Source organism: Leucoraja erinacea, chromosome 21, assembly GCF_028641065.1.
Source record: "Leucoraja erinacea ecotype New England chromosome 21, Leri_hhj_1, whole genome shotgun sequence".
In the NCBI taxonomy this organism is placed as follows: domain Eukaryota; kingdom Metazoa; phylum Chordata; class Chondrichthyes; order Rajiformes; family Rajidae; genus Leucoraja; species Leucoraja erinaceus.
The window spans coordinates 27,304,301-27,376,389 of record NC_073397.1 but is presented as its reverse complement, the minus strand read 5'-3'; the positions used below and the strand labels follow the sequence as shown (position 1 = coordinate 27,376,389).

General features: G+C 42.4%; 1 long non-coding RNA gene across 1 annotated transcript; it reads left to right on the top strand.

Annotated features, from left to right (window-relative positions):
- The first annotated feature begins 34,976 nt into the window (after nt 1-34,976).
- On the top strand, nt 34,977-60,429 carry LOC129707430 (uncharacterized). Its single transcript, XR_008725179.1, has 2 exons — nt 34,977-35,807; nt 59,527-60,429. It is a non-coding gene; the product is annotated as an uncharacterized LOC129707430 (long non-coding RNA).
- Nucleotides 60,430-72,089: the final 11,660 nt, after the last annotated feature.

Here is a 72,089-nt window from a genome sequence, read left to right as displayed (position 1 = left end):
TGCTATATAATATTTCGATGTATGCACCAACAAAAAAATGTTCAATGTTCCTGTTATCTTGTTTCGTTTTGTGCTGACTTACAATCTTATGATAACCAAATACATCTGGGAAAAGTTGGCACCAGAAGAATATTTGAAATTTGTTATCTTTGCAAACCTCATTGAAACTAGTCACAGTTACTGCTGGCCCAAGAGGATGCTTGGATGAGCAATTGGAGCCAGTCCATGGTAGAAACCACTGCCAGCATTGCACAGGCCAGTTAAGCGCATACAGTATAATGTGAACTAAAAAAGCCTCAATGATCGCCATTTACTTACAGATGTTTGGTAAGGTACTTAACAATTTTATGCACTTTGGTAGAAAAGAAGCATATCCCCTTGATTATTACCAAGAAGCAATAAAACTAGATGGCTTTCTAATATTTAAACACCCTTTTCCAGTTTGGGGAATTTCAGCAGAAATTGAATATTTTGCATAGAAGGACTGCAGTATACGTAGAGTATTGCATTCAGCTTCTAATTTTCCTATTTTCCATCATTTCGATTTGATTGCGACTTATATGCACTCACTCCAATCCTTGCCTTCTACTTTCTTCGGCATTTATTCATGCCTCCTTTCATTCTGTTAGATCTAGTACAAGTGGGGACCAGCATCTTATCATCAATCCAAAGTGTTGATGGAGTTGAAATTGCACTGGATTTCTCTCTATAACTGCCACATTAGTTATACCTATAACTATAACTGTAACTATTCTCTCGATGACTATAGCTTTGACAGTAGGACCATCAAATTACTGGAATAATATCGAGGATAGACACAAAACGCTGGAGTAACTCAGCAGGACAGGCAGCATCTCTGGAGAGAATGAATGGGTGACGTTTCGGGTCGAGACCCTTCTTCAGACTGAGAGTCCGGGGAGAGGGAGTGTTGATATATGGAAGGGTAAGGTGTGAAAATGACAGATCAACTAGCATCTGTAGTTCCTTCCTACACATTTTGTCTGCTCCACTGGAATAATATCTCTGTGTTCTGGTCAGGCTGTTTTAGTTTGGCATGTGGGAGGAAACTGGAATACCCGGAAAATCCACAAGATCTCAAGGGGAAAGTGGGTCAGGATCAAACCCAGGTTGCTGGAGTTCTGGGGCAGCAGCACTACTAACAAAGTCACTGCAACATCCAAATGCACAATAGTGAGTTTACCAACGTGCTCACATCTGGATGTTTTCAACATTACTTAGATTGCCAAACAATCGCATCAAAGGATATGAAGTCTGATGTCGAGTTAGAGCACGTCAGTCAGGATCACTTGCATAATATCGGCTGCAAAAGACCTTTGGACACAATTCACCTGAACTGATCTATACAAAGGTCAGATATTTTAACTTAATAAACAGAGTGAACCATATATGCTTCAATGAGATGAAATAAATAGCACAGATGTGTTAAAAGGCTTATATCAAATCTAATATAATTTCTTAACACATATGTTTATATATATGCACAATACTTTGTGCATCATGAACAGATTTAATAAGATGCTGAGATTAAATATTAGTTCCCGCTCTTTTCTTGGAAGTGAACAAAAATTGCATGAAAGCAAATTCCACCAATAAGCTCCCGTTGTCCATCACCCTGCCACTACTCTCACACAATGGTGCAAAACCTGAGGAAATATTAAAAATTAATACATCAGAAATCTGGGTTACAGTTAAAACATCCGATGGAGATAGGTTTTATGAACTAAATCACATTATAAAAGTCTTCGCTTCTGGTCATTAGGATTTTCAATGACAAATGGACTGCCTGAGATTTTTTTTGTCTTTTGTTTATTGTCACCATTTAGTTCTTTTCTTACTCTTCTTCCTCTCCACCAAGCCTTGATTCATGACATATAATTCAACAATTGCATAAGGTATTTGAAAATCTCTCCACCCAACTATTACTGCTGTACGTTTCTCCACAAGCATTACTAGGCGATATGATTGTAGGAAATCACATGTAAAAATTTCATATCTATTTCCCCTGTCTATGTAGATGCATCTTTAACAGCTGAGAATGCATCTTCATTCTGCCCAGCTGAAAGAGCTTGAGACAATATAACATGATAAATTATTACACCGACTCACATTTGCTATATTAGCACTGGTCACAAAATACATTTGGGTCCAACTTGCGTGTTTGGTCTGGAAACCTAATACCAACAGAACATTGGTGGGACTTTTAACCAAATATTAACTGTGCTTGACATTGTGAAGTTGTTTGACATTCACATATAAAATAATTTTTATCATAAACCTATTTACGTTAGATGTTTCCGATAAATCACCTAGTTTATAAAAGCATTAAAAGGGTCCAGATAGGAAAGATGGGACAGTAGCTATCCAATTTAATTGCAAATGCCATTTAAACTCAAGAGTTAACAGGCAGCTAAAATTCTGGGTCCATTTAATATTATAATACTCAATAGATTTTTGTTTAGTTTCATACAGGTTCATCTGAGGTTTTTTTCCCCCTATGTTAAAACATTCATGCATAAAGTATTTGAAATCAAATCCAGCTAATCTATTTTTACTGCTACTTTCACCCTGAACAATCTCTCCATCTCTCCTCAGGCAAGTTGATTATCACTGGTTTATTAATTTTTTCATTGTTGGTCAGTAAACAAACAAATTAGAACATTTATTATGTACACAAATACATTATTTAGTGCTGGACAGTGGTGCAGCGGTAGAGTTGCTGCCTTACAGTGCCAGAGACCCGGGTTCAATCCTGACTACTGGTGCTGTCTGTACGGAGTTTGTGCATTCTCCCAATGGGCTTTTTCTAGGTGCTCTGGTTTCTTCCCACATTCCAAAGTCGTAAACTATAACATTGTCCCTGGTGTGTAGGATAGAATGAGTGTTTGGGGGATTGTTGGTCGGCATGGACTCCGTAGGCTGAAGGGCCTGTTTCCACGCTGCATCGCTAAACTAAACTATATCTAAAAATGAGTTGTTTTCGCAGTCCACTCCAATAGTTCATCTTGAACTGAGGCATATTTTTGATTCCTGTTCATGCCTGACAGTCACATCATGCAAACAGATGGGGGAAACATAGAAACATAGAAAATAGGTGCAGGAGGAGGCCTTTCGGCCCTTCGAGCCAGCACTGCCATTCATTGTGATCATGGCTGATCGTCCCCAATCAATAACCCGTGCCTGCCTTCTCCTCATATCCCTTGATTCCACTAGCCTCTAGAGTTCTATCTAACTCTCTCTTAAATCCATCGAGTGATTTGGCCTCCATTGCCCTCTGTGGCAGGGAATTCCACTAATTCAGCACTCTCACCTCTGTCTTAAATGAGGAGGGGTGAAAATGAGGGATAGGGGTAGGAGTTGGTGAGGTGGTCTGTGAAAGGACATAAAATGGGAGCTCTGGGGGAGGATTGTAGGGAGAGATAGGAGGGAGAGAACACATAAGGTGGGAGGGATACTTAAAATATTAAAATGTAATAAGGTCATGTGATAGGAGCAGAATTAAGCCATTCGGCCCATCAAGTCTACTCTGCCATTTACCCATGGCTGATCTAACTCTACCTCCTAACCGCACTCTCTTGCCTTCTCCCCATAACCCCTGACACCCATACTAATCATTAATCTATCTCTGCCTTAAAAATATTAATTGACTTGGCCTCCACAACCTTTTGTGGCAAAGAATTCCACAGATTCATCACCCTCTGACTAAAGAAATTCCTGCTCATCTTCTTCCTAAAGAACATCCTTTAATTCTGAGGCAATGACCTCTGGTTCTAGACTCTCCCACTAGTGGAACCATCCTCTCCACATCCACTCGATCCAAGCCGTTCACTATTCGGCTTGGGTTATCTTTGGTTGTAGACTACTCAGGCCAAATATCTAAACTGGATGAAGTCTGGAGTTGAGATGAAGGGTCTCGACCCAAAACGTCAACTGCCCATTTCCCTACACAGATGCTGCCTGACCCACTAAGTTGCTCATGTAGTACTTCCTTTTCTGCATCATTCCCTCACAAATTGCTCACAAATCACCGTTTTTAGCTTACTGATGTATCATCGCCTAAACATTAGCCCTGCATCTCTCTCTTCCCAGATGCTGCCTGGCCCGAGCAACAGTTCCTATTTTTATTTCAGAATCCCAGCATCTGCAGCATTTTGCTTTCAGGGCTTAAAGAATGAACATGGCCAGTCCCAAGTACTGTCAGAATCATTTAAGTAATGAAATGGAGCCCCAACAAAATGAAAATAAATGTTTCCAGAAAAGTTGCTTTTGAATTTTAAAAATTAATCTGAATAATTCCTTCGCCTGATTTTCACCTTTTAAAAATCTTAGCACTTCTGGTTTAAAGCTGCATTGTGGCTTCCAGCTGGCATTCAGTTAACGGACTGTGCTCTGGGCCCATCAGAATCATTTCACAGGGTACTTAATGGTTTCAATGACCTTACAAATATTCCAAAAATGTTCAAAACATTCTGGGGTGAATATTGAAATGCGAGTTGGTTGCTCTGCACCTTAATTAGATTATATGGGTTCCTAATCTACATAAAATAGATATCAAAATAAGTTTTAAAAAATGATGTCAGCAGAGGTCTCACAATTAGGGAGATGATGTACAGTATTATGCCATTTGTTTGCAGCACTCCATGGGTTACTGTGTGGTAAATGTAATGTCTCGTTCTCAGCATTGAAAAAGGTTTACAAGTAGTGTTATTGAAGTTTTTTTCCTCCTTTTTATGGTTGCTTGGGTGATTAATCGCTAAGGAGCCACTGCTGCAAGGAGGCTTTCAGTTCCCGAGTTATTTGATTTTCTTCCTTTGTCCAAGTGATTTGGGCTTTCAAAGAATTCTTCCTGCATCCACCATAAATAAAACCATTAAGGCCACACAAAGAAAATGCTACAGTTCTCAGGGACCGGTTACTCCTCCATCAGAAGACTCGGGCTTTTTAGATTCCACTGATCTTAGAAAACATTTCTATGTCATTATTTGATATGAAAATAAAAGTGCAAGTTCCCACCAGGCAGAAAAATAATGAGTTTGTTACACTGTTCAACGATTCCAAGAGGCAGTTTTAAAAAGATTTATTTCAAAACAATCAATAAAATGACAAAGTTATTGTCTCTCCACAGTGGCTCCTTTATTACGATTTTAAACTGCTTTATGGTAAGTGATAAGATACCATTTAAGCAGATTAAATATATATTCAATTCTTACAATAGTACTTTAATGCCTACTCTGTTTATCAAAAGGGTGCATTCACTCATTAGTATTTTCACTGATATACCAAGTGGACATATGTTTACATTAGGAGAAAAAATTTTCCAAGGACATTAAATTTTGATCCGATTTTTTGTTGTAACAAATATGTTTTTGAAACAAATACTTTATTTCTACTTATAAATGGGTTACAAGTTACGTGAAATGGGTAGGCCATGTTTAGTTTAGTTTAGAGATACAGTGCGTAAACAGGCCCTTCGGCCCACCAAGTCCATGCTGACCAGCGATCCACGCACATTAACACTCTCCTACACACACTCGGGACATTTTTTTACATTTACCAAGCCAATTTAGCCACATACCTGTACGTCTTTGGAGTGTGGGAGGAAACTGAAGATCTCTGAGAAAACCCACATGGTCACGGGGAGAACGAACAAACTCCGCACAGACAGCACCCTTAGACGGGATCAAACCCGGGTCTCTGGCGCTGCAAGCATTGCGAGGCATCATCTCTACCACTGTGTCACCGTGCCATGGTTAAACATTCAAATATCCTTAATGCAGTTTCTATCTCTGATTAACATTTTCGAACTAGAAATTGGTTGGAAAGGAAGCTATTCTCCGCTTTATCTCTGGACAAATTAGCTGGACAAAGATTTTCCCTCTCCAGATCCTATTTGACTCATTGATTCCCTCAGCACATTATGCTCAAGATTGTAGCATCTAAAGTTCGATGCGTCTCCAACCCTTTCTGGCTTCCATTTACATTCATATGTTCAAGTCTACTCTTTCTCTGCATTGTTGCTTTACTGTAACTCGACCATAACCAAAACCTCTACAGTCTAAACTAAAGTCTAAAGTCTGTTCACCAACAGGATCTTATTGTTTTACTGTTATAAGGTCATAAGTGATAGGAGCAAACAGACCATTCGGCTCAACAGGTCTAGATTGACTTGGTATAAGTGTATTTTGTCCCAAGTGTGTGTAGGATTGTGTTAATGTGCGGGGATCGCTGGTCGGTGCGGACTCGGTGGGCCGAAGGGTCTTTTTCCGCGCTGTATCTCTAAGAGCTAAGCTAAAAAACTTTAGTTACAGGAACATAGTGTGTCATCCAGTTAAGATTCAAACACTGTTTTCAATACTTTCTCGAGACTTTGGGTTTAATTGTGAGTTCTCTTATTGAGAAGTCTCGGTTTCTTGGATGAGCTCAGGTCTTGTGGATTGTGAGGTGATCGACCAATGTGGGATTCATTCACAGGTGGAACGAGACTGGGAACAAAGAACTCTAGATGCTGGCTTATACCAAAGATTGGACCCGAAAAGTCACCCATTCCTTCTATCCAGAGATGCTGCCTGTCCACACTGAGTTACTCCAGCATTTTGTGTCCGTCTTTGGTGCAAACCAGCATTTGCAGTTCCTTCCTACACATAGTTTTTATTGAGGTTGCGTGTTAGGCCACATGGAGTTGGAGCCAGCAACATGGAGGCTCTGGGACTGGAGCTGGGCCTGGAACTCGGCTGGGGCAATGGCTGCGGCCTGCTGGTGTGTGGGGGAGAAGAAGACTCCCAACCCCAAATGCCACCTATCCTTTTTCTCAAGAGATGCTGCCTGACACGCTGAGCTACTCCAGCACTTTGTGTCTTTCTTTAGAACAAGAGTGTCTGACTGGATGATGTGCTCCTTCTAATGTTCAAGGTGGAGTTTTGTGAGTTCTCAACAAACGTGAGGTTCACAACACCATCCAGAATAATCCATCTCCACTTTAACTGGTCAAAGACCAGGACTTCCATGAGTCAGTGCAGATGATGCACTTTTCAAAATGCTTTGAGAATATCATTGAATCCTCACATCCATCTAGCTGGTAATCTTTTCCCATAACGACAGCACAGTGGAGTAGCGGTAGAGTTGCTGCCTTACAGTACCAGAGACTCCGCTTCCATCCTGACTACGGATGCTTGTCTGCACGGAATTTGTACGTTTTTCCTGTGACCTGCATGGGTTTACCCCGAGATCTTCGGTTTTCTCCTACACTCCAAAAGACATACAGGTTTGTGGGTTAATTGGCTTGGTATACATGTTTAAAAAAAATTGTCCCTAGTGTGTGTAGGGCTGTGTTAATGTGCGGGGATCGCTGGTTGGTGTGGACCCGGTGGGCCGAAGGACCTGTTTCTGCGCTGTATCTCCAAAACTAACCTAAACTAAACTAAAGTAAAGACAGAACTCAAAATTGAGTAACATGTGATGCAACATTTTCTGTCTAATAGAACTAATCAAATGTGATTGGGACTTCATTGCTGGAGTGTTGTTCTGGGAGAGGATTGGATGACTTATCTTTCCAGTAGGGGTGAATAATTTCACAAACACAGCTTTAGTGATACAGTATCTTGTAGAAACAAAAACTGCAGATGCTGATTTTACCAAAGGTAGACACAAAATGCCGGAGTAACTCAGCGGGTCAGCCAGCATCTCTGGAGGAAAAGGATGGGTGATGTTGGGTCCCTTTTTCAGACTGAAAGTAGGGGGTGAGGGATGGGGGGGCGGGGAAGAGGTGAAATGTATGGAGAACTGTGGAACTGGTAAAACAGTGGAACTAGGGTGGAGGAAGGAGGGGAGGGGAACTGGGGAAAAGAGGGGAAGAGGGGAGGGGAGAGAGGGGGGGAGGGGGGTGGGGGGGGGGGGGGGGAGGGGAGAGGAGGGGGGGGGGAGGGGAGGGGAGGGGAGGGGAGGGGAGGGGAGGGGGAGGGGGGAGGGGGGGGGAGGGAGAGGGGGGAGGGGGAGGGGAGAGGGGAGGGGGGGAGGGGAGGGGAGAGGGGAGAGGGGAGGGGAGGGGAGAGGGGAGAGGAGGAGAGGAGGGGGGGGAGGGGAGGGGGGAGGGGAGGGGAGATGGGAGGGGAGAGGGAGGGGAGGGGGGAGGGGGGAGAGGGGAGAGGGGAGAGGGAGAGGGGAGGGGAGTCTAAAGGGCCTTTCCCACAAGGGCAACATTTTTGGCGATAGCCTGGAAAGAGGTTGTCGCATCGTGGTCAGGGTGTGAAGCGTGGTGACGCATATAGTGATGCGCGGTGACGTGCAGGTGACGCGCGGTGTCTCCCTGTCGCCCCAGGATTTTGGAATGTTCAAAATTTAGGTGTCTCATCATGTCGTGCGCCCTGTCACACGCTGACGTATGCTGTATAACTTTAATATATTATTATTTAAAATCCATGCATTGAAGGAAGAATATTTTAAGCCCATCTGTGGTCCCTAACCCCAACCCTGACAGCATACGTCAGCGTTTATGTCGTGCAACTTGATGGTTTTACATGTGTCAGTCACTGATGCTCTGCAGTCGCCAACAAAAAAATCGCAAAGTGGGACAGGCCCTTAAGATAAAGTTACTTAGGGAATTCAATGTTCAAAACATATAATTCTACCTTTGATACTTCCTGATTGACTTCCTGTAAATTCGACCATTCATTCAACTACATCCTGTATAAAGTTCACCTCAGCCATAACCAACATTACTGTGCCTCATATATTGGCCAACAATTGCTCCTGAATGTGTTGAACAAATTTGCCATCTAATCCCCCAACAACTCTACTTCTCCTTCGTGCATTGACATGTTTTGACCACACTCTCTTAATCACTCAATCTATGCACCTCACGACCTCTGTGTTCTCTAGACTCTAGCTTACTGTATTAGAGAAGATCTTTGCTGTATACCCCCTTCCTTTCACTCATCATTTGTCATTATGGTTTCAGCCACTGTCTCCTTAAATAATGGAATTCTTTCTTTCCCTTTAAGTTTAGTTTGGTTTAGTTTAGTTTAGTACAGGTGCACAACCTTTTATCCGACGATCCAAATAACGAAAAGCTCCGAATAGCGACATTTTTTCGGTCCTTGAAGAAAGGTCCTTGAAGACGTTCACCAAGGGCGGCCCGCAGAGGTGACAGCGGAACCTCCGGTCGGTCCTCGAAGAAAGGGGAACTAAATCCCCATTCATAAAAGAGAAGGTGAGGGTATATTGCGCGGGAGGGTTAATAATTTACAATCTGCTGCTGCCTGCCCGCTGAGTTAAAAAGTTCCCACGGTAGACTCACGATACAGTGTATCGTGAGTCTTGCGTGGGAACTTTTTAACTCAGCGGGCAGGCAGCAGCAAATTGTCACTCCCTTCAGTTTCACCCCACCTACACCCCTCTGCTTCCCGGCCATATGTGTGACCCCTTCCCTCCCCTCTCCAGCTCCCCGCCCATTGCACCGGCGCGGGGGCTTTGCACTGCCTTCACGTCGGAGCCAGTGCCAGCCCCCAGGCCCACTGCAAGCACGGAGATCCCAGAGACCCACAGCCAGCAGCAGCCCAGCCACGTTCCAATTCCAGAGGAACACGCTCCCCGTAGGGACCGAAGCTGATGGTGTGCAAGGTGCGTCTTGGTCTTGAGGTTGCGGATGATGGGGCGCAGCTCGGTCTGTGACGTCTCCGGCCACCCCCTGTACAGGAGCTGAGACTGGGAACTATGGGGTTGTTTGCAGTTGCAGAGGGAGGGGGCAAGGGCGGTAAAGTTCCCAGTCTCAGCTCCATTCCAGGGGGGTGGCCGGAGACGTCAGGACCAACGGGACACCGACTGCAAGCACGGAGATCCCAGAGACTCACAGCCAGCAGCAACTCTAGCCCAGCCCCGCTCCAACTCCAGAGGAACCCGGGTTGCGGATGAGGGGGCGCAGCTCGGGCTGTGGGCGAACTGCCACTTATCGCTGTAGCGGCGCATCGGGGAGTGGGTTCTTGTTGGTCCTGACGTCTCCGGCCGTCCCCCTGGACAGGAGCTGAGAGACGTCAGGACCACCAGAAGCCGCTCCCCGATGGGCCACTACAGCGACAAGTGGCAGTTCGCCCACAGCCCAAGCTGCGCCCCCTCATCGGGACACCGACCCCCAGGCCCACTGCAAGCACGGAGATCCCAGAGACTCACAGCCAGCAGCAACTCTAGCCCAGCCCCGCTCCAACTCGGGTTGCGGATGAGGGGGCGCAGCTCGGGCTGTGGGCGAACTGCCACTTGTCGCCGTAGCGGCCCATCGGGGAGCGGCTTCCTCTGGAGTTGGAGGGACAGGGAGACACAGCGGCTTTTGAGAATGGTGGGCACAGTTCTGCCCACACAGTCAGTACACCTCTCCCACACTTGTCTCCCGCACTAAGATCATCTCGCAGAGAATGATCCCAGCCTAACCCTCCCTATTCTCTCCTATTCTGCAAGAAAAAACTACATTGAAGACTCAAACTCGCGATCGAGTAACTGCCGGGATCGAGGCGCAAACTCGCAGCCTTGCGGATATGAGCCGAGCACTCTACCACTGCGTCAGCCGTTAAAATCTACGCTAAAAATCTTCCATTCCGAAAGCCGAAAAATTCTGAATTACGAAAAGTGTCCAGTCCCAAGGCTTTCGGATAAAAGGTTGTGCACCTGTATAGAGATACATCGCAGATACAGACCCTTCGGCCCTCCGAGTCCACACCAACCAGCGATCCCCGCACACTAACATTATCCTACACACACTAGGGACAATTTACAATTATACCAAGCCAATTAACCTACAAACCTGTACGACTTTGGAGTGTGGGAGGAAACCGAAGAAAACCCACGTAGGTCACAGGAAGAATGTACAAAGTCTGTACAGACAGTCAGATTGAACTCGGGTCTCTAGTGCTGTAAGGCAGCAATGTTCCAGCTGCACCACTATATCACCTCCATCAAATATGCCTGATATGCCACTACCATTCCCTAATGCCTGATACTTTCATCATTGTGTTAAACTTCCTATGACATCATCTTCATGCTTATGGATCTTGGACAGGTCGGGATTTCAACCTATACGCTATTGTTTCCCCGAAGCTGCTTCTACGGCACAAATCTTCAGTGATTCAACATCCACCGTGCCCTGCTTTAGTCCCATACCCCTTTTATGGCTGTAACTGCAATCTACGCAAAAAGTTCCACCATTAACAGACTCATATTATCTGCATGTATCACCAGATTACACCATGGATTAGGGCCCCTTCTCAAATCCTTTGGGCTACCACAACTCTTTATGCCTCTGCTACACTAACAATGTAGAACGTCCACATCCCACCAAAACTCTGAGACCCAAGAACTGCAGAAACTGTTGAATCTGAAGAAGGATCTCAACACGCAACGTCACCTTGTCCATGACTTCCTGAGATGCTGCCTGACCCGCTGAGGCACTCCAGCACTTTGTGTTTTACTTACCTCTTCCAGTCTCTTCCATTCCTGACCCTTCCGATTTGCTCCCCTGTCTGATGCTTTGGCAGCAGCAGCCCTTCCCAATATTGATCCTGGTCTAATCCACATTTGCTCTTGCTGAATGTTGCTTCCCACAGACTCACCAAAACCTTATAAAGGAGCGGAGGCCATTCGGTCACATTATGCCTGTGTTGTTCAAAAAGGAGGCACAAATCTTTAGTGATTGGAACCTCCAACTTGTCCCAATTTAGATCCAGAATTTTGAGTATGTTTACATCCGAAACCCCCATAAACATCCACCTAGTCCCACATTATCTGCAAGTGTCACTAGATTATGCAACAGAGTAAGTGTAAGTCCTGGAAACTCAGACATTTCACCATTTATGACAAGGGTGTAATCAATGCTTCAGTTTAGTTTTGTTTAGTTTAGTTTAGAGATACAGCACAGAAACAAGTCTGCTTTCTATACATGCAAGGGTCAATTTACAATTTTACCAAGTCAATTAACCTACAAACCTGTATCTCTTTGGAGTGAGGTTGGAAACCAAAGCACCTGGAGAAAGACGTGATCAAAAAGTTCAATGCGGGCAGAGCTGTAGATGTTGTATTTGTGGACTTCAGCAAAGCATTCGATGTTTCTGCAATGTAGGCTGCTCTGGAAGGTTAGATCGCATGGGATCTAAGGAGAGATAGCCGAATGGATAGAAAATTGGCTTCATGGAAGCAAGCAGAGGGTAATTGTGGAAGGTTGCTTCTCGGACTGGAGGCCTGTGACTAGTGGTGTGCCTCAGGGCTTCGGTGCTGGGCCCATTACTGTTTGTCATCTACATCAATGATTTGGATGAGAACATACGTTGCAAGATTAACAAGTTTGCAGATGATACAAAAGTGGGTAGTTTTGCAGATAGTGAAGATGGTTGTGAAAGATTGCTGCAGAACGTTGATCAATTGGCCAGGTGGGCTGAGGAACGGTTGATGGAGTTTAATACGTAGAAATATGAGATGTTGCCTTTTGGGAAGTCTAACATGGGCAGGATCTACACAGTGAATGGTAGGGCTCTGGGGAGTGTTGTAGAGCAGGTGGATCTAGGGGTGCAGGTGCAGGGTTCCTTGTAGGAGAAATCACATGTAGATAGGTTGGTCATAAAGGCTTTTGGCACATTGTCCTTCAACAGTCAGAGTATTGAGTATAGAAGTTAGGAGGTCATGTTGCAGTTGTACAAGACGTTGGTGAGAACGCATTTAGAGTATTGTGTTCAGTTCTGGGCACCATGTTATAGGAAAGATGTTGTTAAGCTGGAAAGGGTACAGTGCAGATTTACAAGGATGTTGCCAGGACTAGATGGTCTGAGCTATAGGGGGAGGTTGAGTAGGCTGGGACTCTATTCCTTGAAGCCCAGGAGGATGAGGGGTAATCCTATTGTGGGTATTAAATCATGAGAGAAATAGATCGGGTAGATGCACAGAGTCTCTTGCCCAGAGTAGGTGAATCGTGGACCAGAGGACATAGGTTAAGGTGAAGGAGAAAAGATATAATAGGAATCTGAGGGGTAACATTTTTCACACAAAGGGTGGTGGGTGTATGGAACAAGCTGCCACAGGTGGTAGTTGAGGCAGGGACTATCCCAACATTTAAGAAACAGTTAGACAGTTAGACAGGTACATGGATAAGACAGGTTTGGAGGGATATGGACCAAACACGGGCAGGTGGGCCTAGCGTAGCTGGGACATGTTGGCCGGTATGAGCCGAAGTTGGGCCGAAGGGCCTGTTTCCACTCTCAAAGTATCTCTCTCAAAAAAATCCACAATCCACAAGATCGCAGGGAGAACGTACAAACTCCATACAGTCAGCACCCGTAGTCAGGATCGAACCCGGGTCTCTGGTGCTACAAGGCAGCAACTCTACCGCTGCACCGCTGTGCCACCCTGTCTAGTGACGATGAGGAAATTGTGTGACCTATCCAGCATTTAACCACAGCACAGCCTCTTTAACCTCTTTAAGTAAACCTTCAATACTTTATAATGTATTGAAGACTTCTGCCGTCAGCATCCCTCCAAGCATCTCTTGTGTGAACAAAATTCTCTTCTCTCTTATCCTGTTATCAATTATTCGCATTGGTTTTTGACCTCATTTGAGGGAAATTAATTATTTATATTTACTTAGAATCCTACATTTATCTCAATTAGGTTCCCTCTGCCTCTCTTTTCTGAAGAAAGTAACCACAGCTTATTCCAATCTTCCTAAAATATCCTGGCAACATCCGACCACAGGAGAACAAAGAAGGGAAGAAGATTGAATTTGTTTGCCTTCCATCACAGTGAGGAATGTAGAGGAGTCGCTGTGGTGGATGTTCATGTTAAAAATGTATTTGTGTGTCTTGTTGCTATTTATTGGTATGACTGTACAGCAAATCAAATTCCTTGTATGTTGCAAAACATACTTGGCTAATAAGTTACTATTATTATGATTATGATTATAAATCTCTGCTCCACCCTCTCCAATACAATCACATCTCTGCTGCAGTGAACTGAACTTTGGGGATGCAGTGCGGAAACATGTCCTCCGGCCCACCAAGTCCACGCCGACCAGTGATCACCCCGTACACTAACACTATCCTACACATTGGGGCCAATTTCCAATTTTACCGAAGCCAACGAACGTGTATGTCTTTGGAGGGTAGGAGGAAACTGGAGCACCCGGAGGAAACCCACACAGTCACAGGGAGAGTGTACAAACTCCATACAGACAGCACCCATAGTCAGGATCGCACTCTGGTCTCTGGCGCTGTAAGGCAGCTAATCCTACCTCTGTGCCACTGTATCACCCATGCCTGCTCTTATATTCTACAAAACTACTCTTAAGGGAACCTATCCACATGCCCTTTTAACTATCCCATCTCTCTCTGCCCTGCTACCTTTAACCATCTGTACATCTACTGTACATTTCAAGGTCAGTCTGGTTCTTCATATTTCTTAATATCATGTAATTTACTATATATCCCCTTGCCATGTTGCAATTCCCAAATTCATTACCTCACTCTTATCTGGATTAAACTCCTCTTGTGTGTATATATGTATATAATGGTACATGGACACACTGATTTGTTTTGTAGTCAATGCCTACTATGTTCTGTTGTGCTGAAGCAAAGCAAGATTTTCATTGTCCTATCGGGGACACATGACTATAAACTCTCTTGAATCTTGAATCTTGCCACTTTTCTGCCCACTGATCTGATCTATATCCTTCTGAAGTCAAAGATGTTCCATCCTTCTAGTCAACCACACAGCTGATTTTAGTATCAACTGCAAAGCTCATCTCCATTTTCCTACAGTACCCGAGTCATACAATAACGTAAGCATTGGAGATGGACACAAAATGCTGGAATAGCTCAGCAGTTCAACACCACCCATTCCTTCTATCCAGAGGTGCAGCCTGTCCCGCTGAGATACTCCAGCATTTTGTGTCATTCTTTGGTGTAAACCAGCATCTTCCAGTTCCTTCCTACACAAGGCATGCAGTGGGATAGTTTCACATCGATGGTGAATTAGCAATCTGAGTTGCGTTTCCCCCTTTTTTATTTCCTTTAACACTTTTCACAACCTCCTGTTGCCAGCTGAAATAGAAACAAATAACAAAGTAATGGAAGAGCTCCCAACAGCGAGCAACATCTGATCCTATGCTGGATGCTTGCTGGTGGAGCTGTATAAGGACTGTTGCCTCAGAAGTAAGGGTCACTAAATTTTAATGAGTGAGAAAAAGAGCTAAGTGTTTTGCCATGACCTGAATTGCTGATCCAGTCCTAAGAGTTTAATGGGAATTTCTGTCAAATGCATGTTGCTTGCTCATTCATATATTACTCTTTGATTCAACAAGCACTTATACATTCAGAGCAGTATGATCAATGTGCCCGAGTCTTATTTACTTTTGTTTACACAAATCTTCCTTTATGTTCGACATATCTCGTATCGGGAACTGAGCAGATTGGGGAATTGAGCCAATAACCTTCTGCAACATTTTTTTCTTTGGCTCAGATCTACTCATTAGACTGACTGACCATGCCAATGTCACTGTTAAAGCGTGCAGCGAAGTTGCAGACAAGAACGGAGAAATAAACAATATAAAGCATGCCTGCTGAAACGAAAAAGCCCTTGTGATATATCAGCAATCCTAACCTTTGTAGATGTACTTCTCTATACTACTCCGTAACATGCTTTTTTAAAAACATGATATTATTCCTGCAAAATTACTTTTAAAGGAAAAAACCCTCAATTAATAAATCATGTCACTTTTTTTCAGCATACCAGAATAAATCCATGCACAGTAAAGTCTAACACAGGGAGCCTCAAATTGGCAGTAAAGCTTGTGACCCAAGTGACCCAAGGTCACTTCACATCACAGAGATTACTTAGGAAGGGAAACCAAACTGCAAATAAAGCACTGGCCCATGGCTGTTTCTGAGCAGGGCTACATTAACCACAAGTCAGGACAAATCTGTACACCACTCAGCTGGCTTATAGTGGAGGTCTATTAGATGCAGCTTTGATCATGCAGTGAAAATGTAGCTAATAAAGGTCTTCAACCCAGCTGAGCAACTCATGCTGTAGTCATTAAATTACTTTAATCAAGAACTCTGCCCAGCTCTGAAATAAAAAATGGCATAGGAAAATAATATTTCAAAAACATTTTAAAGTGGTAGGAAAACATAAACAAAATAATACTGTTGCTGGCTGATGGAAGAACTTGATGCCTGAACTCCAAATATTAGTTTCTGACCTATCCTTTAAATCGGCTGCATAGGAAAGAACTGCAGATGCTGGTTTACACCGAAGATAGACACAGAATGCTGGAGTAGCTCAGCGGGACAGGCAGCATCTCCGGAGAAATGGAACAGGTGATATTTTGGGTTGAGGCTGAGAGTCTGAAGAAACGTCAGCCATTCCTTCTCTCCAGAGATGCTGCTTAAACCGCTGAGTTACTCCAGCATTTTTAAATCGGCTGCATGGCTTAGAAAAAATAATAGAGAAAAAAAACATTACATTTAACACTATTTTACACATCCCGACCAGAAATTTCTCTGTAGCTCCTCATGCACCCGGCAGTATCTTCATTGGCAATCTCATTTCTGCTGCCCTCACATTGAAGATACAGTGGATGCAGCTTCGAGGGACATTGCAACACATAAATTGGTCTCTGATGGCTCACTTGGTGACACCACAATGAAAGGAGATAATTGAAACAAGAACATTTCTGCTTCAATTCACAGTCTGTGTGGAAACGGTCGATATTTTGCTGTGGCACAAAGTTGATTGACTTTAACTGAGGGGGTTCTGGAATAAGCAGGAATGTATAGACACAAAGTGCTGCAGTAACTCCGAGGATCAGGCAGCATCTCTGGAGAAAAGGAGGGGGTGACGTTTCGGGTCGAGACCCTTCTTCAGACTGGGTTAAAACGTGGTTGTAGAGCTGGAGAGCATGAGAGATCACAGAAGGGGAGCAGCGAGAGAAGGTGTTATAAGGTCATGAGGAATAGGAGCAGAATTAGGCCATTAGGCCCATCAAGCCTACGCCATTCAATCATGGCCGACCTATCTCTCCATCCTAACCCTATTCTCCTGCCTCCCCATAACCTCTTCAAACGTCTTCATTGGCAGACCTTGAGGAGATTTCATGGTGGAGATAACAAATTGTGTAGGGAGGAATTGAAGAAGATCTGATGAAGGGTCTTGACCTAGAAATCACCTATTCCTTTTCTCCAGATGCTGCCTGACCCGCTGAGTTACTCCAGCATTTTGCGTCTATCTTGGGTGTAATCCTGCACCTGCAGTTCCTACACATAAAGAAAGTCATTCTGAAGGTCTTTAGTGGCCATTGGATGAGGAGAGGGCCAGGCCTGACTTTGAGTACTAGGCCCGTCACAGAAATCAATGGATGTTTAATAATAATAATAATAATAATAATAATAATAATAATCTTTATTACGGACTCGAGGTCCAGACAAGGGGCAACATTATATAAAAATGCATTGCATAATAAAAAATATCATAAAGTAGATATAAAATCTTAGTATATCACATAAAAACATCATAAATTATATATTTAAAAAAAACACAAAAAAAACACAATACATGAATTAAAAATCTAGATTAAAAGAATGATCAATTATGTCTCAATTTATGCCCAACAAGATCGATCATGAAAATCAATCTAATTTTTGTATAAAATAAAACAGAAAAGGCTACAAATACTCTGTAGGTCAGACTGCATCTGTGGGAAGAGAAAAAAAAATATTTCATGCCAAGACCCTTCATCTGATTAATCAAGATGCAAAAGAACACAGTTTGATTCACCGAGCAATAACTATTTGAAGTTATGTTGCATTTTAGTGTAAAAAGCCACATTTCATGAAGTGGAAATATTTCCTTTGGCAAATTCTGACCGCCTCAGAAAGAATAACCATCCCAGTTAACTAGTTTGATGACCGTTCAATGCATTAGCTTCAGTAACTGGAGTCTCTGCCGTTTCTTTTCCTCATCTTATATCCTCTTTTCAAGCCATAGAGAGCTTGATGCTATCTTTCAGCTTTCTATTTCCAGTTAGCAAGCTGTACTCTCCTTTTACAAATACTCACTGACAACGTGCATTTCATTTGTGACAGTAGACACAAAATGCTGGAATAACTCAGAGGGACAGGCAGCATCCCTGGAGAGACGGAATGGGTGATGCCTCGGGTCTAGACCCTTCTTCAGACTTTCATTTGTGATGCATCTCCATGCTTATTTTTGAGCTTGCCATTCTACATTTAACCAGCTTTTAAAATGTATTCAACTCCAGTCCACTGAAATATGTTTACTGCCTTTGACTCGTACTCCCCTGGACCCACGAACACTTATCTAAATGCAACGCAATACAATCAAGAATGGGCCACCTCACTACCACGTCCTTATACTACCCTTATATCTCATGGTTCCCTTACTATCTTGTATGGCATGACAACACAGCAGGTTGGATGAAAATATAATGAAGCTACCCCATGGGACTAAACATCTGATTGCACTCTATCTTCCTGTTTAGACCTTCTGTAGAAAACATGAAAGGTGCTAAATCGGATCCATGGCCTTTCTGCTTGCCCTAGTGCACTAATGGTGTATTAGGGCCTCTATGCCACATGGTTGTTACAAGCCAGATCAATACAGGGACCACAGAACTACATCCTGCTCTCTTCACAGATTTAATGGTTACATTGCAGAGATGTATTCCCTTTCACAATGAGCATTAGCCTGGTTAACTAAACTCAAATTGGATTTGTGTAGGAAGGATCTGCATATGCTGGTTTAAACCGAAGATAGACACAAAACGCTGGAGTAACTCAGCAAGACAGGCAGCATCTCTGGAGAGAAGGAATGGATGACGTTTTGGGGTCGAGACACTTCTTCACACAAGAAACAAATCTTGACCCAAAACTTCATCCATTCCTTGGATTCAAGTTAGTTGCTCCATAGCAAGGTCTCGGTAAAATGAGTTTGAAACTTTACAGACTTTAGGAGGCCTAGTCAATGGATATTTGTAAGGCACAGATTGACAAATTCTTGGTTAGTAAGAGTGTCAGGGGTTATGGGGAGAAGGCAGGAGAATGGGGTCCAAAGCAAAAGATAGGTCAGCCATGATTGAATGGCGGAGTAGACTTGATGGGGCGAATGGACCTAATTCTTCACCTAGAACTTATGAACATGAACCCAGCATAAAAAATTGTGGTTATACAATTTACAGTTGACGTCACACATTTTATAAAAAATTGAAAATTGTGGAAGGAAGAACTGAACAAAATGCTTGCCACAAACTCTCAGACATTTAGCATTGTTAATATAACGCTAGAATTTAGAAGATTGAGGGGGGATCTTATAGAAACTTAGAAAATGCTTAAGGGGTTGGACAGGCTAGATGCAGGAAGATTGTTCCCGATGTTGGGGAAGTCCAGGACAAGGGGTCACAGTTTAAGGATAAAGGGGAAATCCTTTAGGACCAAGATGAGAAAAACATTTTTCACACAGAGAGTGGTGAGTCTCTGGAACTCTCTGCCACAGAAGGTAGTTGAGGCCAGTTCATTGGCTATATTTAAGAGGAAGTTAGATGTGGCCCTTGTGGCTAAAAGGATCAGGGGGTATGGAGAGAAGGCAGGTACAGGATACCGAGTTGGATGATCAGCCATGATCATACTGAATGGCGGTGCAGGCTCGAAGGGCTGAATGGCCTACTCCTGCACCAATTTTCTATGTTTCTAACTATTATTCTCAGACATTTGGAGTTGCTGATGGATTCAGGCGGGAGCATCGTGGTTGAAGAAAGCTGCAGGCAAGATGTGATGGACAGTTGCATTACAAATGCGAAAGACTAAAATATACTGATGGTACTAGATAGCTGGAGCAACGGAGAACTGATAAAATGGCATGCTTTGGAGAGAACAGACCAAGGAAAAGAGAATTTGCAACTAAACATTGCAGCAAAATAAGGAGAAAGTCATGAAGGAGAAACAAACTGGGTACACAAATGTCCAACAAGTCCAATTTAGATATCTGGACCCAAGTACATGTCTTGAGCTGTACTTATATAATCACAGAAATGAAAATTGCCAGAATCAACGACGGGAGGGTTAGAAATGTTCACTTACATGGCTGATGTATCATTACTAGCGTCAGGTTTAAAATTTGCTCCTATCATTGATAATAAATTATACTTTGTGGGCATTTTTATCGTAGAATCTTTATTGTAAAATCTTGCCTTTTTAATCAAGAAATTGAACTTGTTTATGTGTTTCCATTTCTACTGCATTGCCATCAATTCATTGTGTTTACAAATACGAGCCAGAATATGGATCCCTATGTACATGGTCTTTACTGCCTCTGTGACCTTCCTAATCCATAGTGGTTAACTGCAATTGACATTTGTGTCAGAGAGCGAGGACTGTTAAAGCAAATCTCCTGAATCAGGATCATAAATTGATTGGGTCGATGATTTAGAGATGCCAACATTGGAAAGACTATATGTTCGAAGAAAGAAATTAGGTCGATTTGGCTCAAGGAAGCCTAAGTGGTTTCAGTGGTTGTGAAATACCTTGAGACATCCGCAGCTGTGTTTAGTTGAGTTGGTTTAGAGATACAGCAGAGAAGCAGGCCCTTCGGCCCACCGAGCCTGCACCGACCAGCAATCCCGCACACTAAGGACAATTTGCAATTTTACTGAGCCAATTAGGCTACAAACCTGTACGTCTTTGAGTGTGGGAGGAAATCGGAGATCCTGGAGGAAACCCACGCAGTCACAGGGAGAACGTACAAACTACAAATAGGCTTTGATTACTAGTTGTATAACAGAAGTAACATTATGATATTAGCAATATTAATATGAAAATTGTTCAATAATGCAGTTCCAGAGGAATGGAACTTAAAAGGGTGACCGAAGATAGACACAAAAAGCTGGAGTAATTCCGCGGGACAGGCAGCATCTCTGGAGAGAAGGAATGGGTGACGTTTCGGGTCGAGACCTTTCTTCAGTCTTCAGTCTATTTCCATCGCTCCATAGATGCTGCTGCACCCGTTGAGTTTCTCCAGCACTTTTGTTTACCTATATTTATACAATGTCTTTTACATCCACTAGAGTTCCCCAAGTTCTTGAATTGCATTTCTGCTCGATTCAAAGTATATACCAATTATCATACCAGTAATTGCCGTTAACTTAAAGCCACGTTTTGCTCACAAGTTTAGTTAATGCAACATCACAGGTGATGCTCTTTGAGTGACTTAAGGCAACGGATAACTTGATGAAAGACACAAAATGCTGGAGTAACTCAGCGGAACAGGCAGCATCTCTGGAGAGAAGGAATGCATGACAGAAGGGCCTCGAATACTTCACCCATTCCTTCTCTCTAGAGATGCTGCCGGTCATTCCAGAATTACTCCAGCATTTTGTGTCTACCTTTGATTTAAACCAGCATTTGCAGCTCTTTCCTACACAGATACCTTGATGAAAGATAAGAATGTAATCTGATTTACAACGCCAACTCCTTGCTATAGTTCTAATTAGAGTTTTCTGTTTAGGAGCAGCATGTATGGGTTTTCTCAATGTGCTCCACTTTCCACAACCTTCCAAAGACGTACAGGTTTGTAGGTTGATTGGCTTTGGTAAAAATTATAAATTGTTCTTAACTCGTAGGATAGTGGTCGTGTATGGGGAATCGCTGGTCAGCATGGACTTGGTGTGGCAAAAGGGGCTGTTCCCACAGGGAGGCTGAGCCTCACCCATCACACTCCAATGAAAATAGCTTACGAAAAGTAAAGAAAAATAAGAATAAAATAAAATAAATATCAAGATTTTTCCACTGATCTGTTATAAATGTCATTTCTGTATGATTCCAATCATTTTTTACAGTCAAAATTGCCAAATTTGCGGAGTTCCGCTGCAAATACAGGGAGAGACGAGGTGAGGCAGCAACGAGCTGAGCCCCCCCTCTGATTGCGCAACCCCTCAGAAACTGGATGGAGCGCGGGCAATAAGCGTGTGCCTGTTACTATCTCTCTGGATGTCACCAATCTAATGTTTGTAGATCCCTTCATTACATGTCCTCGCCTTCCATAGTCCAGGTAACTTATTTCACATATAAAGATATTTAGGTTCGGTGGTCTCGTCATAAAACTGCAATGTTAAAGCACCAGGGGAGGCAGCTATTACATCTGCCTCCCTGAGGGGGTGTGTCTTGAGCCCAGTGGAGGGAGAGCGAGCGTCAATTACGGTAGGCTCAGCTCACGTAATTGATGCTCACTCTCCTTCCATGTTAACTAGCTCCAGCAAAAAATTTCCAGCGGCTGCAAAAATGGAAAACGTTATATCTAACCTTAAAAAAAGTCTCAAAATTGGACTTTCAATCAAAACAGGGAGTGATAAACACTGGAAGACCAATGCCTGAGCTTAAGGACCTACTTCAAACGAAGGGACAGAAAATAACATGGCAAAATTCTTATCTCTTCCCTGTTCTCTGTTCTTTATTCTTCTTCTCCTGCAGTCAAGCAGTCAAACTGCTGCATCGAGATGATCCAGGCTTTTGATGTTAGAGCCCCCCCCGTGGGCGATGGTAAGTCCCGCGGCCGTTTAAGCCGCGCCGGGCGATGAAGGCCCTGCTCCGGGTCGATTTAAACCCCTTGATTCAGGCAGGAGAAGTTACCGTTGCGGGAGCTCCGAAAAGCGGTCTCCCACCAGGGACCTGCGATGCTCCGATGTTACCATCCACAGGGCCTGCAGCCGGAGCCTCCGAAGCCTCATCATTATCTTGCAAGATTTGATAATATATGGCAGTAAACTACTTCGCTGTAAAAGCCACTGGAGGTAAACATGATTGTGTCTTTATTTAATACTCAAATATCATGGAAGGAAAGGCAGCAATGAAAGCAGAAATCTGTGTAGGAAAGAACTGCAGACACTGGTTAAAACCGAAGATAGACACAAAACACTGGAGGAGCAACTCAACGGGTCAGATAGTATCTCTGGAAAAAAAAGGTAAGGTGACGTTTCAGGTCACGACCCTTCTTCAGACAGAGTCAGGGGAAATGGAAACAAGAGATATAGCCGGTGATATAAAGAGATATTGAACAAATGAATGCTTGGAGTCGGAGAACAGGAGAAATCACAGGGGAGGAGCAGCAAGAGAGAATGTTGCAGAACCCTCGTCAGACAAGGAGAACTTCTTGAAAGTAGGCATATCTTGAGGAGATTTTGCAGTGGGGCAGACAAAGTGTGTAGGATGTAACTGCAGATGATGGTTTAAACTGAAGATAGACACGAAACGCAGGAGTAACTCAATGGGTCGGACAACATCTCTGGAGGAAAGGAATAGGTGACATTTTGGGTCAAGACCCCTCTTCAGACTGAGAGTCAGGGGAAAGGGACCTGTCTGTTCTTTCCTCCAGCAATGCTGACAATAATTGTAGCCCATTGCTACTTAAACAGAGAGGTCTGTGAAAGAAGCAGAGAGCAGGTGTTCTTGCCAAGTCAATATATTCTTTTCATCCTTAAATTGAAAATGCAGTTTTAATTGCCTGAAGGAAAAATTTCCCAGATTTTTTTTTCTCTCTTATTGATTGCGATTTATGCTTCTCCCGGGAGATTCAAGAAATTGTTAGGCTGCAGAATGAAGTGAGATTAGAGCCTTTGGGGTAAAAAATACCGGCCAGATGCTTTGGATATAATAAGCGTGGGGCAGGTTTGAAGGACCGGTAACATTTTCTGCCCATCTTCTGGAGATTTATGGAGATTATGCATCAGAGTGGGCATGGGATAGAACAAAGGAGATTCCTATTCCAATATTGACCTTGAAGACAGACACAAAATGCTGGAACAACTCACCTGGACATGCGGCATCGCTGGAAAGAAGGAATGGGTGACGTTTCGGGTCGAGACATTTCTGTCCTGGGCCTCATCCACTGTAACAGTGAGGCCACATGCAAAATTGGAGAAACAGCACCTCATATTTAGCTCAGTTAGCTTACAACCAGTACAAGTGATATGTAGATTGACCTCTAATTTTAAATGACTTTCAACTACACTCCCCTTTCCTCCCCCCTCCCCCAGTCATTTAACCAGTTCCTCAGGTCTCCATATTATACCCGTTAAATTCAACCCTTCCCTAGCCAACAATGGGCCCACCTGCCTTCGCTTGGTCCATATCCCTCCAAGCCTATCCTATCTATGTACCTGTCTAACTGTTTCTTAAACATTAGGATAGTCCCAGCCTCATCTACCTCATCTGACAGCTTGTTCCACACACCCACCACCCTTTGTTTGAAAAAGTTCACTCTCAGATTCTTATTAAATATTTTCCCCTTCACCTTGAACGTATGTCCTCTGGTCCTCAATTCCCCTACTCTGGGCAAGAGACTGTGCATCGACCCGATCTATTCCTCTCATGATTTCCTCGATAAGATCATCCCCCATCCTCCTGCGCTACACGGAATAGAGACCCAGTCTACTCAACCTCTCCCTATAGCTCACACCCTCTAGTCCTGGCAAATCTTCGTAAATCCTCTTTGAACCCTTTCAAGCTTGACAATATCTTTCCTATAACATAGTGCGCAGACTGAACACAATATTTTTGCTTCCAACTCCTCCATCCCCCCCCTGGTGGGAGGGGGGGGGGGCAAATAAAACGTGGAAGTGTGGGTGCAGCTCAGTCTCTGCAAGATGGGGGAGGGAGAGGTCACAAATCTGAGAGCTGTGAATCAACTGAACGCACTGAATGTCTACTGATCTGCGAGTGTGGTGTTTATGTGGTGTTTTGTGTGGTTTTATGGTGGTTTCACCATGCTTGAAATGGTATGAAACTGCATTTGGATTTGGTGGCCTTGCACCCTGCTTGAAGTGGCATGAAATTGCACTTGAATTTGGTGGCCTTGCACCATGCTTGAAGTGGTAAGAAACTGCACTTGGATTCAGTGGCCTTGCACCCTGCTTGAAATGAAATTTCAAGGAATAGCCGTGAGTCAACTGCCAACCTAACAGCCATGAGTGAGCTGCCAGCACATCAGGCTTAAGTGACTGAGTTGCCACCCCAAGAATCCATTTGGGCCACAATGTCCATACTATCCCTCTGGAAACCAGTCTCTTCAGCCCACAACTCCCATACTAGCACTCCAGAAAGTCCCCCCCCCCCCCAACCAGCATTGGAATTGGTGTAGAGGTGGAATATTGCATTGGGGGACCAACCCGACGGGTCCCACTTAGTCTAGTACTATATAAATCCAAGTCTTTATTTTACAATATACAAGAAACACTACATAATTCTTCCTTATATCTATCACATTGTACAGTGCTAATTCCTGTACAATCAGGGTATCGTATGTTGATAGACTAAGGCGAGTGTGATCAGAAGTCGGTCTCCAGAAACTAGCTCCTCGATGTTAGGCCGCAGTGGAGACGGAGATACGATACGAAAGAAATTGAGGTTAGAGTTTTTATAAAAGTTTCCCAAACCCCCTCACCTCCCCCCACATAAAACAAGCTAAAGAACACTAAAAACATACATTTAACATGTTCTAAATAAACAACAGAGAAGGAAGGGACAGACCGACTGTTGGCGAGGCAGCCATTCCTGGCGCCACAGTGTTCCAGAACCAGGGGTCGCAGTGCTCCAGAACCAAAGGTTACAGTTTTATAATAAGGGGTAGGCCATTTAAGACTGATTTGAAGAAAAACCTTTTCACCCAGAGAGTTGTGAATCTGTGGAATACTATACCACAGAAGGCAGTGGAGGCCAATTCACTGGATGTTTTCAAGAGACAGTTAGATATAGCTCTTAGGGCTAACAGAATCAAGGGATGTGGGGAGAAAGCAGGAACGGAGTACTGATTTTTGAGCCACGATCATGTTGATTGGCGGTGCTGGCTCGAAGGGCCAAATGGCTTGCTCCTGCACCTATTTACGTTTCTATGAGACTGTCTCGTGCTGCCCAGTGAAGCACAACAACATGACAGGATCAACCATTTTCAAGATATGATTTGGTTTATTTGTTAATACTCTTTGCAAAATGCCTTTGGGTCTTTCACTCTGCTAAAGGTGCTACATAAATACAGATTGTTGATACATATTGCAAATTCAATTTGCAGTGAGTAGGATTGTCTTGTAATAATAAGCTTGAAAGAGATCAGCCATTTAGTTGCAGGGTATTGAAGTGTTATTGTGTTAGCTGTGTTTAACTACTTGTAATTGATTAATTAATTCTGGCAAATATAACATTAGGAAGATAATTCGGAAAATTTAATATTAATATATTCATATTATGCAAATACAGAAAATGTGCTCGATAATAATTCGGTAAGACAGATGCAATAAGTGGGGGGGGGGGGGGGGGGGGGGAGTCAATCTCAGTCTTCAGTCGTGGGTTAGACTGAGAATGACTTCCCTCCCCCCACCCCCACCTCCTCAATCTTTGCACAATTCCAAAGCCTTTCCACTCGTCACTTTAATTTACAGTTTCATGTATTTTGTGTTTTTTATGACGGTTGGCAAATTAATTTCCCTCCTGGGATAAATAAAGTTCAACGTATTGTATTGTATAAAGGTGACTGATGAAAATTAAAGAGAAGATTTAGTAGTGCAATTGTTAGTGTCTGTAAAAATCCTTATGCCGCCTCCCCTGGCTACTCACTGAATTCCACACATGGCTGTAATTTTACCTAGATTGCTCATCAGTTCCTCTGGAGGTAAACAGAGTAAATGGCTGGGTTTTGTTATTACATGACTATGACAACTGCTTGCATCAACAAACAATGGACTGCGAGTCCCAAAAGATAAGTAGAAAAAAAGGCATCTGTTAATGTCCCTCTTTTGAAATTCAAGATAGTTCAAATTCACCACTGCACATTGTCCACAGCTAAGCAACAATCCATCTCCATTGTATCAACTTTCTGCTTTTCATGAACTTACTGGTCAAAGAAAATCTTACACATTTTGTTGAGACAGGATGTGCAGATGCTGGTTTAAATCGAAGATAAGACACAAAAAGCTGGAGTCACTCAGCGGGTCAGGCAGCATCGGACTTTGCTGGCTTTACCTTGCACTAAATATTATAGGTACATAAAAATGTTTGAGAAACTCAGCGGGTGAGGCAGCATCTATGGAGCGAAGGAAATAGGTGACGTTTTGGGTCGAGACCCTTCTTCAGACTAAACTTTATTCCCTTATCACGTATGTGTACACTGTAAATGTCTCGCTTGCAATCATGTATTGTCTTTCTGCCGACTGGATAGCACGCAGCAAAAGCTTTTCCCTGTACCTCGGTACACGTGACAATAAACTAAATGGTAACAGGAATAGGTGATGTTTCAGGTCGAGACCCTTCTGCAGAACAACATTTTGTTTATTTTATTTAAGAATATATATTACGAGCGAGCAGTCCTTTCTGTGTGTTTCCTCAGTATTCTCAATTATTGCCAGTCACAACTGTTCAACTTTTTTTTAAACAATGTGTAATTCTGCTCAATGGTGTGAATTATCCGTTAACTCATTTAATATGACCCTCAGTGCAGCTCTAAAGTCAACAATAAAAATGGCAGGGCAGATAATGATATTTATATAATGCATTGAATAGTAATCATTGATTTCCAGGATTTGTTATGTTTTGACCAGCTGGTAAATGGGTCAGCCACATGTTTTGTTAATTACTCAGCTTGTTGAAACCAGTTTTACAGTCACGATGTTTTACTCTGGGTGTTCTCTGAAGCCCCACTCCAAAAGTAATGAGGCACAGAGTATTACAGAAGTCACTTGAGAGCAGTGAACGCAAGGCATTTTTATAGGCTTTCACCAGGCTTATCCACCTTGATTCAGTAACCTACTGAAGGAATAAAGGGGGACCTGACGTGGAGGGACCGCCGTGAGGGGGGGGGGGGGGGGGGGGGTACAATGGAAGATCCAGCGGGGGGGGGGGGGGGGGGGGGGCGCGTGAGGGGGGAGGATGAACAATGGACAATGGAGGCCCCAGCACGGGGAACCGCGTGAGGGAGGGGGAAAACAATGGGGGGGGGAAACTGGTGGGGGGGGAGAAATTGTTACTTTGTCAGCGCCCTTTATGTGCCAGTATTTGAATACTATGGGTATGCAAGCAAAGAATTTTACTGTGACTTGTCATTAAAGTAGTCAATTCAATTAAATCAATAAGTTTAAAACCAAACTGTTTTGTTGCACACAATGTTTTATTATACTTCAGTTACTCAATTTATTAAAGGTAATAATTAAGTGTTAATACTAAGATATACGAGTCTAACATAGTGTAACAATCGATTGTGGTCAAGCACTTCAAATGATCAATACTTTTGATTAGTACGGTCCGACAATGATTTGTCAGCAAATTACCAGGGGAAAATTGAGGCATATTGACATATTAAAGATAATAATGGGTTATTATTATCATACTCCTTATAAACACAAATATCACTCAGTTTTAAATTACACTGAAGATAGGCGCAAAAAGATGGAGAAACTCAGCGGGCCAGGCAGTTATGGAGCAAAGGAACAGGTGACGTTTCAGGTCGAGACCGTTCCTCAGACACTACACTGCCTGATTATATTTAACTCAGTCAAAGGAACACAGTTGAAAAGCTGCATTTAATTTGATCAACAACAGAAACGCAGGAACAATTCCCTCACTATATTTCAATCATAAACATTCTCCCCAAAGGAATAGATGGGAAAGTCGCAAAAACCTGATTTGATTCTTAGTTTGTGGCTGAGGCAGTTGCTCTCGAGTGGATGTAAATGTGACTTGCCACTGGTTCACTCGCTTGTCCCACAGTAAATTGCTATTCAATGATCTTCACTGGTCGAGGAGATTAAATGCAGCTGTGGTGTGTGGTCACGATGACAATCTGGTGACATTGATGGTTTTCGCCTCAGATTCGTTTCATTCATTTGGAGTGAGATTCATTCATGGTGTTGGCCTTTGAATAAGGGGGGGGGGGGGCATGGGGTGGGGGAAGTGAAAGGATGATGGGTGAGCGAGAGGCAAAAGGTGAGGATAATAATGCTAGGATGATGTAGCCAGGCAATGCCACAGGATTACCCAGACCATTAGCTGCCCTCTCCTGCACATTTGGTTGTAAAAATAGCAAACCTTTTACTGTAACATTTACTGTGCTTTCATTTAGATTTTTTTTATTTCATCTCTTTATTTCCAATTATGAAAGAAGGCATTGAAAAAATAATCGATAGACACAAAAAGCTGGAGTAACTCAACAGGACAGGCAGCATCTCTAGAGAGAAGGAATGAGTGACGTTTCGGGTCGTGGCCCTTCTTCAGACTTTTTGAAAAAATAGTAATATGTGGGAGAAAAGTCCAATAATTGTTTCCCCGTTCAAATATTACTCCTGAAGGTTGAGTTTTTAAAACAGGAACACGTTCCTATTGTGGTAGTTTTTTTAAAGACATTATTGTCATGTATTGTGGGCTGCATGGTGGCGCAGCGGTAGAGATGCTGCCTTACAGCGCCAGAGACCCGGGTTCAATCCTGACCACAGGCGCTGTCTGTATGGAGTTTGTATGTTCTCCCTGTGACCACATGGGTTTTCTCCGGGTGCTCCAGTTTCCTCTCATACTCCAAAGACGTACAGGTTTGTAGGCTTTTGTCAACTGAAAAATGTCTCTAGTGTGTAGGTTAGTTAGTGTGCGGAGATCGCTGGACTCTTATCTACTTTACCATCACTGCATTCAGAGTGATCGGCAAGCCAACTGTACTTATCATAGGTAGACAAAAGTGCTGGAGAAACTCAGCGGATGCAGCAGCATCCATGGAGCAAAGGAAATAGGCAACGTTTCGGGCCAAAACCCTTCTTCAGACTGATGTAGGGTCCATTAAGTACTTATCCTAAATCAGTAATCTATCTGAAACTGTGTTTGTGGTCCCTTTTTGGTTGATTAGATAAGCTGATATTTCTGGTTTCCAGAATGGCTTATGCGTCCATTGCTATTTTGTAAATAAAGAACAGGTTTATCCAAGTAGACGGCTTCAGGCCTCACCCCCACCCCTTCCCAGAGCCCCAGACAATAACAGGGAGCTTGTATGTTCCCAGCATCTCATTCAACGAGTGCAAGACTCCATCATCTGTACTGCCAATGTGTGTAATAATCTAACTGGACCACACACCCCTCCACAATCACTTGTCCAAACAAGTCTCATCATCCCCTCGTTTCTCTGTGATGCCATTCCCACAGCAGATCAATCTATGACATAAGAAGATAAGATATAAGAGCAAATTTAGGCCAATCGACCCAGCAAGTCTGTTCCACCATTCGATCATGGCCGATCTATTTGTCCCTCTCAACCCCATAATCTGGACATCAAAAGAACATCTGGGCACATGTGGCATCTCCAACACCTGATAAAGCCTCAGCATTACATCCTTGCTTCTATATTGTAGTAAGCAAAGATCTTATAGCGAAGATATAAGATCTTTGGTAAGAACAAATGAGAACGCTGTGAGGGAGGAGTCGGGGGGAGGGGAGGAGAACTAAGGTTGACCTTGGGTAAACAAAAATGCTGGAGAAACTCAGCAGGTGCAGCAGCATCTATGGAGCGAAGGAAATAGGCGACGTTTCGGGCCGAAACCCTTCTTCAGACGTTAAGGTTGACCTTGGGTATGCAAACAAAGAATTTCACTGTGACTTCTCAATTGAATTGAATTGCAATAGTCCCCTCGAAGTGTGTGTGTATTTATTACATATATATTATTTGGCGATTAAAAAAACATCAATGTGAGATATCGGAATCAAAACATTGGACTCAGCAGGTCAGGCAGCATCTGCGGAAAGAGAAGTTCATCAAAGATCCCTTGTCACGTCTATCAATACTGCCTGAGCGACTGTTCTTTGTAGTCTCAACACGAAACGCCACCCATTCCTTCTCCCCAGAGATGCTGCCTGCCCCGCTGAGTTACTCCAGCATTTTGTGTCTATCTTCTCTGTCGTCATCTGGAAACTGTCGTAAGACCATGAATTCCTTTTCAATTCTTAAAGAGAGCATAACAAGAGAGAAGAGATAATGACACCATTAATGAGATTTATTCACTGCCAATTGTTTCCTTGTGTTCTCAACTATTTTATCCTTTGGGCAAATGGAGAGAATCTTGTTTGACAGCTTTCCATGTTACCTGCTAATGAAAAAACACTCTGCTCCAAGGATGTTGTGTGAAGAGGTACAATTATCACCTCTTATGTGAACCAGAAGAATGAAAAAATCTTCTAAAACCCCTTACTTTCATGGTACGACATGCTGCAAAATTGAATGGATTGATACATAGAAACATAGACATAGAAAATAGGTGCAGGAGTAGGCCATTCGGCCTTCGAGCCTGCACCGCCATTCGATATGATCATGGCTGATCATCCAAATCTAAAATTGATAGATTCTCCCAGATTATATATTCAAAGGCTTTTGAATGGGAGGAACTGCAGAATTAGCATCACTATGAGCTGGGGTGAAAAAATGGAAGAATATGAAGGGGCATGATATTAGCGTATTTCACTCATCACTTAAAGGCACAATGTCTTGTTGGGATGCATGACTAATACTATTTATGGTTCCTGGCGCAAGTGACCACTTGCTATGTGACAGCAGTGGGAAGTTGTCCCTGATGTGGTATCATAGCACACAGCTTTCTTCATAGAGTTTTCTCACAGATGCAAGTTTTAGGAAGGATAAGGATAACGCGTGCTAATGTAGTGGGGAGGCGGGAAGGTGGTTTAATTTACACTGACAAATGTCCATCTCCACAGACCCTTGCGACTGAAGACAACTATAAAAGCCCAATTTCTGAGTGGGAATTGACTATATAAGCACACAGGCAAAAATGAGCTAAGACCTTCTGGGCATTGTGTCAAGATGGTTGTTCGGGGAGTGCATTTACTCAGTAGGCATAAAAGCAAAGACTTTATTACTGCGTGCAAGATGGCACTGGAGCATGGTGATCTTCTGTGTGCTGGCCCCAGATTTCATAAGCTCATAAGACACAGGAGCAAAACTAGGCTATTCAGCCCATCGAGTCTACCACACCATTTAATCTTGGCTGCTCTACCTTTCCCCCTCAATCCCATTCTCCTGCCTTCTCCCCATAACCTCTGCACCCGTACTAATAAAGAATCTATCTATCTCTACATTAAAAATATCCATTGATGGCCTCCACAGCCGTCTGAGGCAATGTACTCCACGGATTCACCACCCTCTGACTAACCACCTCCTCTCCAGGTACCTACAGGAGATGCAACACCTGTCCCAATACCTCCTCCCTCGACTCTGTCCTGGGACCCAGACAGCAATTTCAGGTGAGGCAGAGGTTCACTTGCACCTCCTCCAACCTCATCTACTGTATCCGTTGTACAAGGTGCGGACTATTATACATCGGCGAGACCAAACGGAGACTGGGCGATCGTTTCGCTGGACACCTTCGCTCGGTCCGCATAGGCCTACCTGGTTTCCTGGTTGCTAAACACTTTAATTCTCCTTCCTCCATGAAATTGAGACCCAGCCTACTCAACCTCTCCCTATAGCTCATACCCTCTAGTCCTGGCAACATCTTTGTAAATCTTTTCTGAACCCTTTCAAGCTTGACAATATCTTTCCTATAACATGGTGCCCAGAACTGAACACAATATTCTAAATGTGGTCTCACCAACATCTTGTACAACTGCAACATGACCTCCCAACCTCTATACTCAATACTCTGACTGATGAAGGCCAAATTGCCAAAAGCCTTTTTGACCACCTTATCTATCTGCGACTCGACCTTCAAGGAACCATACACCTGCACTCCTAGATCCCTCTGCTCTGCAACACTACCCATAGGCCTACCATAGTCCTGCCCTTGTTCGATGTCTCAAAATCCAACACCTCACACTTCTCTGTATTAAATTCCATCAGCCATTCCACCACCCACCTGGCCAATCTATCCAGATCCTGCTGCAATTGTTCACAACCATCTTCACTATCTGCAAAATTTTGTATCATCAGCAAATTAACTAATCTTGCCCTGTATGTTCTCATCCAAATCATTGATGTAGATGACAAAGAGTAACAGGCCCAGCACCGAACCCTGTGCACACCACTAGTCACAGGCCTCCATTCCGAGAAGCAACCTTCCACCATCACTCCCTGCTTCCTTCCATGGAGCCAATTTGCTATGCATTCAGCTAACTCTCCTTGGATCCCATGAGATCCAACTTTCCAGAGCAGTCTGCCATGCGGCACCTTGTCGAACGCCTTACTGAAGTCCATGTACACAACATCTACAGCTCAGCCTTCATCAACTATTTTGGTCACATCTTCTTCATCTTGCACTCCAAGGAATAGAGTCCCAGCGTACTCAACCTCTCCCTATAGCTCAGACTCTCGAGTCCTGGCAACATCCTCGTAAATCTTCTCTGTACCCTTTCCGGCTTGACATCTTTCCTATAACATGGTGCCCAGAACTGAACACAATACTCTAAATGTGGCCTCACCAATATCTTATATAACTGCACCATGACCTCCGAACCTTTATACTCAAAGTCCTCCAAGTACTTTATAATTGGCAACAAGGATTGCTTCCACCACCAACACAGATTAGCATTAAAAAAAGAGTTAACAAGAACATTTCAAAAGTACTACTGGAGTATCACTGATTGAAAGCAAGTAATGGGTGGCACAGTGGTAGAGTTGCTGTCTTACTGTGCCAGAGACCCGGATTCGATCCTGACCTCGGGTGCTCTCTGTATGGAGTTAAGAAGTTCTCCCTGTGACCGCATGGATTTTCTCCATGTCTCCAGTTTCCTCCCACATACCGAAGAGGTGCGGGGTTGTAGGTTGATTGGCTTTTGTAAATTTGCACGCTAGTGTGAAACAACGCAAAAATGTGATAAACATAGAACTTGTGTACAGGTGACGTTGGTCGGCGTAGACATGATGGGCCGATGGGCCTGTCTCCATGCTGTATCTCCGAGTAAAAAACAGTGGAGAGCCTGTAAAACTCCAGGATGGTGACGGAAAGACTGAGCTGGCAAATTTCCCAGATGCACGGTGAATCGATGCATTTACATGGTCACTCGCATGTTAGACAAAAGAGTGAAAAGGTGCAGGCAGTGCCAAATAGAACAAGCTAACAGCATTAGCCTGCAGAACAGAGGGAAATGTTCATTGTAAGCAAATTAAACTTAAGAGCAGCTTTATCGCAAGGCAAAATGGCATTTCAAGCATAGACACGCTACATAATCAGCCTTGACATAAATAATTGAGATGCGAGTTAATGATAGCCCGCAAAGAAATGATGTAAGTATATTTCATGGTTAATGATGTTGTTAAGGTACAAGGTCATGCTGAGTACATCAAGACACTGAATGCTGGCGTAAGAAGAGAAATTATTTAACTGAGAGAGGCCGCAAGTGCTGGGGTAGCTCAGCAGGTTGGGCAGCACCTCTGGAGAATATGAATAGGTGACAGTTTGGGTCGAGACCCTTCTTCAGACAACTGAACGAGATTGGTTTTGAAACGTATCAAATGCTTATGATCCTGGAAGTTCCACTAAGAAGCAAAGATGTTCCTTTCATGCACGAGATACAGTAGTTGGAAGGGTACTTTAACCATATGCCATTTGAGATATGCCATTGATGTGGTGACTATTTGCATACCATGGGTGTGCAAACAAAGAATTTCACTGTGACTTGTCACATGTGACAATAAATTATTCAATTTTAATTCATAGCAGAGGGCTATAAATCTAGCAGACAGAACATGAGAGAAACAATACATGATTATATTGATGCATCGATGTGGGTTTATAGGTTAATTTGCCACTGTACATTGCCCTTAGCTTGTAGGGAGTGGATGAGAAAGCGGGATCACAGAACTAGTAAGAAGAGGCGATCAGTCGTTGGCTTGGACTCAGAAAGCCCGTTTCCACCCTGTATCACTAAACAAAACTAACCTAGAGACATTGCAAAAGTACAAAGTGCAGGAGTATCTCAGCAGGTCAGGGCAGGGCAGGGTCTCTGGAGAACCTGGATAGGTGATGTGTTGGGTTAAGGCCCTTCGTTACCATGGAGAAATGTTATCTATGCCAGAAGAATAAGTATATAATATAGAAATAAGTCACTTTAGACTTTACTTTAACTTTAGAGGTGCAGCGCAGAAATAGACCCTTCAACACACTGACCAATGATCACTAACACTACACTAGCGACAATTTACAATTTACCTACAAACCTGAATGTTTTTGGAATGAGAGGGTAAACTAGAGCACCCGGAGAAACCCCCCCGCAGGGAATCACAGGGAGGAACGTGCAAACTCCATACAGACAGGCACCCGTGGTCAGGATCGAACCCGGGTCTACGGCGCTGAAAGGCAGCAGCTCTACCGCTGCGCCCAGCCACACCACACCACCCTGTGTGCCGCCCAAATACAAACACGAAGCAACAGAGCGGAGACGGGAAAGCAGTGAGACTCCTCCTGGCTTCACATGAAGAGTGCAGACCGCTGCTGGCTACTGCCCCCCACCAGCTCCTCCCTGCTCACAGTCACAGATACAAAGTGCCAGCCTCCTTCCTTGCTGACAAACCGAAATCGTCTTTGTGACCAGCGTCCCCCCGCACACCAGTCACGTCCTGAGCCCACAAGGCAGCCAATCTTCCATGGTTTAGGAGTGATTGGATTTGATGTGGAGCCTTGTAGCTGCTGCTGGATTGAAACCTCCACCACCCACATTGCCTGGCAGTCCCAGCTGGGCACAGAACAGTTGAGTTTGCAGGCCAATGCCTTCGGGAGACGAGACACAAGGAATAAAGTACACTTTTTTTAAAGTTTGGTGACCGCTGCACTGATAAAACTTTCCGGCATAACTTGTGAATACAGATTGTAAACAGTCCTGCCTGAATAACGATGTTAAAAGGGTAACTAAATCTAAATTATGACTGTGTGTGGGCTGAAAGGTCACTTGCCAGCTTGTTTAGTGTTTGTTTTCATCCGGCTGAATGCTGCTGGTGCTGGAAGCTGCCCCACAGCCCACCCAGGTTTCCGAAAATCAGGCTCCTCATCTCTCTCGGCACGGTGTCGCAGCGGTAGAGTTGCTGCCTTACAGCGCCACAGACTCGAGTTCGATCCTGACTGCAGGTGCTGTCTGTACGGCGTTTGTACTTTCTCCCCATAACCTGCGAGGGATTTCTTAGCGATCTCCGATTTCCTCCCACACTTCAAAGACTTACAGCTGTGCAGGTTAATTGTTTTGGAATCATTGTAAATTGTCCCCCGGTGTGTGTAGGACAGCGTTAGTATGCGGGGATTAGGTGGACCGAAGGGCCTGTTTCCATGCTGTATCTCTAAATTAAATTAAACTCGAATGGTGAAATATCTGGATAGAGTGTAAGTGGATGTTTCCACTAGTAGGTCTAGGACCAGAGGCCATAGCCTCGGAATAAGATACCAGAATAAGGTACCTTTACAAAATAGATGAGGAAGAATTCCTTTAATCTGTGGAATTCATTGTTACAGATGGCTGTCGAGGCCGTCAATGGATACTTTTAAGGTGGAGATTGACGGATTATTGATCAGTAAGGGTGTTGGTGATTATGGGGAGAAAGCAGGAGAATTGGAGTAAGAGGGTGGATAAGACTTGATGGGGCGAATGGCCTAATTCTGCTCCTATCACTTTATCAACATGAACAGGCAACCAGCTCTTCTTTAATAGAAATCATCGCAAAATATATCTTTACACCATGTTTGCACAAGTAGAATTTTGAACACAGAAAGGGATTATTTGTCGTCTATGCCAGAGCTGTCTCTTGACCAAGAAATACTTATCCTTTTCCAGTACTTACCTATTTGCTTTTTTTTAAAGTTGCTTCTGATCTGCTTCCGACACTCTCTCTGTGATTCGGGGGCCTCTATAAGATGGATGTGGAGACAGGCAATTATACAACACTCCTTAAAAAGTAAAGATAGACATAAAATGCTGAAGTAACTCAGCGGGACAGACGGCATCTCTGGACAGAAGGAATGGGTGGCGTTTCAGGTCAACACCTTTTTTCAGACTGAGAGTCAGGGGAGAGGGAGACGCAGAGATAAGGATGGGTAAGGTGTGAAAATGAGACGTCAAAGGAGATGTTATGGAAAATGTAGAATAGATCATTGTTAGCTAGGAGAAGGTGATAACGAAGCATACAGGGATAGAAGGGGGACAGTCAGACTGGTCAGAGAACTAGGAAGGGGGAGGGATGGAGAGAGAGGGAAGGCAAAGATTACTTGAAGCTAGAGAAGTCAATATTCATACTGCTGGTATGTAAGATGCCCAAGCAAGATATGAGATGCTGTTCCTCCAATTTGCACTGGGCCCAGGACAGAAAGATCATAGGAATGGGAGGGGGAGTTCAAGTTTTTAACAACCGGGAGATCAGGTAGGTTTAGGTGGACTGAGCGGAGCGTGTGCTTGGTATTGCCGATGTATAGGAGTCCACACCTGGAACAGTAGATGAGGTTGGAAGAGGTGCAATGAACCCCTGCCTCGCCTGAAAAGACTGTTGGGGTCCTTGGATAGAGTCAAGGGGGGAGGTTTAGGGGCAGGTGTTGCATCTTCTGCGGTTGCAGGGGAAAGTACCTGGGGAGGGGGTGGTTTGGGTGGGAATTAACAAGTTTATGCACCTCATGATTTTATACACCTTAAAAACATAATTCCTCATCTTCTGAAAGTGCCGTCACCCCTTGCACTTCCTTAATTAAAAAATATATGCTTCTGGAGGTTTAGTGGGATTTCATCATTGCTGATGAAAGATAAAGCTGTTGATAATATTCCTGATGACTATCAAAGAATTGCAAAAATGTTTTGGGTGGTTTGGAGCAATGTTAACACTAACAGAAAATAAATCTACACAAATAGTGTTGACTATTTGCTGGAGGCTCTGAAGTCTATTATATTGGCCCTCGTATAATTACTTCATACCAACCCAAGTACTTATGGGAAAAATGCAGATAAATCTGGCAGCGGCAACAAAAACAGAAAATGCTGGAAATTCTCAGCAGGTCAGGCGGCATCTGTAGGAAGAGAAACAAAATCAGTGTTTCAGGTCAGAGACCCTTCATCAGAAGATTTGGATGACATAGAAGATAGAACATAAAAGATAGAATATAGGTCTTGTCATTAACTGTGCATTTTCTCTTTACATTCAACCTTAGGTTGGTTCTTCCTGTTTTTTCGGAACAGACAAAAAACTTTCTCTGCTTATTCATGTAGTGGTAAAAGAAAATATTGGGACATTTCAGAAAAATTGCAAAGCTCTTGATATGTATATGAGAGCTTGTGTACTTGGAAGAACTGAATGAATTATGTGGTATGAAGCCAGTACATTTTTCGTACCAGTCATCAGTTTGTTTGACAATGGTTACCTTTAATAAAAGCTGGTTTGTTGTTATATCGAAGCACTTGCAACAACATCACAAGAACTCAGAGATATTACTAATTTCTAAGTAGGTTAGCTGAAAGTCCTTCATTAAGAAGCATAATCAAGGAAATTCTTAACTATCCTTCTTTCGCTTAATGCATAGGGGACTTTAACATGTGCAAAATGTGTTGCCAATTCAAGTGGCTAATTTAATGAATAATGCATTGCATAGAAACATAGAATATAGTGCAGGAGTAGGCCATTCGACCCTTTACCCATTAGCTGCAGAGCACTGCAGAATGTTCAGAGGAATTAGTGACGCAAACAGCAAATTCTTTCTTTATCTTGCATTTTAATTTACTCTTTTTAGCCTGGTGATGACCTGGATTGTGGACTTTTGCCTTTCATCTTAGATTATCAATTGGGAAAAAAACAATCTTTGAACAATCTATGTTAGGTCCTACAAAACAACTGATGCAATATACTTGAAGTTTTAAATCTATTAGCCTGTCAAAAATAAATGATGAATGGGAAATAAATGGGAAAGAAAGGGCGGGAGCTTGGGAAGAAAGATTCTTGAGGTATTTTTTAAACACTGCTGAAAATTCCTGAATTAAAGACATCTCCCTGTAAGTGTTCATAAGTGCTCATAAGTGATTGGAGCAGAATTAGAACATTCGGCCCATCAAGTCTACTCCGCCATTCAATCATGGCTGATCTATCTCTCCCTCCTAACCCCATTCTTCTGCATTCACCCTATTAACCCCAGCCCCCCATAGTAATCAAGAATCTATCTATCTCTGCCATAAAAATATACATTGACTTGGCCTTCATAGCCTTCTGTGGCAATGAATTCCACAGGTTCACTATCCTCTGACATAATAAATTCCTCCTCATCTCCTTTAAGGAGCGTCCTTTAATTCTGAGCCTACGACCTCTGGACCTAGACTACCCCACTAGTGGAAACATCCTCTCCACATCCACTCTATCCAGGCCTTTCACCTTTTGGTAAGTATCTTAAACAATAGTAGACACGTTCATGACTCTTTCAAAATGTGCCAAGGAAATTTACAGTCAATGATTTACTTTTGAATTGTCGTCAGCATGGTAGGGAACCACAGCAGACAATCTCACACAGTAAGCCTCCACAGAGCAATGTGATAATGAACAAGATAATTTGCTTTCAAAACTTTGGCTGGCATTCCCCAGCCGACCTTTGAAAAATTGCTATGGATTTGTTTACACCCTTTAGAGATGAGACATCATAATAAATTGTTGTTGAGAGATAAATAAAAAGAAACAAATAACTTATTTACCGAGTATCAATGCAGGGTATTTGAGTCATAGCAGAGTATTGGCCTTAATTTCTCCAATTAAAGTATTGCTCCTTGAGGTCGGCTCAATGGCGCAACGGTAGAGTTGCTGCTTTACAGTGCCAGAAACCATGGTTCGATCCTGACTCCAGGTGCTTGTCTGTACGGAGTTTGCACGTTCTCCCTGTGACTGCGTGGGTTTTGTTCCGGGTGCTCCGGTTTCCTCCCACACTCCAAAGATGTACAGGTTTGTAGGTTAATTGACTTCAATAAAATTATCCCTAAAGTGAAGGATAGTGTTATGCCCCTGTCCCACTTAGGAAACCTGAACGGAAACCTCTGGAGACTTTGCGCCCCACCCAAGGTTTCCGTGCGGTTCCCGGAGGTTGCAGGTGGTTGCTGGAGGTTGCAGGTAGTGGAAGCAGGTAGGGAGACTGGCAAAAACCTCCGGGAACCGCACGGAAACCTTGGGTGGGCCGCAAAGTATCCAGAGGTTTCCACTCAGGTTTCCTAAGTGGGACAGGGGCATTAGCGTACAGGATGATCGCTAGTCGGCGCAGACCCGGTGGGCTGAAGGGCCTGTTTCCGCGTTGTATCTCCAAAGTCTATAATCTAAATTCAAAAATGTTGCATTCACCTCATCACCCCTCCGATGCTTGCTTGCCATCTTTGAAATTTCTATACAGATAAATCAAAGCGACTGTATGTACATCAGAACTTGGCTGGATTTACCCAAGAGGAACCTCAAACACATGTCTCATAGACCAAAGAAAAGCTAGATCGTTGCAGTCATATTTTACATTGAAAAACATATCAAGGTCAGGAACTCAAAGGGAATTCTATTCAACACAACACGCAACATTGATGAGAGTTTTAATCTACCATATCCTCAAAAAGTTTATGAAGATAAACATCTAGAATATGTTTTCAAACTATTTTTGATGTTGGGCACGTTAGAAGAAATAATGGCATTGATCATGAGGAAGGGTTCTGATCCGAAACATCACCTACCCGTGTTCTCCAGAGATGCTGCATGATCTGCTGAGTTACTCCCGCACTTTGTGTCCTTTTTGGTACACTGGCATCTGCAGTTTCTTGTTTCTGTACAGAAGCTGCATTGTTTAGCTCAAGGTTTAGCTGAACAACCAGAATGAATTTTACTGGTAAATCATTGTGCAAAGCCATTCGGTACATAAAGCATCCTTCATAAAAATGCTTCCTTGATAGGTATCGAAACATGGCAGCAAACCCAATTTCCTGGACTTCAACTCCTATCCTCGTTCTCCTCCTGTACACCATCGCAACCACTTCCCTCCCAACTACAATTCCTCTCCCCCGCACACCCATTTCCTATCTAATTTCATCCTTTAGATCCTCAGTAGCGGAGGAATAGGCCCATAATGCACATGTGTGTTAACCCAGTAAGCACTTTCTCATGCAGAAGAATTGCGAAACGAGTGAATCAGTTAGTGCATCAGAATGGACTAAATCAATGGGAACCAATAATTTGCCTTTAAACCTGAAGTTAGAACAGTTTAAGAGAACTTTGATGCAAGTAGCTCAGCCTTGCAGACAGCGTAAGTTACTAATTCAATTCTTTGGTGTTTATCCAACAGGCTGATTTCATTCGGAACATCAGTAAGTTCTCAGCAATTCCAATAAGGCAAAGACAATGTATACCTCACACCATTATTCCATGACGAGGTTTGGTCAAGAATGAGGAGACTAGTTCTCAAGTTAAAACCCCATCTGTTCAACCCATTTTTTTTTTAAGGGGTTAGGCGGACGCCACCTTCAAAAATATATTCTGAGTTTCAGAACGTTTTCCTTTCAGATTTTTTGAGGTGGAAAATTCAATCTATTTTCTCCAGAATGTGAGGGAATATTAGTTGCACTTAAGTTATAAACTCCTGTCCAACTCTATATTAATTGTAATGATCGGTTCACAAATTTGTATGAGTTATTTTTGTAGAGACAGTTACAAGGTACTAAGCCACCTGTTTAGAAAGCAACACATCAGGTTTACTTCAAGTCTGAAGAAAGGTCCCGATCGGAAACTTTGCCATTCATTTTCTCCACAGATGCTGCCTCACCTGCTGAGTAACTCTAGCACTTTGTATTTCGCTCAAGATTCCAGCATCTGCAGTTCCTTGTGTCTTTCAGGTTTTGTTCTGTTACCAGATGTCCTGAATTGTTTAGTTTAGTTTAGATTAGAGATATAGTGTGGAAACAGGTATATCAGCCCACCACGTCCACGCCAACCAGCGATCACCCCATACACTAGCACTATCCTACACACTAGGGACAATTTACAAATGTTACCAAAGCCAAGTTAAACGTACAAACCTGTACTTCTCTGGAGTGTGAGAGGAAATCGGAAAACTCAGGGAAAACCCACGCGATCACGGGGAGAACGTACAAACTCTGTACAGACAGCACCCGTAGTCAGGGTCAAACCTGGGTCTCTGGTGCTGTAAGGGAGCAACTCTACCACTGCGCCACCATGCTGCTGACATTTGTTGGTATTTAATAGTACATCTCCTATACCATGCCACATTTACATTTTTAGGGTTTTTATGGTATTCTTGGGGCAAACTCTGGATTATTACACATCCTAAGATTCCACATCAAAGAAATTAATACTGCTACTATTTTTTTTCTCTTATGACTCAATGTCATGTTTGATTTTCTTTTGCTGTGACTGAACCATCATCTTCAGCACAAACACAGTTCGTAAAGTAAACACAATAATGTTATTAGAAGAGCGGAACATTATCAAGTTTGTCTCCTTGTTTAGAGCTTAGAGATACAGCACGGAAACACCATATCCGCAAGAACCAGCGATCCCCGTACACTAGCACTATCCTACAAACTAGGGTCAATTTACAATGTTACCAAAGCCAATTAACCTGTAAATCTGTATATCTTTGGAGTGTGTGGGAGAAACTGGAGCACCTGGGGAACGCACACGTAATCATAGGGAGAACATGCAAACTCTGCACAAACAGCACTGGTAGTCAGGATAGAACCCAGGTTTCTGGCACTGTAAGGCAGCAGCTCTACCACGGCCCCATTGTGCTGCCCACATACTGTATGTTGGTTTTATATTTCACATTGCTGATAATCATTACTATTCATTCTTCTCAATCATGGTGCATCTGCAATATTAACATTTTAAAGGTTTTTATGTTATTCTTGGGGGCAAACTCAGGATTATTACACATCCTAAGATTCCACATCAATGAAAACAACTATTATTTTTTATCTCTTATGTGTCAATATCCTGTTTCATTTTATTTTTGCTGTGAACCATCATCTTCAGGCCAAGCACAGTTCTTAAAGTATACATAATAATGTTCTTAAAAGAGTGGAATAGTATTAGGATAACTCGGATGATATATTTGCATCCACATGATTAGTTTTGAAAAAGATGAGGAGTATATTTGGACATTAGGAGATAATCTTGATACCGCTCCACTCTTCTAAAAACATTATTATATTTACTTGATGAACTGTGCTTGTGCTGAAGATGATAGTTCACCAAAATCAAACAGGACATTGACACATAAGAGAAACTGTTAGCATCAATGGCAGTATTTATTTCACTGATGTTGAATCTTATGAGGTGCAATAATCCTATATCTCCCCCACGAAAACCAATAAAAACATTAAAAAAGATAAATGATGCATGGAAGATAGACACAAAATACTGGAGTAACTCAGCAGGACAGGCAGCATCTCTGGAGAAAAGGAATGGGTGACGATTTGTGTCGAGACCTTTCCTCAGACTTTGGTATTGGAGAGGCAACCTCATTTTTGTACATTCGGGGAATGGATTCTTTAAATTATTCATGGATGTATGACGTATACAATCACACCTTTGAATGGTTGGGTCCCGAATCCGAATTAGCTGGGGAACACAAACTAAAAACAAAAACATCATTGAGATATGCCACGGGCCCACGTGTGCTTTGCCTCTCAAGGAGGTTCTCTTTTGGGTAGTTCTAAGGTTCACTCCAACTACCCCTAACTCCCACTCTGTTTCAGTGCTTTTGTTCCCACTATCTCTGAACTCTTCTCCAGCTGTCCCCATTTCAAATTGCCTCTTCAACTGGAAACACCGCCAAATTTCTTCCGCCCCATCGCATTGCCATTCTTTCTTCAACTAAAACTGATCATATTTCCTCTATACATCTTTCATCTTCTCTCCAATCCCTGTCACCTTTCTATTTCTCTTTGTCCCTCTTCATTCTGTCCATTCCTCTCATGTACCTACCAGAGACATCCCACTGCTGGATCCCACCAGTTTCTTCCTCTCTCTCGGCGATGGAAGAAGCTCTCAGAGAAAATACTTTATGTGCACAAGAATCACAGGAATATTCTGTCATGTATGTAAATTGAGCCATAAATATGTTGTAATTTTACCGCCAACAGAAATAATTTATTATCTGGCAGTATACAAGTTGGGAGGGTCATGTTGCAGTTACATAAGACGATGGCAAGGCCACACTTAGAGAATAGTGTTCCGTTCTGGGCACCATGTTATAGGTCAGATGTTGTCAAGCCAGAAAGGGTGCAGAGAAGATTTATGAGGATGTTGCCAGATGTGAGCTATAGGGAGAGGTTGAGCAGGCGAGGACTCCATTCCTTGGAGTGCAGGAGGTTGAGGGATGATCTTATAGAGATGCACAAAACCATGAAAGGAATAAATTGGGTAAACACCCAGAATAGGGGAATCAAGAATCAGGTAACGTAGGTTTAAGGTTGGGGGGGAAATATGTCATAGGAACCTGAGGGGTAACATTTTCACAGAGGGTGTTGGGGTGTATGGGATGTGCTGCCGGAGGAGGTAGCTGAACCAAGTAATATTGCAACGTTTAAGAACCATTTAGACAGGTATATGGTTAGGACAGGTTTAAAGGGGTATGGGCCAAATGGTGGGTCTAGTGTAGATGGGACGTTGGTCGATTGGACCGATGGGCTTATTTCTACGCTGTACGACTATGACTCTATGGCACTACTCCCAATCCATCTCCAATGTTGAAATGATTCACCGTGCTTGTTCACATGTGAGATATGTCTCCAGCCCATAATGTCCACGGCAGCTCACTCTAATAATGTCTGGACATCAGATGACAGGCCAAAACCTTTAGTTTAGTTTGGAAATACAGCGCGGAAACAGACCCTTTAGCCCACCGAGTCCGCACCGACCAGCGGTCCCCGCACACAAGCACTATCCTACACACTAGGGACAATTTACAATTTTGCCAAGCTAATTAGCCTACAAACGTACGTCTTTGGAATGTGGGAGGAAACCTGAGCACCCGGAGAACGTACAAGTTCCGTATTGACAGCGCCCCCTAATCAGGATCAAACCAGCGACTGGCGCTGTAAGGCAAAAACTTTACCATTGCGCTACACTGCAGCATCCACAACTTTTCTCTCTTTGAATACTATGGAGCCAAACATTACAGCCACAGGACTTTCAATTTGGTGTCCACTGTTGCCTAGAGACAAACAGCACAGATCAAAGCTCGAAACCTGCAGTCAGGTCGATGACCCTACAGTGCAGTTACATTAGAATTAATTTTGAAAGTCTAAGGTTGGAGGGAGTTCAAATTTCATCATTATTTGTGGAAACATGATGTATATTTAATGCTGACAAAATGTCTCTCCAACATCCCTTGCACCGTGGGTTATGCATTTGAAGTGCAATCCACCCAGAGATTATCTTTTTTCATAAGCAAGGTTTGGAGTGATTAAAGTCCTGAGCTGTGTTGACCTCTCCAGTGCGAGTTATTGCAGAGTGAGAAGCTAATGATACAGAGTAAATGTCAGTGCCATTTTGTTGTCAAGATATAACATTCAAGAACCTCATCACAAGTGTACAAATTTGAATACTTCAAAAGCATTTTTTTGCTGTGTGAAGTAAGCTTGAAAGGCCTGGCATTCATTTGTGGACTGTGCAACTTCGCATACCATTTGGTGAAAGGTTTTTTGTGAGGCAGAAGCTTTCATTATCACATTGTAAACGAGCAAATGGGGTTTCACCAATGCTTTGAGCCCAGACTGGAGAGGTGTCTGCTACATAGGGCACACGATGGATATGCCAAAAATCGCATGCTGTTATTATTTTTACTGTTTACTACCAGTTGAGTTTCCAATTTCCTCCGCACCAAACACTCCCAAAAATTCAATTTTTATCGCCAGTGGCTCCTTTGTTTATGCCTTTCGTAAATTGATTTGCGAGGAAAGAATAAAATCCTGTCGAATTCGAAGCAAAGTTGTCTGAAGTTAATTTTCTATTTCTAAACTAAAGCAAAGTATTCAAGTCAGTTTCAAGAAAGTACTGTGAATGAATGCAGGATTCAATTCCTACATTCAATCGAGTTGTGCATTCATTCACCGTGCTTTATTAAATCTGACGAATACTTTCCTTTCGTTTAAAAATAGAAAATTTAACTTCAAGGAACATAGAACAATACAGTGCAAGAAAAGGTCCTTCAGCCACAATGTCTGTGACAAACATGATGCCAAGACCATCTCTTATCACCCTGCATTGCACTCCATTCCCTGCATATCCGTAAAAGGCTCTTAAATGCCACAATCGTATCTACCTCAACTACCTCCCAGGGCACTGCATTCTAGGCACTCACCACCTAGGGAGAAGACAAGAAGACATTTCTTTAGTCAGAAGGTGGTGAATCTGTGGAATTATTTGCCACAGAAGGCTGTGGAGGCCAAGTTAGTGGATATTTTTAAGGCAGAGATAGATAGATTCTTGATTAGCACAGGTATCCGAGGTTATGGGAAGAAGGCAGGAGAATGAGGTTAGGAGGGAGAGACAGATCAGCCATGATTGAAAGGCGGAATAGACTTGATGGGCCGAATGGCCTAATTCTACTCCTATTCCTTATGACCTTATGCACCACCCATCTCCTTTAAACGTTCCTCTTCTCACCTTAAGGCTATGACCTCTAGTATTTGATTTATACATCTTGGGTAAAAGGGTCTGACTGTCTACCCTATCTATACCTCTCATAATGTTACATACTTCTATCATGTCAATCAGTGGAACTTTATCAATTGTTGACACAAAATGCTGGAGTACAGTAACTCAGCGAGACAGGCAGCATCTCTGGAGAGAAACAATCGGTGACTGAAGAAGTCTGAAAAAGGGTCTTGACCCGAAATGTCACCATTTCCTTCTCTCCAGAGATGCTGCCAGTCCCGTTTTGTGTCTATCTTCGATGTAAATCAGCATCTGCATTTCTTTCCTACACATTACTGCATTTCTTTCCTACACATCACCTTACTTTATTATCAATTGCCTTACTGAAATCCACATAGATAAAATTCACTGCCCTAACCTCATCAATCACTTTCGTCACCTCCTCAAAAAACTCAATCAGAACTGTCCATATCTGCTGCAAGTCTGTGATATTGGCGGTTATTGTTTCTTCATCTATATAACCTGAAATACTGGGCAACTCCTAAAACTCGGCATTTTGGAAATTTCACATTCCTTTATTTTGGCATTTTTACTCCCTCCAATAACCCTCATTTTACAGCTTTTGTTCATTTCCTCCCAATCTAACCTGCCCCGTTAACTCATCAACTGGATGGCCTCCATAACATAAGCCCACAAATGCCCTGGCATTGGAGAGGAGATCTAATATTATCATATCCATCCCTCTGTTTCTCTCTTCGCCAATTTTGAGGAAAGGCCCAGACCTGAAATGTCACTCTTCCTCATTCCCCAGATGCTGCCTGCCGTGCTGAATGCTTACCACATTTTCTGGTTTTATTTCAGATTTCCAGCATCTGCCGTTTTTGGTTTTCATTATATTGAATCTAAAAGTACCAACCCATTAAAGTTTCTAACCATCAACTTCCTGGGGGTCACTTTCAACCAAAGAAATCAACGAGCAACCACACTGTTACATATAAAAATGATCTGAGGCAGAGAGTAAGCACCATCTGAGACCCCAAAGCTTTTCACTGTCCGCAGCACATAAATCAAGGGTGCGATCGGATATTTTCCTTTTGCTTGGATGAATGCAGCAGTCACGTCACAAACAACACATGCGCTTCATCAGCCAACTCAGAATCTGGAGAATTGGATTGTAAGTCATCCTCGATCCCAAGAGAGAAAAGAAAGAGAGAAGTGCTGGATGAAACTGGAGTTCAGGTTTCACCTCAGATCACAGCAACTCTTGAATCTTGTTTAGAATGGAGATGCAATTAGTATTTGTTCAAAGATATCAAGTTTTGCAGCCAGAATTCTGCCTGGCAAGGAAAGGCATTAATTGGAAGGCAAAGTCACAGTCATAAAAACATACATCTTTATTGATCTGTCTTTCCATTGGCGTATCTATCTATCTATCTATCTATCTATCTATCTATCTATCTATCTATCTATCTATCTATCTATCTATCTATCTATCTATCTATCTATCTATCTATCTATCTATCTATCTATCTATCTTTCGATTCCTTTAATGTCATTCAGACCTTTCGGTCTGAACAAAATTTCGTTGCCTGCAGTCATACATATAATAATAAATAACAAAACATACAATACAATAGATCTATCTATCTATCTATCTATCTATCTATCTATCTATCTATCTATCTATCTATCTATCTATCTATCTATCTATCTATCTATCTATCTATCTATCTATCTATCTATCTATCGATCTTCCTTAAATCCTTCCCTCCCTCTTCCCAATGGTAACTACATATCAACCAAACTTACAAAACTAATTCTGCAAATGAAGCAAATCGGACTGATTGCAATAAATAATGCATACTTAAAATACTGACAATTAGCAGGCATGTGTAATAGTCATTCGGACATGTGCTGAAGTGAAGCAAGGTTAGAGGGCAGTGCATAATTGGATAATGATCTGCAGCTGTAATTCACTCCTTGCTTGGTTATGTTGCAGCCTCTCCCCCGAGTGAGAGAACAATTTAGCCAATGCAAGTTTACATGGAGGTTCTCATCATAATTTAGACACCGGCTCAGTCCTCAGGCTTTACGGTGGCAGAAATTGGGCGTCACGGTGGCGCAGTGGTAGAGTTGCTGCCTTACATCGCCAGACACCCGGGTTCGATCCTGACTACAGGTGCTGTCTCTCTGGAGTTTTACATTCTCCCCGTGACCTGCTTGGGTATTCTCTGGGTGCTCAGGTTTCCACCCATACTCCAAAGACATACAGGTTTACAGGTTAATTGGCTTGTTAAAATTGTAAATTGTCCCCAGTGTGTGTAAAATGGTTAGTGTGCTGGTCAGCATGGACTTGGTGGGCCGAAGGGCCTGTTTCCATGCTGTATCTCTAAACTAAAACTAAACGATAAAAATGTGCCGATATAAGATATCTGCGAATAGTTATAATTAATCACTTTATTGATTGGCATAATTTTTTAATATTAACACATTAAACTGTTACCCGGACCATGTCATCTTGTTCCATTGAGTTATTCTGCCAAAAGTTATGATGGGAACTGCAAGGGTAAACTTCGTTCTTTGGAGCTGCATCAGTTTGTAACAGCAAGAGTTTACAATTTTGAATATTTGCCTGTTTTACAAAGGCCATTTTTATGATCAATATAGATATAGAACTTACACTGTTGGGAACAGGTTGTCAGGAAGTGCCTACAGATAGAAATATTTTAAAACGTTATTGGATGTGTTTGATTGACACTTTTTAAAGTTCACAGTATGTTAAGGATATGGGAGCCTAGTGGTTAAGTTAAGGGCTAAATTCCAGAGGGCTGTAGTATTGATCAAGAGATAAGAGGTCAAATCCTGCTCAGGCAGCTGGTGAATTTAAATTTAAGTAATTAAATACATCTGGAATAAAAAGCCAGGGGCAGTAATCTGGGAGCCATGAAATCATTTTAATTATCATTAAAATATATCTTCTGGTTCACTAATGTCGTATAGGGAACAAAATCTGTCATTCACGTTGGTTTAATCTCAAACCTGGTTCTAGATTGGTAACGAACACCTTGGTGTAAAAACCTAGTCTGCAAAAGCTCTCAGATCAGAGGCAAATTGGTGGGAGGGGTGCGATGTATAAGGGAAGAAGAAGGTGCTAACTAGTAGGTTTAACAATAGCAATATTGAATGTATAGACACTCAGAAAGTATTGAGAATTTTCAACAATTTTTGTTTTGCATATATTTTTTATTGTGAATAAAGTTCATTTTTGATATTTACGAAAAGAAAACAAAATCAGAAAGGATATGTGGATCTTCCAGTTACATCAGTGAGCCACGAATGAATGGATTTTAAAATTGCTTCGTATTATTCACTTACTTATCTGTTCAGTCTTTTTCACATTGGGAAATCAATCTGAAGGTTAGAAACAACAAACAATATACATACAGGAATACACATGTTATAGTTTAGTATAGAAATTGGAAACTATTCATTATTTCCTTTCGCACAAGGACTTAGCCATGCTGTAATGTAAACCTATATGTGTTACCTCTATTCCCTTAAGGGCCTGTCCCAAGAGCATGCGACTGCATGCAGCAAGTGCGACCAAACCGGAAGCGGGGGCCGCGCGGAGGTCGAGTGATCCCGTACGAGTTGACGTGAAGTTCGAGCGAAGTCTGCGGGAAGTTCGCGCCTGACGTACGGTGTCAAGATGCTGCGTACGGCGTAGAGACACTGTGCACGCCCGTCGAGGCGGTGCATACGGCCTCAATGCGGCTGCGGGCCGGCAGGCCATTGCCGCGCGGAATTTTTGGACAGGGTCAGTTTTTCGGAGCCCCGCGCGATGTCGGGACCAGCTCCGCACAACTCCATACGGCTCCGGCGATCGAAGTGGGACCGGACCCGCGAGGCCGTACGGCTCAAGCAACCACGTTAGGTAATGCATGCCGCATGCAGTCGCATGCTTGTAGGACAGGCCCTTTAGTCTTTTCCTATTTATCATAGTTGAAAATGGAGTCTCAAGTCAAAAGCATGTTGCTTAGCATCTTGCTACCATCTACCTCATTAGAGACCCTCAGACAATCGTTGATCGGACTTTACCTTGCATAAAACCTTATTCATGTTATTCCCTTATCGTGTATCTGTACACTGTGAATGGCTCGTTTGTGATCATGTATTGTCTTTCCCCTGTCTGGATAGCGGGCAACAAAAGCTTTTCACTGTACCTCGGTACACGTGACGATAAACTAAATTATTGTGGAGCGGAGGGCAGTCGAGAACAAAAGAGGGGGACCTGGCGTGGGGGAGCCCCGAGAACTGAGGGGGACCGGGGCGTGGGGGGGGGCGACAAGAACTAAAGGGGGGGGGGGGGGGGGGAGACCATTGGGGCAAAAATAAGGGGTACTTTGTAACTTTGTTGACACCCTTTATGTGGTGACTCTTGATAACATAGAAACATAGAAAGTAGGTGCTGGAGTAGACCATTCGGCCCTGCGAGCCAGCACTGCCATTCAATATGATCATGGCTGCTCATTCAAAACCAGTACCCCGTTCCTGTTTTTTCCCCATATCCCTTGATTTGGTTATCCCTAAGAGCTAAATCTAACTCTCTCTTGAAAACAGCCAGTGAATTGGCCTCCACTGCCTTCTGTGTTCCACAGATTCCACAGATTCACAACTCTCTGGGTGAAAACGTTTTTCCTCATCTCAGTCCTAAATTGCCTACTGCTTATTGTTAAAAAGCCAAGTTTTGCAAAACAAACTACCTCACTGTGACTTGTCACTTGTGACAATAAAAGTATCTCGTCTCATCTCGTCTCAACTAATAAATTCAACTCAACGCAATCCAGTTCCTCTCAACTGGCCAATGGACGAGAATCAGTGGAGAAGAGTGTGGTCAAACGCCCTGTCATAAGTAGCGAAGCACAACAAACTGCAAAATCTCTTCAACCAAATCTGCTTTGTTGTGGACTGAATTGACTCCCATCTGGTCATGTAAATGGAGCTTTGCATATTGAGGGGAACAATTTGCACAGCTTTCAGCTTCAAACAAAAGCACTGGTCTTTTTGTGTTGCATCAGGGAATCATATTTAAAATTATTAGGTGAGCACAAATCATCGTTGTTTACCATGGTGTTAGGCTCAGGCATTCCCATGTGCCTGTTGATGTGAAATCAAGCAGCCAGATAATTAATCCTTATTTGCTCAATTGAATTTAGCAACATTTTGTTAATATAACTGCAGGGAGAATATTTGTGTACCATGTTAGCAGTTCTGCTTACTGAGCACTGAGCCAGCTATTGTTCAATCTATTCATCTTCACAGGTAAAATTCACGTTCCCACATTTGCATGGATTGTGCATGGGAAAATTGTAAACTCTTATTAGCTTTGTCATGGCAACCAAACAATTGGCTCCTTGGGAGAAAACAGCCAACAGTGAAAAGCAAAGCTCCTTTTCTTTCTCATGCTTAACATCTGTTGCTCAATATTCAAATGTTTGCATTATAGTGTGATCTGCTAACCATCTCCCTCGCTGTTCCTCTTTTACAAGTGTCTGTTTTTCAAATGAAGCATGTGATTTTTTTTTAATGCTATCATCAATCAAGTGTTTGCATTTTTGAGGAATTCCTGACTGGGTTCATTTTTTTCCTTTGGAACTATTTGAGGATTTAGTTCAATGAAGAAGACACGTGTTTATGTTAAATTTGTTCAGAAAGAGCATGAGAGCAGTGCTGGATGTTGAAGAGACATTTTATTTACACTAAAGTACCCGAATTTGCACATTTTCTCTTCAATGAATTAAACATGTGCGATACTTAGTAAAAGGAAAATCCAATCACGATTCCATTTTCCCCCTCTTAAGCAGTAGTGACATTAAGGGTATTGCTCGCGATCTATCTTGCCCAAGTAGCCATTATTAATTTATTAACTTAATAACAATAGATGTCTGTTCAATTTTAAACTACATCAATGCTGAACAAATATTGCATTCAATTCAAGCAAACATTCTTAGATGTGTAGGAAGGAACTGCAAATGCCGATTTACACCGAAGATGGACACAAAAAGTTGGATCAACTTAACGGGTCAGACAGCATCTTTGGAGAAAAGGAGTAGATGACGTTTCGGGTCTCGACCCAAAACATCACTTAAATATTCTGAGATGCCAGGAATTCAACTCCAAGCAAAATCCAGGGAGAAATTGCGCTCCATAATTACTGAACATTTTAAACCATTGCTATCTTTGAATGACAAAGGTGGCATTCATTCTTTATCGCTAGCTATCATTAAGAAGGTGAATGTAAGCCATTAAGAAGGTGAAAGTAAGACTTTCAATCACCATCAGAATAATGTGCTCCATAATACTATTAGGTAGGAATCTCCAAGATTTTAACATAAAATGTATTCAAAGTTTACATGGAATATTGTTCTTTTAAAACAAGATCTCAGTTTCGGAAATTCTGCAGTTTTTTGCATTCTAGCTTCTTGAGAAAAAGGCACATTTTTCTCCATTGCTTCTGCTAAAATTTGGTCCTTAGAACATACCAAGTACTATACTGAGATTAATTAAGTGAACACTTTTATAAAATAGTTCCCATCAATAAGGTTAATTATTCTGACATTGAATGTGTTAAATCGGCTATTACACCTTATTATAAAGTTAATGTAAGTGGCATCACAGGTTGACAAGCTGCTAAATAAAGGAATTGGCACGTGGTCCTTCGTCAGCCAGTGGATTGATTATAGAAGACATAAGAGTGCAGATGCTGGAATCACAGAGTCATAGAGTGATACAGTGTGGGCCCAACATGCCGACACCAGCCAAAATGTCCCAGATGCACTAGTCCCATCTGCCTGTGTTTGATCCATATCTCTCCAAACCTGTCCTGTCCATGTACCTGTCCAACTGTTTCTCAAACGTTGGGATAGTCCCAGCCTCAACTACCTCTTCTGGCAGCTTGTTCCATACACCCACCACCCTTTTGAGTGAAAAAGATACCCCTCAGATTCCTATTAAATCTTTTCCCCTTCACCTTAAACCTATGTCCTCTGGTCCTTGATTCACCTAGTCTGGGCAAGAGACTCTGTGCATCTACCCGATCTATTCCTCTCATGATTTTATACATCTCTATAAGATCACCCCTCATTCTCCTGCGCTCCAGGAAGTAGAGTCCCAGCCTACTCAACCTCTCCCTATAGCTCAGACCCTCTAGTTCTGGCAACATCCTTGTAAATCACTAATAACGTTCAAATTGGTGGAGGAACTCTATGGCCAGGCAGCTTCTGTGGAGGGAAATGGACATACATTGCTTCAGGTTGAGATCCCTCTTCAGGTCCTGACCCAAAGTGTTATCTGCCAATCCCCTCCACAGATGCTGCCTGACCTACAAAGTTCCTCCAGCAGTTTATTTTGCACACATTAGCTATAGGAGTCGGGATGGTATGTTGTAGTTGTACAAGATGTTAGTGAGGCCACATGGGAGTATTGTGTGCAGTTGTGGTTACCCATCCATAGAAAAGATGTAAATTAACTCAAAAGAGTGCAAAGATTATTTCTGAAATCATTGCCTGGTCTTTGAGTTTTATGGAGAGGTTAGTTAGGCAGGCAGGGACTACTTCTTGGAACCTGGTAGACAGTTAACCTTACACAGGTGTATAAAAGCATGAGAGCATAGATAAAGTGAATGCACACAGTCTTTTTCTCAGGGAAGGGAAATCAAAAACCAGAGATTGTAGGTTTCAGTTGAGAGGGGAAAGTTTTTAAAGATGACCCGAGAGGCAACTTCTTTACACAGAAGGTGGCACATACATGGAATGAACTGCCAGGTGATTGAGTCAGGTACAATAACATTTTAAACTCATTTGGATATATACATGAATAGGAATTTTTTAGAAGGCTATGGGAAAATGTGGGCAAATGAGATTGACTTAGATGGGCATCTTGGTTTGGCATGAACGAGAGAATGAATGAAAGATAGACACAAAAGACTGTGATTCTAAGTTTGTGGTACCCACAAAATGAAGCCCAAACCAACAGGAAGCCACCAGATCACTTTGGCACAACTTAAAAGGATATATATTGGTTGTAAGTCTGATGAAAAATGATTTTCTAAGCTCAAGATGTTTATGTTGATATTTCAATAAAAGGAAGGCTCTAATTTACTTGGTCTTTAATTAGGTCTCCAAAATATTCTAAAAGTCTTTACTATGACATTGAAGTTTAGTTAGTTTTGTTATGTGGACAAAAAGAAATCTAACTTCATATACAGCTAATTATATGCCCGGATTGTACAAAACAGCCATCTGTGTCTCAGAGTACTTGTTTAGAAATTAAGCATCTGATTGACCATTATTTCCTAGGAAAATAACCATGAGGAACATATAAAAACATAATTGCTATTTCAAAATGCAAAAATGACTTAATTTACATTACTGTCAGACTATCAATTAGCATTGAATTAAGACAAAAACTAAGTTAAAAAATCAGACATGCAAAACCACAGACTGCTTTGTAAGAGTGTACAATGTTATTCATTTTCAGTGATAGGCAGTTTATAGAGATTTTGTTTTAAATAGACTTAGCAGGCTTTAACTTTAGATTTTAAAATTTCTCAATCTTTTTCCGCTATTTTAGCTGTTTTCACATAAAAAAATATATACAGCTGATGAAAAGCTCCTGGCTTTCCATGGCCAAGTTATATTTAGTGATCTAAACCTTGTCATGATGGCAATAAAAAAAAGCATTTTAATATTTGTCTTCATAATTGTCAGCAGTTGCTGGCACAGTGGTACAGCGGTGGAGGTGCTGCCTTACAACGCCAGAGACCCGGGTTCAATCCTGACTATGGGTGCTGTCTGTACGGAGTTTGTACGTTCTCCCTGCGACCGTGTGGATTTTCTCCGGGTGTTCCGGTTTCCTACAAAACTTCAAACACATTCAGGTTTATACGTTAAATGACTTCTGGAAGTTGTAAAATGTCTCTAATGTGTAGGAAAATGTACGTGTACGGGGTGATCGCTGGTCAGCACAGAGTCAGTGGACCTAAGGGCCTGTTTCCATGCTGTATCTCTAAATTCCACAGGAATGTCTAGCTCATTGAATGGGGGTAAAGCAACGAGTGGAACTGTGAATAGTGAAGAGTAATAATGAGAATATTGTGCAATGTTTCTCCCAGAATCTTTGCTGAATTATAATCGAGCAAAAGGTTCTCACAACTATCTCCCATCAGAAGACTATGGGAGATTGGGTTGTTCTGAGATTATGGGACCCTGATATGATCCCAATAGCATAATTGGTGCAGGGTGAGCAATTATGGACAGGAAACCCGAAGGAATACGTTTCCAGAATGTTCAGCAAATTTTAAACTGTTTCTAATCTGTAATTTTTCCTCTCCTGGTTTCCCACGACAGCTGGACTCCCAGTCAGACACGAATCCTGCAGTGATGGGCAGCGGGAAATTATTGCTGGAGGACTAATGATGAAGCATGACCCATTGCAAAGGAGGGAAAGTTCTTAAGGCCATGAATGTTTAATGATGGAGTAAGGTGATGATGGTGTGGTGGAGTCATTGGGATATGCTGGGAGAAGCAGGAAGATAGTTAAGTGGCACAGTGGCGCAGCGATCGAGTTGCTTCCTTGCAGCCCGGATTCGACCCAGACATCAGGTTAGACCAAGGAACTGATTGTGGCTTTGGTAAAGGAAAGATGAGAATCCGAAAATCTGTCATTGATGGAACGGTGGTGGAGAGAGTCAAAAGCTTCAAATTCCTGGGCGTGTCATATCTTTCCAAACACCTCGCCAAAATGCTACACTCTTCCTTTACACACGTTGAGGAATCTTTCACTGTCTTGAAATGTGTCAAGTCTATTTTGGAAATATTTCATCTTAGTCCAAGAACACTGCCATTGTTATCCCTTCATGAGCAAATGTAACTGAAACACAAGAGGCTGCAGATGCTCGAATCTTAGGTAAAAATTGCTGGAGGAATTGAATAGGTCAGATAGCAGGTGGAGGCAGATGGATAGATGATGTTTAAGAAGGAACTGCAGATGCTGGAAAATCCGAAGGTACACAAAAATGCTGGAGAAACTCAGCGGGTGCAGCAGCATCGATGGAGCGAAGGAAATAGGCAACGTTTCGGGTCCGAAACGTTGCCTATTTCCTTCGCTCCATAGATGCTGCTGCACCCGCTGAGTTTCTCCAGCATTTTCGTGTACCTTGGATAGATGATGTTTCAGGTCTGGACCCTTCTTCAGACTGAAGAGCAACTAGGATGGTGATCCTTTGAGAAACATTGTATCTTCCTTTCTCTGCACGTTCTTACTGACCTGGCGAATATTTCCAGCAATTTCTGATAATGTTTTGTATCAGATCAGTTTTTAGAGTCCTTTGCTTATGCACTAGTGCTTCTTCCACATGGAAGAGTATATACATCCTCTCTGGCAGCATGGAGGAAGTTAAACTTCTGATGAACTTCCCATCAAGGCAGTAGATTATGATTCCACGGTATTTCTCTAAACCTCCAATGCGCTGTTGTCCAGCTATCATAAAATACATTTCCTTTTGCAGTTCTTTGAATGTCAGTCTTCTTCTCTTTAATAAATGCTATTTAAGGATCAAAAAGGACAAACATTTAATTCTGAAATAATTGTTTCCAGCAGAATTCCATGGTGCCGTTGCAAAGCACTGCTGTGAACATCCTCGTCTGGTAGGCCAGCTTTTAGCATTTAAGTGCACATGTCTCATCAAGTTATAAATGGTATTAAAACTAATCACCACAATAAGTCTCTTAAGTACTCACTTACCATTTTCCTCACCATTTGCAATACATAACTAGGAGCAGAGTGTGGAATGGTGCCAAATGGCCACAGGCCAAATATCTTTCTACTTCCACACCAAGATGAATATTTCATTTAAGGAATGTTAGCAGATTTATACTTGGGAAAGACAGTGCAAACACTTTGTAGTTAACAGTTTTTGTTCTAAAGGTCAAGTAGAATGAAATTCTCGGCACTTTTAAAATCAAAGTGTTAATTTCTTTAAAATAGTGTTTTTGTCATAATACGGAGTTTGTACGTCATCCTGGTGGCCTGCCTGTGTTTTCTCCGGGATCTCTGGTTTCCTCCCACACTCCAAAAACGTACAGGTTTGTCGGCTAATTGGCTTGTTACAAATTATAAATTGTCCCTAGTGTGTGTTGGATAGTGTTAGTGTGCGGGGATCGATGGTTGGCACGGACTCGGTGGGCCAAAGGGCCTGTTTCTGCGCTGTATCTCTGAACTCAACAAAACTAAAACCGATGAAGATCATTTAGTTTGATGTGGGCCAGTGGGATCAGAACTATTTGGCAAAGTGAATCCAAAATTGGCTTTATTAAAGGAGACAGAGGGTCATGTTGAAGGTTGTTTTTGGTATTGGAAGTGTCTTGACTAATAGTGTATCATAGACTAGTATGGGGGCCTTTGCCATTTGTTATATCCATATGCCATTTGGATGGGGTGGGAGATTGCAACCTTCACGTGGTCCGCCCTGTTTCGACGAATGCAATCAACCTGGCGTGCACAATCAAATAAGATCAAATAGAACAAGTTGTCCTACAACTTTAGGGTGTGCCCTCCACACCCAAGAAGAAGAAGAAGCCATTTGGATCAGAATGTATGATTAATAACTTCACAGATGACACAAAGATGAATGGTGTTTTTTGATGCGGATGGTAGGATTCAGCTAAAAAATACATTTGAACATGTTGGTAAGAAGCACAGAGCAATGGGAAATTAAAAATGTGAGGTGCAGCACTTTGAGAGGCTAATCAAACGGAGATATATCAATGTCAAGCAGGTTTAATTGTCACATGTACCAACAATACAATAAAATTATTGCAATAACTTAACAGGCCTGTAAACACAATGCACACAGATCAATAAAACAAACAAATAAAATTCAATTAATTAATAATTATATTACAGGTGCAAAAAACTCACCAATGTTGATAGTGCAATCATGGTCCCAGTCCATCGAAGTTCGTAGTTGCTGAGGTTAGTTTTGATGTGTTCAAGAGCATGATGGTTGCTGGAAAGAAACTATTCTTGAACCTGGTAGTCACAATTTTCAAGCCCGGGAACCTTCTTCATGATGGTAGGAACAAAATAAGACAATGAGAGTGTAGGATCTACTGAATCCCACGACAGTAAGCCAAGAACAAACGACACTTAGCTGAGCCAGACACTTTGTGTCACGTTTATTCCAGAAGTCCATTTTACCGACATTCTCACCAATCATAACCCGTGTGCAAATAAGGCCAAATAGTGCGTCTGACCTTGGAGTTGTTATTGAGCTCCTGTAGCTGGACCTTCTCGTGAGGCTGCTGGCGATCGCCAGCGGTGACAGGCTGTGCGCAAGACCAACGTGGACGTGAATGCGCCACCAGGTGTGGTGTAAGTATTTGATGATACTGCCTGAGGCATGATGGAGCCAGGTACTGTCGCAGCATTTAAGATGTATTAGAAGGCTATTTTAAAAGAAAATCTTGTTATAGCAGGTTACAGACTGAGCGTGGGGAGATAGAATTTGTGTAATAGGTATTTACATGGAACCTGACTCTATATCTACTGAATTGGCTCTTTCTAGTAATGGAGTGGTGCACTTTGCTTGGAAAATGGCCTCACCAATAAACTTCCTTGAGCCTTTTTCCCAACTGGACCTACCCGTAAACATGTGACATGTCAAGGTTGTGAAGACCATCATTCATTTCGCTTGAGCAATGAGTTAACAGTAGTGGGAGATATATGTCTATCATTTTCTTTCTGTTAATTGTTAACGTATAAGGCCCATGGGTCCTAATAATGCCATCTGCCTTTTTTTTTAAACAGCATGGAAATGGGCCCTTCAGCCGACTGAGTCCATGCTGATCACCAATCACCCATTCACACCAGTCCTATGTTGGCCCCATAACAGAAGCATCCACGTCGTGGGGCTGGAAACTGGAAGTATCCCGAGCTAATTCTGCTACCACCATCATCTATTGCAACCAGTGATGGCTCCCACTAATTGTTGCCAGAAGCCTGCGTCCTTTTCAAGACAGACGATGACAGCGATGTCAACATTTGAAACATGGAAGATGGGCATGAAAGAAGAAGTTCTATGTTATCCCACATTCTCTCCCACCTCCTACACACTAGTGGTGATTTTACCTACTGTCGGCCAATTAACCTACAAACCCATCTTTGGGACCTGTGAGGAAACCCACGTGTTCATAGGGAGAATGTGCAAACTCCACACAGATAGCAGCCGAGATCAGGATCGAACCCGGGTCTCTGGCGCTGTGAGGCAGCAGCACTGCCAGCTGAGCCACCGTGCCATTCTCTACAGGAATTATCAAAGTAGCTCTAAAATTCAGCTCGTTCAATTATATCTCCTTCATGCAGTCACTTCAACTGTATCTCAACCTCTTCTCAACCTCAACCCAGCACACAGACTGTTCTCCTTGTTAACGTCAGGCAGACGATACACGGGCATGGCTGCACGCACCACCAGACTTAAGAACGGTTTTTACCATCAGGCCATCAGGTTTCTGAACTCATAAACACATTTCACATCATATATGTTGATTATTTTATTATTGTCTTTTTACCTTACCAATGTCATTTTGATCTCATTTATCCTTGTTATATTATTGCTGAGGTGACCCGTTGTCTTGTCAAACACATTTCATTGTACCGTTGACCCTGTGTTATCTTACATATGACAAATAAAAGTGAATTTAACTGAATTGAATTGAATTGAATTCTGTTTAATTTTAAAGACGAACCCACAAGTTGAGTTCTCTTTCAGGAGTTTCTTGGGTTCCAGGTTTATCATAAGTACAGCAGATGTTGACGGTTCATTCATCTCTCCCCAATCTGGTCTTGGGAATGAATAATAATGTATTAAAATGGATCCTTGCCCTGGGACAATTCAAACAGGGAACTTTATTTCATTCCCACTGCTTCTCACTCTAACACATACCATCTTCATCCTGTCGCTTCTAGTAGGTGCAAAGAAAGGTGGATGAATTCTTCAGCTTCAGTGACCAATGTTACTCGAATTCCCACTCTTACCACAGTAACACTGTTGCTACAATGCCAATTTCCAACGACATTCTTCTTCCTTTATAACTACTGATAGATAATAAAATGTATAAGAAGGAACTGTAGATGCTGGTTTAAACCGAAGATAGATACCAAATGCTGGATTAACTCAGCAGGACAGGCAGCATCTCTGGAGTAGGAATGGATGGCATTAAGAAGGGTCTCGATCCGAAATGTCACCCATTCCTTCTCTCCATATAATAAAATGTATTAGACTTCCAGCGCAATATTAAAATTCCAAATAATCCACCCATATCATGCATACAAAGCCCTTTATTCTAATTGCCAGAAGACTTTATTTTGTGGATTGGTTAAAATTGCCATGGCCACGTTTTGCTTTTCAGCAAATATACCTTGATATTGCAATTGTGCATCCACACTTGTGTACGTTACCACAATGATAGCATCTTCATTTCAGGTGCTTCTTCCCATTACTTGAAGGTGCTGTAGAGCTAAGCTCCAACCCTTTAACTCTCTATGCTTTTGCTGGTTGATTCTGCAAGTCCCATGCTTGCTCAATTACTTTCTTCATTGCCTGGTCAATATCAAAAGCTTGCTTCAAATTTTGCTTTTTCTCACTTAGCAGACTTCTTCGAGAAGAATACCACAAACCTTGTGATCTCACATCCTCTTCTCCATATATAAATCTTATTCATTGGACTGTCTAAGTTGCACGCAGCACTTTGGGCTTTTTTACACTAGTATTGGGTTATTAATTAATTATTTTTCTGTATACGGGCATGTGATGCTGCTTTACATAAGAATTTCACAGTTCCGTTGTCAGTATATGACAATTAAACACTCTTGACTCTTATCCAGCTGAAATGAATAACAAGACATCTGTAATTGCTTCATCTGGGAACCCACTCCTACGTAGGGGTTACTAAGGGGTTGGAGGTGAAGGATTCAACTACCTTATGTATCTCTGCAAAACCCTTGTCTTCTGTTTTGGTTGAGCCAGCAAGCTTTTCACTAATTTATGTTTTAGCTTCAACAACTGATGGGGAACCTTGAACACTTCTACCCTCCTGGATCTCATCTGCAATGAAAACATGTAGAATTCTTGCTACATTTTCAATCCATGCCATGATTTGCTCAAGTAAAGGAATCGATTGTGGGTCATAAGTTCATAAACTGTTGGGGCAGAATTAGGCCATTCAGCCCATCAAGTATACTCCACCATTCAATCATGGCTGAACTATCTTTCCCTCTCAATCCCATTCTCCCGCCTGCTCCCCACAACCCCCGACACCCTTACTAATCAAGAATCTGTCAATCTGTGGCCTAAAAATATCCGTTAGCATCCACAGCCTTCTGTGGGAATGAATTCCACTCAAATAAATTCCTACTCATCTCCTTCCTAAAGGAACGTCCTTGTATTTTGAGGAGGTGTCCTCTGGTCCTAGACTCTCCCACTAATGGAAACATCTTCTCCACATCCACTCTAACTAGCTTTCTTGTACTGTGACATGAGCTCACATTTACTTTGGGACATCGAATGTTGTCTGATTCTGAAAGGTTCACTTGTACTCTTGTACCTTGATTTAGGGTCACTTTAATCTACAACCATTGACGTAATTATCAGGAGCCCATCGTAAAAAATCTGTTAAACAATAAGCAAAATATACCCCTGGACAGAAGCATCCTAATTCTTTTCGTTTTAGAGGTTCATAGATACAGCATTGAAATGGGCCTTTGGCCCACTGAGTCAATGCTGACTACACACTAGGGAGGAATGTACAGAGGTGGCCTGAACAAAGATGGTCCTAAATGTGCAAGTTATGCGAGCAGCATATTTTTTCTAAAGCAGCCTCACAGTGCCAGAGACCAGGGTTCAATCCTGACTATGGATTCTGTCCACACGGAGTTTGTACATTCTCCCTGTGACCGTGTGGGTTTTCTCCTGGTGCTTTGGTTTGTAGGTTAATTGGCTTTGGTAAAAAATCATAAATTGTCGCCAGTGTGTAGCAATCACAGGTTGGTGCGGACTCGGTGGGTCGAAGTGCCTGATTCTGCGCTGTATCTCTAAAGTTTAAAGACTAGTCGTGTGGTTAGCCACGGACATACCAAATCATTAATCAATTTAATTTCCCCAAGGGAAAATTTTTCAACGATGGTTGAGTGCACTGCACACAGCAGAGGCTACATTTAAACATAAAACATCCTGTCTGCCATGCCAAGAGGTTGTGCTCCAGCATTAACTGCACTTCCAGAGAAACTGTTTCAACACAACCTCAACACTGGCATCTACCCAACAGACCTAACATTGCCCTAAGGTAGACAAAAATGCTGGAGAAACTCAGCGGGTGAAGCAGCATCTGTGGAGCGAAGGAAATAGGCGACGTAATGTGCTTTGTTCATAATCAGAATAAGTCAAATGCAGATGATTATAACCCAAATAGTTTATTCTCAATCTTCAGTGAAGTCATAGAAGATGTTGCCAAAGGTGCTATGAGGCAGGACGTTCCAATCAAGACCTGCTCACCAAATGCTGTTTGAAATGTACCAGAATCACACGGCTCCAGATCCTTCATGGTGTTGATCCAAACGTGGTCAAAGCTGCAGAGATGATGCGAGAGTGACAGCCTTTGATATCCAAGGCAACATTTCAGGGATGCATCAATGATTTGTGGTGAAACTGAAGTCAATGAGAATCAAAGGGGTAAACTTCCATTGGCAGGTGTCATACTTCATGCCAAGATGAATGCACTTGTTGCGGATCATTCATCTACAGGAACTCCTCGGGGCAACATCCAAAGCCCAAACACTTTGTTTTCTTTATCCAGATCAGAAGAGTGGATGTTCTTTGTTGGCCATTCAAATAAAACAAAGTAGCATCTGCTTGTGTTCAGCAAGACAGAGACAATTTGGGACCATGTGCAACAAAGAATATAACATTCACGTTGTACATAAATGCCAGGCAATGAACATCTCTAGATAGTGAACCTAACACACAAAAAGCTGGAGCAACTCAACGGGTCAGGCAGAATTTCTGGAGAAAACAAATAGGTGACGTTTTGGGTCGAAACCCTCCTTCAGACTGAGGTTTACCTGCTCTCTTTAATATTCTTTAGATTTTACTTTAAGACTTTAGACATACAGCATGGAAACAGGCACTTTGGTCCATGCCGATCAGTGATCACCCCGTACGCTAACACTATCCTACACACGAGGGACAATTTTACCGAAGCCAATTAACCAACAAACCTGCACATCTTTAGCGTGTGGGAGGAAGAAACCCACATTGCCACAGGGAGAAGGCACAAACTCTGTACAGACAGCACTGGTGGTCATGTTTTGAACCTGGGTCTCTGGCGCTGTAAGGCAGCAACTCCACCACTGCGCCACCGTGCAGCCCGATTATATTATCATTCTAATTGTGGGAATGCAACGTAGGCTTTCGAGGATGTAACTAGTAGCGTGGATAGGGGAGAACCAGTGGATGTGGTGTATCTGGACTTCCAGAAGGCTTTCATCATGTCCCACATAAGAGATTAGTATACAAACTTAAAGCACATGGCATTGGGGGGTCAGTATTGATGTGGATAGAGAACTGGCTGGCAAACAGGAAGCAAAGAGTAGGAGTAAACGGGTCCTTTTCACAATGGCAGGCAGTGACTAGTGGGGTACCGCAAGGCTCAGTACTGGGACCCCAGCTATTTACAATATATATTAATGATCTGGATGAGGGAATTGAAGGCAATATCTCCAAGTTTGCGGATGACACTAAGCTGGGGGGGCAGTGTTTGGTGTGAGGAGGATGCTAGGAGACTGCAAGGTGACTTGGATAGGCTGGGTGAGTGGGCAAATGTTTGGCAGATGCAGTTTAATGTGGATAAATGTGAGGTTATCCATTTTGGTGGTAAAGCAGCCATTTCTAAACGGTGGCCGATTGGGAGGGGGATGAGCGAGACCTTTTGGTACACCCAGTCATTGAAGGTACATGCCAGAGGCAGTTGAAAGCGAATGGCATGTGGCTTTCATAGCAATTTGAGTATGGAGCAGGGAGGTTCTACAATTCATAGGGTCTTGGTGAACCACACAGTGGAGTATTGCGTGCATTTTGGTCTCGTAGGGCCATAGAGGGAGTGCAGAGGGTTCACCAGACTGATTCCTGGGATGTCAGGACTGTCTTATGAAGGTGGATAGACTTGGTTTATACTCTCTAGAATTTAGGAGATTGAGAGGGGATCTTATAGAAACTTACAAAATTCTTAAGGGGTTGGACAGGCTAGATGCAGGAAGATTGTTCCCGATGTTGGGAAGGTCCAGGACAAGGGGTCACAGCTTAAGAATAAGGGGGAAATCCTTTAAAACCGAGATGAGAAGAACTTTTTTCACACAGAGAGTGGTGAATCTCTAGAACTCTCTGCCACAGAGGGTAGTTGATGCCAGTTCATTGGCTATATTTAAGAGGGAGTTAGATGTGGCCCTTGTGGCTAAGGGGATCAGGGGGTATGGAGAGAAGGCAGGTACGGGATACTGAGTTGGATGATCAGCCATGATCATATTGAATGGCGGTGCTGGCTCGAAGGGGCAAATGGCCTACTCCTGCATGTATTTTCTACGTTTCTATGTTTAAGTCATCCACTGACATCATGAAAGTTCACCAATGGAACATAACTTGATCAACAACTCAAATAATGTTGATACCAGAACAGGTATGTGTGTTAATATTGTTCGATGAATGATTGGAACCCTGACCCCAGTACCAGTCCTCTCAACCCCACATTAACAGAATTGGTGTTTTCCTCCGTAAACATACCTATTTCAATTCTCTCCTCCAAATCCATTGTTACCTTCTCATTTTATGCCCATCACACCCTTCATGAGTCCTTCAGTCTATCTTCAGTCTTGATGACAACATACACTCTTTTTAACTGAACTCACCTGGATTCTCCCCAGTGGTCACATCACAGAGCCCTGTAGAGGAACGCTACAGAAACGCGCCCTTCGATCCACCGAGCTCTTGTCAACCATTAACCATCCAATTTCATAAATCCTACGTTAAGCCCGATTTTTAATTTCCCCCCACATTCTCAGCGCACTATGTCTTTGCTATCTCTCCTTCTCCTATTTAACTTATCTGGTTAGTTCTACATCACTTTCTTCCTGTTTCCCCACTCGTGGCAATTTGTCCCCTTGATTTGATCACCACCGTATCCTCCAACACATCTACTACACTATTCTTCAACCAGTTCCACGTACATGAGCAAAACTCAAATGTTCTGGAGGAACTCAGCGGATCAGGCAGCATCTGTGGAGCAAAAGGACAGATGACATTCCAGGTGTGACTGCTTCAGTCTGAGAAAGGGCTCGACCTAAGACGTCTGTCTGTTCATTCCCTCCGCAGATGCTGCCCAACCCATTGAGTTCCTCCAGTACTTTGTGTTCTTTTCAAGATTCCAGCATCTGCAGTTCCTTGTAGCTCCATGTGTATATTACTTTTAGACGTTAGAGATAGAGTGCGGAAACACCGAATCCGATCTGACCAGTGGTCACCCCGTACACTAACCTACACACTGGGGACAACTTTACAACTTGCTAACAAACCTGTACGTCTTTGGAGTTTGGGAGAAAATCGGAGCACGTGGAGAAAAACTAGCGGTCACAGAAAGGACGTACAAACTCCACACAGTCAGCATCCTCAGCCCTAATATGGTAATCTAGTAATTCATAGGAAACTTTCTAGCTCTTTTCCTTATTTGCAGTCCCTGGGTCATAGAATCTAAAATCATTGAATTAAGTATATTGTCAGCATTCTGTTGTCCTTTTCTCTAATCTTTGATTCTGGAACCAATACCATGACATCTCACCACGTATCTGATATCGATATGTCCAAGCATAAGAAGTTACTTCATTGTATCAGCAAGACAATGACCACAACAATTGGCTCCCAATTACAGCTCTCGGCCTACAAATTTGTCTTTGTCTCTCTCCTCTTGCCTAATTGCTCAGGCTCAGATAAACAATACACAATCTCATCGCTTGAACATGAATTAAGTTTCAAAGCTTACATTCTTACCTTCAACGAAACCACATGTTTCCACCACAGTAACTACAACAGCATGGCACAGTGGCACAGCGGTAGAGCTACTGCCTTACAGCGGCAGACACCCGGGTTTGATCCTGACTACCGGTGCTTGTCTGCGTGGAGTTTGTACATTCTCTTTGTGACCTGCGTGGGTTTTCTCCGAGATCTTCGGTTTCCTCCCACGCTCCAAAGACGCACAGGTTTGAATAATTGGCCTCGATGAGTTATTTAGATGGCACTGGACCTGTTGTTAAGGTAGAGGCTGTTTAGTTTAGTTTAGAGATACAGTACAGAAACAGGCCCTTTTGGCCCATCGAATCCACACTGACCAGCGATCCCTGCACGCATTGGCTTGGTATAAATGTAAATTGTCCCTAATGTGTGCAGGGATCGCAGGTCGGTGCGGATTCCATGGGCCGAAAGGGCCTGTTTCTGCACTGTATCTCTAAACTAAACTAAACTAAACAGCCTCTACCTTAACAACAGGTCCAGTGCCATCTAAATAACTCATCAAGGCCAATTATTCAAACACTTATCAACATCATAAGCTCAGTGAGTGGTTAAAATGTTTCCTGATGGGATTCTACCCTTAGTAAGTCCCAATGACATCATCCCTGCCCTAACCAAGGTATCATTCTCTTACCTAATCTCACTGTTTTTCCCTCCTTAAATCATATTCAGTGCATTAGGGAAATTAGTGCAATTTCTTCAATTCTAGTAAAATAAAGAGACACAGTGAACAAGATCACTCATTTTTGTTTTCTTCCTTTGACAATGTTTAACTGTTATCTTTGCAGTAGATACCAAATGTTTACACCAGCTGTATTTATTTTTGTTACCTTTTTATCAGAACCCTATAAAAAAGATTCAAATATCAAATGGTAAAACATTTCTGCAATAAATAATCAAATTTGGAAAGAGATTCTAAATAAAAGTCCTGATGTAAAACAGTTATTTAATCCAATCTAATGTGACACAAAGTACAATTGTGGAAATATTTGATGAAGAAGGAAGGTCGTTTAATATTTTAAGTTTGCTGTTATTCTTGGCCTTCATTATAAAAATCCTTATGTTGAACAGATGTAATTGAAAGGTGGAAACATAGTTCTAATTACTGCACGCACAGATACAATTGCAATATGCAATGGGGACAATTTATTTGGTTATTTGCCATAATTAAGTGAGGCAAAAAAAACCCAGCTATTTTTGATGGAACCAATTAATTCATGTTTTTTTTGTGCTGATCTCCCGACAAAATAGTTTCCAATCCTTTCGGCAAATGTGAGCCACTTCCCAATCACTCCCATCCCCCACACCACCAATACCCTGTGCTACTCCATTTTAATATCCACCATAAGGTTTGCCTTGCACATTGCGACCAGTTTGAGATTTTTCTTAACTGCAGGGAATACAACTCGAGAGGTTTGATGTAAGCATTTGCAAGACGTGGAGGACTTGGTGCGATATTGGCAAATGTGCACTAGTAGATTGTTGTTTCCTTTTACATTTGTGAGTTTTATTCCTATTTACCTCAGTGGCAAAAAATAAAAGGCAAGATCATGTAAACCAGGCTGCTCAATCATTATCCACAACAACTTTACATTAACCGAATAGGCTTTTCCTCACCTGCAGTTACAAGAAACAAAACATTTGCAGGTCTCAATACATTGTAATCAATAAGTGTCGAACACAAACCATAATATATTTTGTAGAAAATCTTCTCTAGTTAGTTCCAAGTTAGAACAACAAAGCTATTTTCAAGTGTCAAGCTGTGCTTTAATTTCCATTGTACAGAGTATTATTGTAAAATGATGTATTTTAGTGCTGATGTTACCATTGATTCTTGGGCAAATCACAATTATTCACAAACATGACTTTAAAATCTTCAAGACTTCCACACTGTTGGTTTCCACTCAATTGCACAAATTCCTGTCTTAGCTCCAAAATGAACAGAGTGTGCTTGTGATGAATGTGCAGTAAAAACACTCCATGCTATTTAAGCTATTAGAATTCGCGAAAGAATTATCCTATCTTTGGAAAAAAAATCCTATAAAACAAATTAAATTGGCTTTTGATTTTCATCTTTAGGGATCAGAGGAGCAGATAGAGGAGTGGATAGATTATAGTACTGTACACAATATTGTGCCTGTTTGTCCCTGACATGTCAGGAACTCATTCATAATACAGAAGATCTATCTGTTGATTATTGAGAAAACCTGAAAGGAAAGTTTGTAATTGCATTAAACATAATGCCTGCCCACCAGCACTACTCCGAGCAGTAACATCCATTGTGGATAAAAAGTAAGAATTTAAAGCAGATTAATATATGTCTCTTGCAATTTATGGTGAGACTCATCTTGATGATTGCTGTCATTTGTTTGCTAATTTGTATTCTTGCCAGAGAGTTGCTTTGAAAGGCTGACCCAAAGTTAAATTCTGCCTTCGTTTTTTTTTCATGCTGCTGTGGTCATGAATTAACATTGCTGAAATAATAATGGACAAAATTAATCCCAACAAAAGTAAACAGCTGATTTTTCTCAGGTTCCACATACAAAGGGCTTGTCATTTAATTGACCAGGATCTGCATCCAGATTAAATAGGAAACTGCTAATGAGACCACAACCACTGGGTTAGCAGATCAAGCTAAATGGAACGTACTCATGAATTAAGCATCCACTAACCTTTTGAGTACTGAAAGCGCATTGTATCCTTTAGAATATATGGATGGGTTCTCTCACGTTGCTGAGGAAATGAACTTTCTGTTTCGAATTTTAAAAGTTTCAGATTTGCAAAAATTTGCAATAGTAGAGTAAAAATTATGAATTAAAAAATCAACTATTCCCCCTCCCCCCCCTAGAATACTGCAGCGAATAAAGGTAGGGGTGGATTTTAATCTGAGTAATAGCATTATTTTCAGTGTGAACAACGGCATAAAAACATTTTTTGCAAAAGTGTCAATATTTTACTTGGCAGAATGCAGGATGAAAGGAAATGTTAGTATTGCTAAAGAATGTGGAGGTGTTCATTTTCAGAGCTTTCCCAATAACTAACTTCCGTCGGCATTGGCCCAAATTATTGAATAAGTGGACATTGTTAACTCACAAAAACACAGAAGTGTTCCGTTCAATCTTTGATTTATGTACAAGGAGTTAACTTCAACAAAGGCAAATAGAAGCACAACACAACCCCATTTCAGAAGGAAAAATGAAGTGTGTGTGTGTCCGTGTGTGTGTGTGTGTGTGTGCGTGCGTGTGAGTCCGTGTCCATGTGTGTGTGTGTGTGTGTGTGTGCGTGTGTGTGTGTCCGTATGTGTGTGTCCCCGTGTCCATGTGTGTGTGTCCGTGTGTGTGTGTGTGTGTGCGTGTGTGTGTGTGTGTCCGTGTGTGTGTGTGTGTGTGTGCGTGCGTGTGTGTGTGTGTGTGTGTGTGCGTGTGTGTGTGTCCGTGTGTGTGTCTATGTGTGTGTGTCCGTGTGTGTGTGTCCATGTGTGTGTCCCCGTGTCCATGTGTGTTTGTCCGTGTGTGTGTGCGCATTACCCCAGTGTGATGATTAAGCCTTCAATATTTCCTCAAAGAACATTCATGCATAAACATGCTCTAAATGAAAGTCACAGCTCTTAATTCTTCAAAAGAACCACAGTAGAGCAACAAGGAACGCAAACTATTAAACACTTTTATTAGGGTGTAATTAGATTGCGGTTCAATCAAAATGTATTATTAGATTGCCTAGTTTTAGTGAGATACTGCTATGAATGAACAGTCCTTCTCCAGGAGTTCAAACAGTTTTTCGTACACATGCCTGGGTGGTCATTCATCATGTGCAAGCCCAGTAAATAGGATCTTGGCTGCAGGTCAGGACATCCATTTTAAAGAGCACCTTTATTTTTTATCTCATCACTGTATACTACAATGCCTTCCCTTTTCTCACCTTAGAGTGCTAAAATGTTGGTGATTTTCTTCAGGGATATAATTCCTTATGTATCAGTTGCAGTCGAAATTGAACTAATTTTTCAAAGTATCTGTGGACCACGTAACTGCCTACAATAGATGACCACAACCTTCAGCCAACTGAAGATCCCAACATCAAATTCAAGCCGAATATGGATACAAAAAGCTGGAGTAACTCAGCGGCTCAGCCAGCATCTCTGAAGAAGGGTCTCGAACCGAAACGTCACCTATTTCTTTTCTCCAGAACTCCAGCGCTTATGTTCTATATCAAATTCATTGTCTACTCGTGTTCCCTCTTACTCTGTACATTTCAGGAACCACATTTGCAACCAATCTGTTGAGTTTATTTGCTTTTCCCCGGTTCCCCTGCAGCTGATTGACTCTAAATTTTAAATAAAACCATACTGTCAAACAGCATGGAAACAGGTCCTATGGCCCAACTTGCTCGTGCCGGCTAAGATGCTCCATCTAAGCTCATGGATAGGAAAGGTTTAATGGGATATGGGCCAAACATGGGCTAGTAGCTAGTTCCACCTGCCAGCATTTAGCCCATAAACCTCTAAACCTTTCCTATCCATGTACCCGTCCAAACGTCTTTTAAGTGTTATAGTACCTGCCCAAAATACCTCCTCTGGCAGCTCGTTCAATACACCCACCACGTACGTCTGTGTTAAAAAGTCACCGCTCAGGTTCCAGTTAAACCTTTCCCAAACATTTATTCTGTATAACTGGTTAATCTTAGCTGAACATGCAATGGAGACAAGTTAGACAAGTAGGAAAGCAGAGACATCGTTTTTGCATAGTGTGTAGGAAGGAACGGCAGATGCTCTTTATGTTGTGCGTTTCATAGCCTCAGGGCATATTAAAGCCACTTACAACCAGCGAAACACTTCTGTGAGTAATAACTGTAGGAATGCAAGAATTCTTGCTGCCTCTTTGTTACACGGGAAGCTAGCACAGGCAATGAAGATAATAACTCTATCTACCTGTAGTGATATTGGTTGAAAGATAAATATTGGCTAGTCCAAAGGGTATGACGGCAATGGGATGGGAAATTGAGGGTGGGATGCAGGCCGAGCAAGAATAACGTCTAATTTGTAGAAACAAAGAACAGCAGATGCTGGCTTACATCAAAGATAGACACAAAGTGCCGGCGTAACTTAGCGGGTCAGGCAGCATCTCTGGAGAAAAGAATGGCGAAGTCTGACCCAGTCTGAAGAAGGGTCCTTCCCCAAAACGTCACCCATCCTTTTTCTCCAGAGACGCTCTGTGTCTACGAAGTTCAATTTTCCTGTGTCATTTTCAACCAGTCACTGGTAGGTGAT